The sequence below is a fragment of the Mustela erminea genome, chromosome X (assembly GCF_009829155.1).
Source record: "Mustela erminea isolate mMusErm1 chromosome X, mMusErm1.Pri, whole genome shotgun sequence".
Lineage (NCBI taxonomy): Eukaryota > Metazoa > Chordata > Mammalia > Carnivora > Mustelidae > Mustela > Mustela erminea.
The window spans coordinates 54,004,174-54,076,262 of NC_045635.1; the positions used below are offsets into that span (position 1 = coordinate 54,004,174).

General features: G+C 38.6%; 1 protein-coding gene across 8 annotated transcripts; it reads right to left on the reverse strand.

The window, feature by feature from the left end:
- Window positions 1–1,385: 1,385 nt before the first annotated feature.
- On the reverse strand, window positions 1,386–43,039 carry VSIG4 (V-set and immunoglobulin domain containing 4). Of its 8 annotated transcripts, none has more exons than XM_032330732.1 (8): window positions 42,848–43,036; window positions 31,926–32,282; window positions 30,889–31,170; window positions 9,811–9,873; window positions 9,222–9,299; window positions 4,675–4,779; window positions 2,473–2,494; window positions 1,386–1,655 (listed from the first exon to the last, which is right to left on the reverse strand). In XM_032330732.1, the coding sequence occupies exons 1-8, from the start codon at window positions 42,900–42,902 to the stop codon at window positions 1,640–1,642; spliced, it is 978 nt and encodes a 325-aa protein (XP_032186623.1). In that variant the 5' UTR covers window positions 42,903–43,036; the 3' UTR covers window positions 1,386–1,639. The 8 variants fall into 8 exon arrangements, with proteins under 8 accessions (XP_032186623.1, XP_032186617.1, XP_032186618.1 ...); XM_032330726.1 differs by having other exon boundaries at window positions 1,386–2,135; XM_032330731.1 differs by lacking the exon at window positions 1,386–1,655 and adding an exon at window positions 1,912–2,076.
- Window positions 43,040–72,089: the final 29,050 nt, after the last annotated feature.

Genomic DNA, 72,089 nt, shown 5'->3' on the forward strand with positions numbered 1-72,089 from the left:
TTCTCCATGCTTTTTGTTATGCTCCACGAATAAGTGAAACCATATCATAATTGACTATCTCTGCTTGACTTATTTCACTCAGCATAATCTCTTCCACTCCCGTCCATGTTGCTACAAAAGTTGGGTATTCGTCCTTTCTGATGGAGACATAATACTCCATAGTGTATATGGACCACATCTTCCTTATCCATTCGTCCGTTGAAGGGCATCTTGGTGATTCCTCAAGAAATTAAAAATAGAACTTCCCTATGACCCTGCCATTGCACTCCTGGGTATTTACCCCAAAGATACAGATGTAGTGAAAAGAAGGGCCATCTGTACCCCAAAGTTTATAGCCGCAATGGCCACGGTCGCCAAACTGTGGTAAGAACCAAGATGCCCTTCAATGGACACAGCTGTTTTGTGAAGGAAGCTGAGGTTTCCATTGGGTGGATCCCTGATTTAAAGGCTTATAAGCATGATGGGGAAGAGTAAGTTGCTCCTTTCAGCAGCTGTCTTAATCTGACGTATGGGGGGAAACACTGAAGCTTTGACCATGGACTTGGTGGGTTGATGGTGATGAAGCAGTAGATTCCTTCTTGTTCATTTCTTTGTACTATTTTAACTTCTGTAGTCATCCCAAAGGAGAGAAGCACTTGGTAAAACCTGAGCTGACCTTGGGACTGCACTGGAATCAAAAGTGGCAAAAACAGCTTCCATGAAGAGCAAAGAAGTTGATTTAACATGAATTATCTGAGGGAAAGGAAGCAGTGTTGAGCCAGCCTAGAATAGGTCTTCAGAGCGGAGACTGAAATAAAGCTGTATGCATGTGTGCACATATGCAAATGGACACACACACCCACCCCCCACACACACACACCCCCACACACCCCTACATTCCTATTTCCCATTTATGCTTGATGAAGAAGACTTCCTTGCTTTGACCCTCACTCTACATTGTAAGAAGAGGCCAGGGGATAGAGATGACCTATGATGAATACAACTACTGCAACGAATTTAGGATTCCAGGAGGTAGAAATTTTTGAGGGTGGTGTATTCATACTTTGGAAAGAAAGGGAGTCCTTTATCTCTGCATCTACAGTCCCCTGAAACAGAAAAAGGGATCCTTCATTTTCATTTGTCCAACTAACTTAAGAGAGTCATCCAGGTGGAGATGGCAGTGTGACAGTGAAAGGAATGGAAGGCAGTTGGGTACTAACCTGCCAAAAATTCATTGTGTCCCAGATGGAGGACCCACCTCTGAAGTAAGGTAAAGGTGGTCTGGTGAGAAAGAGAAAGACCAAAAAAGAAAAGGTGATATTTATAATTCCAAATCCCCAAACATCTCAACTAGTCTCACCTTAATCACTTGGTAGGTATTTGAGAGAAGACCAATACAACCAAGGTTGCTATCATGATTAGATATTTATTGAGCATCAAAAGAACACCAGAGCACTAGAGTCACAGTTCAGGAGCAAAACTGAATCCTGGTCTATTGCATACAAATCTTAATTAAAGGCTATCTAGCCCTAAAAAAAAGGAAATGATCCTGAATACAACTGGTCCTCTGAGCTGGCAAAGCTAAGTTTCCCTCTGGTCTTCTGGTGGCAAGAGGCCAAAGTTGAGCAGTGTCTGGAGGCAGGATGACCAAGTCTTAATGCTATGAGAACTTCCCTCTGGTGTTTAAAGAGAAGCAGTAGAAGAAGACAAAATAGAAGGGTCTAAGGCCTGATCCAGTAGCAGGCTTGCTTATGTGCATATGGTAACTTCTTAGGCAAAACCAGTCACTCTTAGAAACCTCAGTGTTGGGCAGGGAAGACACGTTCAGTCGTCCAGGAAGAGAGGTAGCAGGGAAGATGGCTATGCAGAAGGCTGAATAGGAAATTATGTCAGTAGGCCCTGGCTTAGCAGGACATTTTTAGCAGACGCCAGTGTCCTTGGTGGCCAAAAGCTCATAATCTGTAGAAGCTGTGTGCAGCAGGTGAGCATAGTCACTGTTGATCCAGGCGATGGTCTGGTTCTCCTGGCCCAGGCAGGGATCCTCAGAGTAGTCATTGCCTGGAGTCTGGGAAGATAGCTCTTTGCTGGAGCAACACCTTGTGAAAATACCCACTCTCCAGGCTTCACCAGAATTGCTGGCCTCTCTGGCATGTGTCCTGTGGCCCAAGATCCCACCACTCATAAAGAGGGACTTGAGCCTGGAACTCTAGTTTCCCATACTTCTGTCCTAAATTTGCCAACTAACCCTTAGGTTCTTGTTATCAAGGCATTCTAGGAATAGAAGGCTGATGGATCTGGATTATCCTGTGTGATCAGTGAGCCAGGAAAGAACTTCAGGAGGTTCTTCAGAGAGGAAAGAAAGCAGTGCTCTGACCCTGAAGGCCTTTGGGCTTAGAATTGGGTTTGTGTCAAGCTCCCTTTCCTTCATGCCAGTGATTAACAGAATGAGGGCAGGGGAGGGTTCAGAAGATGGAAAAGCAGAGGCAGTCTTACCTGGCCACTTCATAGACATGCTCTAGAAAAGAAGGAGGCATCAAGTCAGAAATCTCCATGGGGAGTGGACAAGGGCCAAATATGGACACTGGTTACCAGTCAAAGGGAGGGAAGGGGAGACAGAAAGGGGGAATTGGGGGGTATTGGGAAGGTAAACTGAAGCACAGAGATACAAATTTCTCAGAGAAAGGTTGAGGAATCACATTTGGTTATGATCCTCTTTGGCATACTCTGACTCAGAACATTGGGCTGGAAGAGTTGCCTGTTGTGGTAGGGGAAGGGACACTGGAACTGGACACACTCGCCACCCAGGAATCTTGCCAAAGATCCCAGGGAGTTTTTGTGGAAACTAGCTGGCCAGGCCAGAGCCCGGGCAGAAGGGGTTGAATTAATCTGTCAGGGACCATGACCAAAGCCATTCTCAAATGTACTCATCTCCACTGGGCACCCAGAAAAGGTCTTTAAGTAGATCACCATTGCCCCCTAGTGTCTATGGAGAAGAACTATCTATATTCTGTGCAGGCTTAAATGTTCTATAACCTGGTACAAATATGGATGTCTCTTGACACTGCCTCCAGGAGTTTATAATCTTACAGGAATACAACTGGGAATGCATGCTTTAAGCCACAACAAAGCAAACAGAGCATGCCCTATACCATCTACTTTGTGATACAGCCATATGTTTCCATGTCTTACCTCTCCCACTGGCCTGGTAGCTTCCATAACACGGGTGTTGTCTTTTTCATTTTATATGGTCCCTGCCTGGCTGATAGTGGGCAATCAGTAACTACATGTTAAATTGAATTTATGGCCCAAGGCTATCTCTCTCTTACAGAGAAGTAAATAATAGAAACTTTGGGAAGACAATCCAGAAGGGGAAAAGCATAAGGCCATGAGGTGTGTGGTCTATTTGCCTGTTGGACTTCAGTGATTCAAAATGAAAATAAGGAGTGGTGGGCGTAAAGAAGATAGGCTATATCAGAGAGGGCCTTAAATAGAATGCGTCATTTTGACTTCTATCCCCTAAGCCATGAGAAGCCTTGGAAGGTTTTTGAGTGAGAAACAATAAAATGTGGTTACAGTTTATTCCTAGTTTCATTGAGACCATGATTAATGGTTTTTAGTATTCCTGGGATTTGTGGCTATCTGGGACATCTCTACTTTCAAGTTCAACCTCATGAGTCATAGCCATGCTAACTGGCCAAGACCAGAGCTTATACTTCAGACCCACGAGAAGGAAATTCTTAAGGTTCCTTTCTCCCTTTTGGCTGGAGGAAGTCATGGTGGAAACATGGCTACTTGGGAATAGGAGCTGTTATAGAAAAAAAAAAAAAAGGACACTAATGTTAAGCAAAATGGTGAGTGCAGCAGGTATTGAAGCGTAGCTAGGTTTTACTTAGAAATGAATGTCCAAACTCTTTTCCTGCTCTGTTTGCTCACAGTTGTTAAATATCCCTGAAAAGTGCACCTTCATAATGTCACTCCTTTGTTTAAAAAAAATTGGTGACTTCTAGTTCCTTTGGAAGACCTAGAGAAAAAATTCCAAGTTCCTTAGCCTGCTATTTAAAACACTCTATAATCAGAAGTAAACTTCCCTTTCCCCTGCATTTACTCATGTATTTTCTACACTGATGACCTCACTCACCGTCACCTTTTAAGCATTTGCACCTTACTTTTGTAGTTTCTCCTTCCTATAATGCTGCCTTCTAATTTGTTTTCATCATCCAAGGCCTGGTCTAAGTTCCTTCTCCTTCTAAGAGTTCTTGTTAATCACTTAGGCTCTGACTCTCTTCTCTGGAAACCTTTAGTATTGATTGTTTTCTCCAGGCTTTGAGTCTATAGCCTTTATTGCTATGTATGTATATTGATAAACTTCATGTTTCTACTTTGAATCTTCTAAATAAATTCTAAGCAACTTGAGGCCAAGGATTGTGACTTCTGTTTCTCTTGCACCCTAGTTAGACCATCCATTACAGTGAAGGCTTGTACTAGGCTTTGTACCAAAGACTTGTGAACTAACTTAAATAAATCATATTGTTATTGTTGGCTTGCATGTCTGTCTCCATGAACCCTAAACTTCAATCCCAAAGTATGCTGAGAGCCTTTTGAAATGCCTAGCACAGTGGCTGATGCAATTTATGCTTAACTGTGCTCTCAGAATGAATTAATGAACAAAGTCACCCAGTCATACTCATCACTCACCTTGTTGGGATGTCTTCCGGCAAAGCATAACATAAGCCATGATGAAGACCACGATACAGCACAGGGAAATGATGAGAACAATGGAGAAGATAGGCAGGTCCTTTCCTAGAAGGCAAAACAAGACAAAGAGGTGTGCTGTTGAAAATGAGTTCAGAAATAGATTCCAAGGATCAGCCCAGACCAGCCCATAACCCTTTTTTACCCATTTTTAATTTTCTCCTAGCTTTATTAGATAGCCAGAGAGACAAACAAGACCAAAGACCTATGAGAAAGGCTGGAAAGAGGCTAAAAACTCCATGTATAAACACATTCTTCCAAACCCACTAATTGATGACTGATTGGTCTGGGCATTTAAATTAGTTCTCCATGCTTTCCATGGAACCAAGACTAGGAGTTTGCACCTATTCTTAAAAGAAAGTAGTATCTGACTTCCCACTTTACAAAAAAAACTTCGTTATTGATATTCTGGTCAATTACTTCTAGCCAAATTTTTCCCCCCTTGGGGAAACACTTGAAAAAGTGAGAATGCAAACTGGTGCAACCACTCTGGAAAACATCATGGAGGTTCCTCAAAAAGCTAAAGATAGAACCATCCTATAACCCACTAATTGCACTTCTAGGTATTTATCCAGAGGTTACAAACATAATGATTCAAAGGGGTACATGCACCCTACCTAATGTTTATAGCAGCAATGTCCACAATAACTAAAATGCGGAAAGAGCTCAGACATCCATTCACAGACGAATGGATAAAGAAGATGTGAGATATATATATAATACAGATATATATATATATATATATATATCATATATGTGAGATATATGTCTCCCAGGCATTGAAAGGAATTGAAATCTTGCCATCTGCAATGACGTGGGTGGAACTAGAAGGTATTATGCTAAGCGAAATAAGTCAGACATAGAGAGACAAATACCATATGATTTCGTTCATATGTGTAATTTAAGAAACAAAAAAGATGAGCATCGTGATGCCTGGGTGGCTCAATCGGTTAAGCATCTGCTTTTGTCTCAGGTCATGATCCCCGGATCCTGGAATGGACTTCCACATTGGGCTCCTTCTCAGCAGGGAGCCTGTTTCTCCCTATGCCTTCTCTGCCTGCCACTCCCCCTGTTTGTGCTCTCTTTCTCTGAAAAATAAATAAATAAAATCTTTTTAAAAAGATGAACATAGGAGAAGGTAATAAAAAATAAAATAAGAGGCTTTAACCCACTGAGCCATGAGAGACTATGGACTCTGAAAAACAATCTGAGGGTTTTGAAGGGGCGGGGGTTGGGAGGTTGAGGGAACCAGGTGGTGGGTATTGGAGAGGGCACGGATTGCATGGAGCACTGGGTGTGGTGCAAAAATAATGAATACTGTTATGCTGAAAAAAATTTAAAAAAAATAAAAATATAATACTTCTTAGTTAAAAAAAAAGAAAAGATGAAAACAGAGATGGAGGCCAACCATAAGAGACTCTTAGCTCTGGGAAACAAACTGAGCATTGCTGGAGGTGAGGTGGGTGGGGGGTGGGGTAACTGGGTGATAAGCATTAAGGAGGACACTTTCTGTAATGAACACTGAGTGTTTTGTAAACTGATGAATCACTAAATCCTACCCATGAAACTAATAATACACTATATGTTAACTAAATTGAATTTAAATTTAAAAAAATTATCATTCCAATTTTAGTATATATGCTGCTGAAGCAAACACTAAATTAAAAATAAAATTAAATAATTCTTTTATTCACACTCTTTGGGCATGTACTCAGGTTTCTCCTTCTTCAAAACATATTTCAAGAGTCTCCTAAATAGCTATCCCAACTGTGCCTACAAACTTAAGGAAACCACTGGTCTGGGCTTCCAGGCCTGGATCTATTATTTACTTCTTGTATGACTGTGGTAAGCAGAATAATGGTTATCCAAAGATGTTCATATCCAAATCCCCAGGATCTGTGAGTATTTAAGTTTAAATTATAAGAAGAAATTAAGGTTGCAGGTGTATTTAAGGTTGCGAGTTAGCTGACAGTGAGTTGGGGAGATTAGCTTGATTATCAGGGCAGGCTCAATGAAATCAACAGTGTCATTTAAAGTGGAAGAGGGAAACAAAAGAGATCAGAGTTAGAGAGAGACTTGAGGATCATACATTGTCAGCTTTGAAAATGGTGGAAGGCAGCCAAGAGCCAAGGAATGTGAGTAGCTTCTAGAAGCTGGAAAAAACAAAGAAACTGATTTTTACCCAGAGCCTCCAGAAAACAAAAAACAAAAAACAAAAAAACACATCCTTGCTAATAACTTGATCTGAGCTCAATGTGTCAGATGTCTGATCATCAGCAGTGTATGATAATACATTTGCATTATTTTAAGGCACTAAGTTTGAGGCACTAATTTTTATAGCTGTCAGAGAAAAAATAAATACTGTGATGACTCAGGTGTAGTATTTTTTCCCATAAGTTCAATGAAAAGATTGTATAATGTCTAATATACTGTAGCTACAATATTCTGAATCTAGGTGATAAGATTAGGAGATAAAGAGGGGTAGGAATTCCATTGTCCTTAGGATTTTTTGCTGCAACTGGCTTTATTTTTACCAATCCCTAAAATACTTTTTCTTAGAAATCTGGAATATTACTCAGTCATAAAAAGGAATACAATTTTGTCATTTGTAAAAACATGGGTGAATCTAAAAGATATCAAGACATCATGCTAAGTGAAATAATTCAATCAGAGAAAGACAAATACCTTATGACTTTACTCATGTGGAATTTTAGAAACAAAGCAAAAGAACAAAGAAGAAAAGAAACAACAACAAAACAGATTTAAATATAGAGAACAAACTGGTGATTGCCATCACGGAATATTTAGGTGAAGGGGATTAAGAGTATAGTTATCATGATGAGCACTGTCAATGTATAGAATTGTTGAATAATTAAATTATTTACCTGAAATGAATATAGTACTGTGTTAATTATACTTGAATTAAAAAATAAATTTAAAAAATCTGGTATTTGTGGTCCTCAGAACTGTGGTTGGAGCTGAGAAAACTCAAGCTACATTTCTCGGTTTCCTGGTTGACCTATTCATTGTTTAGTAGCATATTCTTTCACATCAATGTATTTGTGGTTTTTCTAATTTTTCTTTTCGTGTGCTTGACTTCACGTTTCATAGTGTTGTGGTCAGAAAATATGACTGCTATGATTTCAATCTTTTTGCACTGGCCTTATTTGTGACCTAGTTTGTGATCTATTCTGGAAAGTGTCCCATGTGCACATAAAAAGAATGTGTATTCTGCTGCTTTAGGGTGGAATGAGAAAACCAAAGCTATAAACTGATGGAGATTAAAGGAAGGATCCCCCTTAGAAGGAGTCAAGGAGTAAACAAAACAAAACAAAAACTGATGGAGGATATAGGGCACACACCCAATATCTGAGAATTCCCATTCCTCCTGGGTTATCTTCCCATTTTCTGAAACCAAGTCTCCAAAAATTATCTTTGAATTCCCTTGTGTTATTGGATGTTACTCTGCAAGAAGCATGGAATTATGGAAGCCTTTAAGCCAAAGGTGGCAATGCAAAAATATCCCATAAAACAGGTTTGAAAGATGGCTATAAATATGCAAAAAACCCCTGTTCAACCAGAAGGGGAGAATTACATGGGCATTAAGGAATGCACAATTATTGAACATAATAAAAATAAGTTAAAAAGTCCTCTCCCCCACAAAAAAATTAAAAAAAATAGTTAAGAAATCCACAATTAATGATACACAGAGGATGAAACCAGTCATGATAGTCATTACTATTTAGCATCAACTAATTGAAACAGATGCTTACTGTAAACCTGAATTCTCAGAAGTCCCCTGTTATACTAGACATCAACAACTTTTGTTGCGAGACCATGTGTGGTATGGGGAGTCCTAAGGGATAAGGTAGAGCAGCTCAGGTGATAATAGGTTGCTCAGTGATTAAGGAAATCATCTAATTATCAACTACTGTAACTTTTTTTTTTCACTTTTAAACAATAAATGCAGTCATATTAGTGCATACAAGCTGACTATAAGCTTCAGGTGAAACACAAAGAAAGATTCTCTTTGGGGTTTGTATCTTTGAGATCATAACTTAAGGATTCTTGAAACTTTGGAGAAATCATAAATCAACTGCAAGCTGTTTGGTGAGCCCTGGGTAAGAGCTCAAGTAATGAAACCCTGAAATTACCCTTAGGTACTCCAATGTCCATCTTCCAAGGAAAGTTGACTGAAGTCATGGTCCCATTCCTATTCCTGCTTAAAGTGTTTGGGAGGTGTATTACTATGACAACAGAGGACCAGCTAAGAACACATCTACCACTTAACTGCACTTTGACTTTGCTCGTTACTGAATTTGTATCTCTCCCTCTCCATATCACCCACCCTGCTCATCTTCAGGGCCTTTGACCATTGTGTGGCAATGTTTTGAAGAATTAAATTCCACAGAACAGTGTGCATTGTGGGAAGTTTTATTTGCAAAGTTCAGAGCCAAAAAGGAAGGATGGAAATCCTCAATTTTCCTTACCTGGCTCAGCATTGGTCTTCCCAAGATAGCCATCCACTTCAGTGGTCCAGTTCCAAATCAGGTTCATTGTAGATGTTGCTATGAGAACAAAGTGTTTGGCTCAGAGGGCTCTCTTCCAGCCAAGAACTATGAGGTAGAGGATGACTGCAAAATTTGGGTGCCTTCACTGGGCATCAATGCTGAGCTTGCTAGAATTTCTGGTCATGTATTGATCATTATTACTATGAGATGAGGTATCTTAGTTTCTTATTGTTAGTGGTAGAAAGAGGCCCATGGAGACGGTGGTGCAACATATCAAAAGTTCCATAGAAAGATGAGCAACAAAACAGAACTTTCTTTTTTCCCATATGTGCATCCCAACTCTCTCTTACTTTTGACTCAGAAGTCTTCACAAAGAGGAATATACATATTTATGATTCCACTTTTTCACAACTTTTTAATCATTGCTACCTTTCTTTTATTTCCATTCTGTTATTTCCATGTGTCCTCTGAGGAACCCAGTGACCTCTTATTACCCATATAATGGCTCCTTTAGCTTCTATGGCATCATTTCAGGACTCTATTACACTTGAACCATAGTGAAACTCACCTTCCAAGGGATATTTCATGGTTGTAGGTGTTTCAGTCTTAGTCTTTATTGATTTTGAGGAGTCTGCAAGGAAAAGGGAGCCCAGTCAAGGGTGTTGGCACCCTAAAGTGAACAGTTGCATTCCCTGGGGGAAATAAGTAAGTAAGAAAGCCAACTAAGAGAAAGTAAGTAGAGGCCAGTCAGGTCTATACCTGGACCTCTCTCAACACTTTTCTCATGATGTTGGAAAGGTGGGTGTTACCTGTTCATACTTCACATCATTTTAAGGTATAATTATTAAACCAGAGTTCATAGACCCCCAAGGAATGTGTAACTAGAATCCAGAGTGTCTTTCCATATAAAATGGAAAGACATTTTGTTTTTACTAACTTCCAAAATTTAGCTATTAATTTTCTTGAGAGGGACTTAGAAGGTATTACAAGGAAGGTGGCTATGGTTGATGTCAATGGGATTGGTAGAGTTATGACCTCTGGACACTTGTTTCTTCACAAAAGAAATACAATAACTGAGAACATTTTTAAAAATCAGTATTTTTTCCAAAATTAAAAAAAAATAGTCAAAGGTTTGCATCAATCCATGGAACATTTTTTTTTATAAAACAAAACAAAACAAAATGCTTCCTTGTTAATAACAGCAGTTTTGTGCCATTTAAACTTCCCCTAACCCCTTTACTCCTCCCCAGGACAATAGTAGGTTTGAGTGAGCTGAACAGATTAATTTCCAAACCACTTGTGAAGTGGTTTCCTGACTCAAAGTCTTGTCTTTTGGTTATCCAGTGCTAAAACTTTCCCTTGGGAGAGGGGTACAGGTGTCACACAACTGTCTGAGACAATGGATAACAGTTGAGTGAAACAAGAGACTGACCAAAACACTTAGAAAGGAAAACTGAAGAATGAAATGTCAACTGGAGCTTTGAAAATCTCTGACACATTCTTAAGAATCTGGAATTTCACTGCCAAGCATAGTGCTGTGTGCATGCTCATGAGAAGGTCATAAACTTGAGACTCCATGTAAGCAAGAAGTAAAGGTTATAGCACCATTATAAACTACCTTGGTGAGTGCTTAAGACATATTTCAACAGGAAGCTGAGCCCTTTAGAAAAGACTGGGGAATTTATTGGTTTTAGGTATTTAAAATATCTCAATTTAATCATTAGCTGACTACTAAGCTAATATAGTAGAGACTTCACCGGACATCTGTGACAAATAATACAAAAACTATACTGGATTAATTCAGAAAAGTCACTAAACAAATAAACAATGATTAGCACAATGAACAATGTCAACAAGAAGCCCTGGAGGAAGAGTAAGAATCAGACTTCCATAATTGTCACATTATTTTACTTAAAAACTCCAGTTTTCAACAAAAATATGAGGTATTAAGAAAAAAACTAGAAAGCCCATAGACAGGTAAAAAAAATCAATAAATGGAAATTGTTTCTGAGGAAGCAAATGTATTAGATTTGCTAACCAAAGATTTTGAACAAATTATTTGAGACTATGTTAAAAAATAAAGGAAATCATGCCTAAAGAACTGAAAATATGAAACTGATTCAAACCAAATAGAGAATAGCAATAAAGAAACATACATTATAAAAGAGGAAATAACTGGAGTTGAAAGGTAAATCACAAAAAAGTCATAAACGGCAGAAAATTTTAATAGAGCTGGTCAAAGTGGCAAAAGAAAGAATCCATAAATCTGAAAAGATGAAAATTGAAATTAGCCACAAAAACAGAAAAAAAAGAGAATGAGGAAAAATGAGCAGTACCTCAGAGACCTGTGGGACGTCATCAAGTGTGCCAATGTACACATAATAAATGTTCTAGAAATACAGGAGGAAAATGACAGAATATTATTTGTGAATAATGTCAAAAAGCCCCAATTCGATGAAAAACAGTATTCTGCAAATACGAGAAGCCCAAAGAACTCCAAGTAGGAAAATTAAAAAAAAAAATCTACACCTAGACACATAATTAAAAGCCAAAGCCATGAAACAATAATGAAAGCAGCAAGAGAGAGTCAAGTCGTCATGTATAAGAGATTCACAATAAGATTTATGACTGATTAAAAAAAAGATTTATGACTGATTTCTCTCTATGGAAAACCGAATAGGGGTTCATCAAAAAGTTAAAAATAGAACTACCTTATAACCCAGCATTTGCACTACTAGACTCTTAACAAGAAAATAGTGATTTGAAGAGGCACATGCACCTGAGTGTTTATAGCAGTGTATATAACCATATTTTGTTATATTAAAGAGTGTAAATGGGGTTTTTTTTGTAACTACTTTTCTTCTATCTGATTTTAAAAGACAACTACACAGTCTCCAAATGGCTGAGTAGTAGGGGGAAATATGGAAACATAGAAAGAGCCTAAATTTTCATCAACTGATGAATGGATAAAGAAGATGTTATATATGTATATGTATGTATGTATGTATATATATATGTATATGTATATGTATATATGTATGTATATATACGTACACATATCTCTCTCTCTATATATATAACATCTTCTTTATCCATTCATCAGTATATATATATATATATATATATATATATATATATATATATATATAAAACTCAGCCATCAAAAAGAATCAGATTTTGTCATTTGTGATGATGTGGATGTAACTAGAGGGTATTATGCTAAGGAAAATAAGTCAGTCAGAGAAAGACAAATACCATATGATTTCACTCATATATGGAATTTAAGAAACAAAACAGAGGAATATAGGGGAAGGGGAAGACAAACAAGATAAGATAAAGATAGTGAGTGAGACAAAGCATAAAAGAGTCTTAACTATAGGGAACAAACTGAGGGTTGCTGGAGGAGATAGGGTAATTGGGCATTAGGGAGGACAGTTCATGCAATGAACACCGGGTGTTATATGCAACTGATGAGTCACTAAACTCTACCCCTGAAACTAATATTACATTATATGTGAACTAACTTGAATTTAAATAAAATCTTTAAAGAAAAAATATTTATTGCTGATTCCTTACTGGAAACAAGGGAAGACATGATACACTGAGATACCATTCAAAGTTCTAAAACAAACATCCCATCAATCAAGAATTCTATATTTAGCAAAACTGTCTATATTCAGCAAGAACATAGGAGAAATTAAAGCATTCTAAGATAAAAAATAACTGGGAAATTTTGTCACCAGCAGAACTGTCCTATGAGGAATCCTAAAAGGAATTCCTCAAACTCAAATAAAAGGACACTAGGTAGTAACTTGAATCAACACGAAGAAATAAAGCATCTGTATAAGTAAATATAAAGCAACTGCATAAGTAAATATAAAGAGTATAAATGTTATTTTTTGTAACTACTTTTCTTCTATCTGATTTTAAAAGACAACTACACAGTATCCAGGTGGCCGATTAGTAGGGGGACACTATGCTTGCTTGTCTTGTCCCTCAAACACAGCCAGATAAATGACAAATCATTCTGAACACCCAAGAAATTAATCTGAGGACTGAGAGAGCAAATTGCACATCTAGAGGCAGAAAAATGGCCACACTATGGAAGGTAGATGTGGAAAGTTGATTTGAGGGAGGAAAGAATTGCAGGGACTGCAGAGGCAAGAGACCCCTGATCACAAAGAAAGAATTGAGAGAAAAAGAGAGAGACAGAAAGAAAGATTGAAAGCAGTGTGCAAGAGAAAGAAAGAAAGAGAAAGAAACTCTTCCCCAAAACCACTGACTGGGAAAAAGAGAGGGACTGACTATCACAAGTTTTTATAAGCAGGGGAACTCAAAGTTTGAAGTTTTAGAAGTCTGCAGCATTAACATGGTTATGCCTAGTGGGCTTAGCATTGTTCCTGTGGAGAAGGAAGGCAGAGGCCAGGAACAGATCGCGTGGTCTGAGGATTCCCTAGGTTGCATGGGGAGAAACAGTTCCCTCTCTTGGAGTGCATTTGGGAGAGGTGGCACTGTCTCTCAGGGGACAAAAGAGAATATGGGTGCTATTGGGTGGTCCCATTAACTAGCATTGCTGAGGACAGCTAACCTGGAAGCCAGCATTTGGCTCTGTTTTACTGTAAGCTCCTCGCTCCACATTGTTATGTGACTACATTTCTAGGGAAAACAATAACAACAACAGCAGCAGCAGTCATAGCATGGTGAGACCATCCCCCAGAGGATCAGTGCAGATAGGGCCTGTGCCAGGTCCTTGAAATTTGGAGCTTTGAAACCCAGACACGTGCCTGAGATAGACACAGGAGTAAAGTGCCACCAGGTAAACAGAAGACTCAGACACAGAGTGAAGGCACAAGAAGGAACGCAAGAGGGGAGATTGTTCACTCTTCTGTGAGGGCTTTCTAAACATCAACAGGTGAAAACTTCCCTTTCTGGGGATGAGAGAGTGCGGTGACACTATTTTAGCCCTGCCCATTAGAAGGGACTGAATTCAGTGAGCAACACAGTGCTCCCAGTGGAGGCCGGAGCAGCTTACCTCAAACCCCACACTACTACACCCTGCAGGTACATCTATACAAGGACAAGTAGCCTGAGAACCAACACAGCACACCTTTGCCCTGAAAAACTAGCACAATACCCCTTCCTGCATGTGCAAAGTCTACTGGTCATAGACTGTTGCGAAGCTTCAGTTCCTGGGGAAATAGGATCTAGCTTTTTCTAACAAGCACACCAAAATGCACCTAGTTAAAAGCTGGCACACGCTGGACCAGGCCCAAACACTCCAATTCTGCAGAGGACTGATCATAAGGAAAGAAGAGCCAAAACACAATAGTGGAGAGCACACAGCATACAGCAAAAAAACCTTCTTAAAGCTCCACACTCTGGACAGTATATGATATCTTCTTAGTATAACCATTACTTTCAAGAGCAGGAAACATAACGGCTTTTCCTAACACACAGTAAACAGAGGTCTAAACAAAATGCCAAGATGGACGAATTCATTCCAAAAGGAAGAACTGCAAGAGATCATGGCCAGGGATCTAATCAGAACAAACATAAGTTGGCCAGGGGGAAACATTAAGATAGTGGAGGAGTAGGGGCCCCTAAATTTGTCTGGGCACTGGAATTCAGTTAGATAGTTATCAAAGCATTCTGAACACCTAAAAATCAATCAGAGATCTGAGAAAATAAATGTTGCAATTCTACTAATGGTAGAATGACCATTTTTTTGGAAGATAGGAGGTGCAGAGACTTGAATCCAGGCTGACATATTGGGGGATATGGCAGAGGGGAGGGTGCTGCTTAAGGAGGCTACCACAAAAAAAGTGAAAAGCAGCAGAGCACAAAATCAGAACCTTTATAGGTCTTCTGCGGTAGGGGGCATTCTTTGCTTACAGGTGTTCAGGTGGCAAAGCAGAGTAGAATCCCAGGTGGGACAGCGTGGTCTCAGGAATCTCAGAGTCACAAGAACAAAGGTGCCTGAGTTAGGCAGAGTTCCCAGACATAAGAATGGAGAAGCCAGCTGCAAAGAGTTTAGGTGCTGCCTTTCTGCACTATGTTGCTATAAACTGCAAACTGTTGCATGGTCATGCCTCCAGTCTCCTGGCAGAGGCCCAACAAAAGGCAGAGTTATGGCAAGATCCACCCCTTCCACTGGGAGGAATAGCATGGTCTGTGCTTCAGGAGTTTACAAAAATTGTAGTCTTGAAACTCAGTTGCATGTGTCAGATGAAAATGCTCAATCACAGATCACAGGCTGGGTGGACACAGAGTTCAGACAGAAATCAGGGAGATAAAAGTGATTGACTGCTTCTCTGTGAGGGCTCACTGAAGAGTGGTGGGACACAAACCTTAAGCCTAAGAAGTAGAGAGTGGAGTGCTGCCGTTTTCATTCCTCCCATCAGTCCTGAAATCCTTCAGAGAGCAAAACAGCACAGTATAGTGGATTCTGAAACCACTTACACTGAGCCTGGTCCCGTAGCAGGGAAGGCACATTTCTGCAACTTCAAAAGCACCTGAGAATCATCTCAACAGACACTTCCTGCAGAAGACCACCAGGAAAAACTGGATATCACAAAGTTTACAAGTAATAGAGAACTGAAAATATTCAGCTCTTGAGGAAAACAAAATATAGCATTTATGGGTTTCTTTAAATTCTTTAGTCTTTTAATATTATTTTTTCTTATTTTTCAATTCTTTTTTACTCTTTTTTAAATTTTTATTTTATATATGTGTTATATATGTGTGTATATATATATATATATATATATATATATATATATATATATGAATGAAATCCTGGATCCTATTTTGGGATCTCGTCTAAGTAGTTAAGATCTCATTTCTTTTAACAAGCAGACCAAAACACACTAAGGATCTAGGGTTGTGTGTGTGTGTGTGTGTGTGTGTGTGTGTGTGTGTGTGTTTTGTATATATCTGTTTTGTTTCTTATTTGATTCATTCTTATTTTGTTTTGTTGTTTTTAGTTCTTGTTTTTCCCCCTGTTGTTCTTGCTATTACTGTATTTCCTTTTTCTTTTATTTGTTTTCTTGATAAAATGACAAGATGGAGAAATTCAACCCAAAAGAAAGAACAGGAAGTAGAACTGACTGCCAGGGATTTAATCAATACATATACAAGAGAGATATCTGAACTAGAATTTAAAACAACGATTATAAGGATACTAGTTGGGCTTGAAAAAAAACATGGAGAATACTAGAAAATCCCTTACAGTAGAAATAAAAGAACTAAAATCTATTCAGGTCAAAATTTAAAATATTATTACCAAGATGCAGTTACAAATGAAGGTTTTAACAGTGAATATAAATGAGGCAGAAGAGAGAGTCAGTGATATAGAAGGTAAAATGATGGGAAATAAGGAGGCTGAAAAGAAGGGGAAAGACTAGTATTGGATTACAAAGGGAGACTTAGAGAACTCAGTGATTCCATAAAGCAAACTACTACCCAGATAATAGAGGTGCCAGAAGATGAAGAGAGAGAGAGAGGGGCAGAAGGTTCATTTTGACAATTTGTAGTTGCAAACTGCCCTAATTTGGGGAAGGAAACAGGCATTCAAGTCCAGGAGGCACAGAGTACCCCATTCAAAATTAATAAAAATAAGTCAATACCTTGACATAAGATAGAGATGCTTGCAAATTTCAAGATAAAGAGAAAATCCTGAAAATAGTTTGGGACAAGAGGTCCTTAAAATACAAGGGTAGAAACATAAGGCTGGCAGCAGACCTATCCACCAAGACCTGGCAGGCCAGAAAGGAATGGCATGATATATTCAAAGTGCTAAATAGGAAAAATATGCAGCCAAAAATACTTTATCCATCAAGGCTTTCATTTAGAATAGAAGAAGAGGTCAAAAGTTTCTAGGACAACAGAAACTAAAGGAATTTGTGAACACTTAAGCAGGCTTACAAGAAATATTAAAGGGGTTACTTTGAGTGAAGATAGAGCCAAAAGGTAACAAAGGTCAGAAAGGAACAGAGAGAATCTACAGAAACAGCAACTTTATAGGAAATACAACGACACTAATTTCATATTTTTCAATAGTTACTCTGAATGAAAATTGACTCAAATACTTTTGATACTTTAATCAAAAGACATATGGTATCAGATTGGATTAACAAAAAAGAAGACTCAAATACTATTGACCCAAATGCTATTGACTCAAATACTTTTTGATACTTTAATCAAAAGACATATGGTATCAGATTGGATTAACAAAAAAGAAGGCCCACCAATATACTGACTACAAAAGACTCATTTTAGACCCAAAGAAATCTCAAGATTGAAAATGAGGGGGTGAAGAACACATTTACCATGCTAATGGGCATTAAAAAAAAAAAAAGCTAGAGTAGCAATCTGTAAATCAAAAGAACTAGATTTTTAAACCAAAGGCAGTAATAAGACATGAAGGACACTATATCATAAGGAAAGGGCCTATCCAACAAGAAGATCTAACAATTGTAAATACTTTTGCCCTAAATTGGAAGCAGCAAAATATATAAATAAATTAATAGCAAAATTAATTAAACTCATTGATAATAATACAATAAGAGTAGGGGATGTTAATACCTCATTTACTGCAATAGACAGATAATCTAAGCAGATCATCAAAGAAACAAGGGCTTTGAATATCATAGTAGACAAGATGGACTTAACAGATATTTTCAGAGCATTTCATCATAAAGCAGCAGAATACATATTCTTTTCAAGTGCATATGGAACACTCTCCAAAAAATAATCACATACTTGGTTGCAAATCAGGTCCCAACTGGTAGCAAAAGACTGAGATTATACCATGCATATTTTCAGACCACAATGTTTTGAAACTTGAAGTCAAAGAGAAGACAAATTTGAAAGAAACACAAACACAAGGAAGTTAAAGAGCATCCCAATAAAGAATGAATGGGTGAACCAAGAAATTAAAGAAGGATAAAAAAATACATGGAAGGAAATGAAAATGAAAACATGACATTTCAAACCTTTGGGATGAAGCAAAGATGGTCTTATGAAGGAAGTATATAGCAATACAGGAATTTTTCAAGAAACAAGAAAAGCCTCAAATATACAATATAACCTTACACTAAAAGGAACTGGTAAAAGAAAAGTAAATAAAGCCTAAATCCAGCAGAAGAAGAGAAATATAGTCCTTAGACTATATCAGAGCTCAATGTTATAGAAATGAAAAAAAAATAGTAGACTAGATCAATAAAGCTAGGAGCTGGGCCTTGAAAGAATTATTTAGATCAATAAACCTCTAGCCAGACTTATCAACAAGAAAAAAGAAAGGAATAAATAAGATCAAATAAATAAAATCATGAATGAAAAAGGACAGATCACAGTCATCATTGAAGAAATACAAACAAATACAGGAGGATAGTATGAGAAATTATATGCCAACAAATTAGGCAATCTGGAAGATATGGATGCATTCCTAGAAACATATAAACTACAAAAACTGAAAGAGGAAGAGAGTGAAAACCTAAACAGACCCATAACTAGCAAAACAATGGAATGAGTAATCAATAATCTCCCAACAAACAGGAGTCCAGGTCTCCCAGGGAAATTCAACCAACCATTTAAATAATTAATAACTATTATTCTAAAATTGTTTCAAAAAATAGAAAGGGAAAGAAAACTTCCAAACTCCTATGAGGTTAGAATTACTTTGACCCACAAACCAGAAAAATACCTCACCAAAAAGGAGAATTACAGACCAATATCCCTGATGAACAAGGATGCAAGAATTCTTAACAAGATACTAGCTAATAGGATTCAACAGTACATTAAAAGGATTATTCACCATGACCAAATGGGATTTATTACTGGGCTTCAAGGGTGATTCACCATCCACAAATCCATGTGGTACACCACTATGGATAAAGGAAAAGAACAAATCAGTGATATAGAAGATAAATTTATGGAAAATAATGAAGCAGAAAAGGAGAGGGAAAAATATTTGATCATGAATGTAGACTTAGGGAACTCAGTGACTCCATAAAGCATAATCAAATTTGTATCATAGGATTCCCAAAAGAAGAGAGGAGAAAAGGGACAGATGGTTTATTTGTGCAAATTATAGCTGAAAATGTCCCTAAACTGGGGAAGGAAAAAGACTTCAAAATCCAAAACACACAGAGAACTATCAAAATCAATAAAAAGCCAGCCAACACCAAGACATATCATAAAAATAATTCACAAAATACACAGACAAGGAACAAATCCTGAAAGGTGCAAGGGGGAAAAAGAAAAATAAAAAGACCTTTAACCTAAGGCAAATCAGGGTCACAGCAAATCTCTCCACAGAAAATTGGAAGAGAAGAAAAAAAGTAACATGATATATTAAATGTTCTGAATTAGGGGAAAAATGCAATAAAAAATACTTTATCCAGCAAATCTGTCATTCAAAATACAAGGAGAGAGAGTTTCTCAGAAAAACAAAATGTAAAGGAGTTCATAACCACTAAACCAGCCCTCCAGAAAATATTAAACAGGACTCTGTGAGTGGAAAAAATAGACCAAAAGCAACAAAGACTAGAAAGGAACAGGGAACATCAACAGAAATACCAATTTTACTAACATAATTGAGCTAAATTCATATCTATCTATGATCAGTCCAAATTTAAATGGACTAAATCTTCCAAACAAAAGACATAAGATATCAGAATGGGAAAACAAACAAACAAACAAGACCAATTTATATGCTGGCCACAAGAGACTCATTTTAAACCTAAGACACTTGCAGGTTGAAAGGAAGGGGATAGAGAATGATCTATTATTCTAATGGACATCAAAGAAAAGCTAGAGTAACCATACTTAAATTAGACAAACTAGACTTCAAAAAAAAAAACACTAGTTTCATTGATTCTTCTCCTACCCACTTAAGCCCCCATGTTGCATCACCACTTCCTCATATCAGGGAGATCACATGATAGTTGTCTTTCTCTGCTTGACTTATTTCGTTAAGCATGATACACTCTAGTTCCATCCATGTTGTCGCAAATGGCAAGATTTCATTTATTTTGATGGCTGCATAGTATTCCATTGAGTATATATACCACATCTTCTTGATCCATTCATCTGTTGATGGACATCTAGGTTCTTTCCATAGTTTGGCTATTGTGGACATTGCTGCTATAAACATTCAGGTGCACCTTCCCCTTTGGACCACAAGATGGGATTGGGAGGGAGACAAACCATAAGTGACTCTTAATCTTACAAAACAAACTGAGGGTTGCTGGGGGGAGGGGGTTTGGGAGAAGAGGGGGTGGGGTTATGGACATTGGGGAGGGTATGTGCTTTGGTGAGTGCTGTGAAGTGTGTAAACCTGGCGATTCACAGACCTGTACCCCTGGGGATAAAAATACATGTTTATAAAAAAAAATAAAAAATAAAAAAACCACTAGTAATAGATGAAGAAGGGCACTATATCTTAATTAAGAAGTCTATCAATCAAGAAAATATAACAATTTCAAATATTTATGCCCCAAACTTGGAAGCACTCAAATATAAAATCAATTAATAACAACCCTAAGGAAACTCACTGATGATAATACAATGATAGTAGGGGAACTTAACATTTTATTTACAGCAATGGACAGATCATCTAAGCAGAAAATCAACAAGGGAATAATGGACTTTAATGACACACTGGATAAGATGGACATAACAGATAAATTCAAAATATTTAATCCTTAAACATAATATATATTCTTTCCAAGTACACATGGAGCATTATCCAAAATACATCACATACTGGGTCATAAACCAGGCTTCAGAAAATACAAAAAGATTGAGATCATACCATGCATATTTTCAGACCATAATGCTATAAAACTTGAAGTCAACTATAAGAAAAAAAAATTGTAAAGACAACAAATACATGGAGGTTAAAGAACATTCTAGTAAAGGATGAATGGTTTAACTATAAAACTAAAGAAGAAATTTAAAAAGTACATGGAAGCAAATGAAAATGAAAACAGGACAGTCCAAAACATTTTGGATGCAACAAAGGCAGTCCTAGGAGGGAAGTATATAGCAGCACATCAAGCAAGAAAAGTATCAGATACAAAATATAACCTTACACCTAAAGGAGCTAGAAAAATAATAGAAAGTAAAACCTAAATCAACAGAAGATGGGAAATAATAAAGATTAGAACAACAAGAAATATAGAAACAAACAAAAAACAGTAGAATAGATCAACCAAATGAGAAGGTACTTCCTTGAAAAAAATGATAAAATCGATAAATTTCATAAAATTCTATAAAGTGTATAAAGTCTAGCCAGCCTTATCAAAAGAGAAAGAGAGAGAGAGAAAGGGCACAAATAAGTAAAAATAATGAATGAGAGAGGAGAGGTCACAGCCAAAACAGAAATAAAAACTATCACAAGAGAATACTATGAAAAATCATATTTCAAAACAGCTGAGCAATCTGGAAGAAATGCAAAATTACTAGAAACTTACAAACTACCAAAACTAAAACTGGAAGAAGAAAAATTTGAACAGTCCCATAGCCAGCAAAGAAATTGAATCAGTAATCAAACTTGATTCCAAAACCAAAGACTCCACTAAAAACAAGAATCACAAATCAATATCACTGATGCAAAAAACGGATGCAAAAATTCTCAACAAGATGCTAGCAAATGGAATCCAAATGTACATTAAAAGAATTATTCACCCCAGTCAAGTGGGATTTATTCCTTGGCCTGTAGGGGTGATTCGATATTCACAAATTAATTAATGTGATATACTACAATAATAAAAGAAAGGATATGAACTACAGTATCCTCTCAATAGATACAGAAAAAGCATTTCTTAAACATGCCATCCATTTTTAGATAAAAACCCTCAACAAAGTAAGGATAGAGGGAATATATTGCAACATCATTTTATATGTATATATATATATATATATATATATATATTTTCCTCTATGATCAGAAAGAAGATGGGTATGTCCCCTCTCACAATTATTATTTAACATAGTACTGGAAGACCTAGGCTCACCAAATAGGCAACAAAAAGAAAAAAAGAGGCATCCAAAATGTCAAGGAAGAAGTCAAACATTAACTGCTTGTAGATGACATGATGCTCTAGGTAGAAAACCTGAAATACACACACACACACACAAAATGCTAGAACTAATACATGAATTCAACAGTCATAGGATATAAAATCAACATACATAAACCTGTTGCATTTCTATGCAACAATAATGAACCAGCAGAAAGAAAAATCAAAGAATTGATCCCACTAATCTTTGCACCAAAACCCATAAGATATTTAGGAATAAACCTACCCAAAGAGGTAAAAGATGTGCACTTTGAGATTGCACTTTGAGACTTATGAAAGAAATTGAATAGGACACAAAGAAATTGAATAGGACACAAAGAAATGGAAAAACATTCCATGCTTATGGATTGAAAGAACAAGCATTTTTAAAATACCTGTACTAAAAAAGGCAATCTACACATTTAATGCAATTCTTAACAAAATACCAACAGCATTTTTCACAGAGCTAGAATTTCCCTAAAATTGGTATGGAACCACAGAAGATCCCAAATAGCCAAAGCAATGTTGAAAAAGAGAAACCAAGCTGGAGGCACCATGATTCCAGACTTCGAGGTATATCAGAAAGCTATAGTCATCAAGACAATATGGTAGTGACACAAACAGACACATAGATCAATGGAATAGAATAGAAAACCCAGAAATAGACTCAGAACATTATAGTCATTTAATCTTCCAGAAAGCAGGAAAAATAAACCAATGGCAAAAAGAGACTCTTCAACAAATGGTGCTGGGAAAACTGGACAGCAACATGCAGAAGAATGAACCTGGACCACTTCCTTACACCATACAGAAAAATAAATTAAAAATGGATGATGAGGGCGCCTGGGTGGCTCAGTGGGTTAAGCCGCTGCCTTCGGCTCAGGTCATGATCTCAGGGTCCTGGGATCGAGTCCCGCATCGGGCTCTCTGCTCAGCAGGGAGCCTGCTTCCTCCTCTCTCTCTCTCTCTGCCTGCCTCTCTGCCTACTTGTGATCTCTCTCTGTCAAATAAATAAATAAAATCTTTAAAAAAAATGGATGATGATGCATGGGGTACTGGGTGTGGTGCAAAAAAACAATGAATGCTGTTATGCTGAAAAGAAATAAAAAATTTAAAAAAAAATTTAAAAAGGGATGATGACCTAAATTTGAGACAGGAAACCATAAAAATCCTAGAAGGGAACACAGGCAGCAACCTCTTTTACCTGAGCCATAGCAATTTCTCAGTAGACAGGTCTTTGGAGGCAAGGGAAACAAAAGGAAGTATGAACTATTGGTACTTCAGCAAGATAAAATGCTTTTGCACAGCAAAGGAAACAATCTGAAAAACTAAAATACAGCCTTTGGAACAGGAGATGACATTTGCCAATGACATATCAGATAAAGAGGTAGTATTCAAAATCTATAGGTAACATATTTCTTTTTGAAATTCAGAAGAATTTTTAATTCACCCAGAAAGAAACAAAATGACTTTCCTTACCCACATTGAGGGTTTATGAGCATCTTCCCCTCTTATTCTTCCGCTAGTATTTCTGTGTATTTGTTTTTGTATTTTACTATATAAATCTTATTCTTGTGGTTCATTTTGCTTAGGTTTTTCTTTTTTTTCTTGTATTTTACTTTAGTCTAATTTTTTTATTATGTTATGTTAGTCACCATACGATACATTAATTATTGATGTAGTGTCCCATGATTCATTGTTTGCATATAACATCCAATGCTCACAGTAATATGTGTCCTCCCTAATATCCATCACCGGGTTCACCCATCACTCCAATCTCCTCTCCTCTAAAACCCTCAGTTTGATTTCAGGGGTCCATAGTCTCTCATGGTTCATCTTCCCTCTGATTTTCCCCACTTCATTTTTCCCTTTCCTCTACTAATGTCCTCCATACTATTCCTTATGTTCCACATATGAGTTTAACTATATAATAACTGTCTTTCTCTGCTTGAGTTGTTTCACTTAACATAATCTCCTTCAGTTCCATCCCTGTTGATGCAAATATTGGGTATTCATCCTTTCTGATGGCTGGGTAATATTCTATTGTATATAAGTACCACTTCTTCTTTATCCATTCATCTGTTGAAGGGCATCTTGGTTCATTTAACAGTTTGGGTATTGTGGACATTGTTGCTATGAGCATTGGGGTGCAGGTGCCCCTTCTTTTCACTACATCTGTGAATTTGGGGGTAAATAACCAGTAGTACAATTTCTGGGTTATAGGGTAGTTCTATTTTTAACTTTCTGAGGAACCTCCACACTGTTTTCCAAAGTGGTGTACAAATAACATATTTCACTCACCACCCAAATAATCCAGTTAAGAAACGGAGAGAAAACATTAACTGATATTTTTCCGAAGAAGATATCCAGATGCCTGACAAACATGAAAAGTTACTCAACATGACTAATCAGGAGGGAAATACAAATTAAAACTACATGGAGATATCACCCCACACCTTTCAGAATGGCTAAAAAAACAACAATACAAGAAACAACAGATACTGGAAAGGGTGAGGGAAAGGGGAAACCTGCTACACTAGTGATGGGAATGCAAACTGGTGAAGCCACTCTGGAAAGGAGTATGGAGCTTCTTGTATAAGTTAAGAATTTAAGAAACCTATGATCTAGCAATTGTATTACTAGGTATTTACTCAAAGAATACTAAAATATAGATTTGAAAGGGTACATCCATCCATTTTTTATAGAAACATATCAACTAAAGGTAAACCATGGAAAGAGCCTGATTGTCCATTGACTGATGAATGGATAAAGAACAGATGATGTATATATCACAATGGAATATTACTTAACCATTAAAAGAATGAAATATTGCCATTTTCAATAACATGGATGGAGCAATAGTGTATTATGCTAAGTGAAATGCCAGTCATAGGAAAACAGAAACCATATGATTTCATTCATATCCAGAATTTAAGAAACAATACAAATGAACATATGGGAACATATGGGAAGGCCAAGAAGAGGGAGGGAAGCAAACCATAAAAGGATCTTAGCTATCAAGAACAGAATTGATGGAGGGACTTTTGAAGGGGATTGGCTAAACAGGTAATAGATATTAAGGAGGGCAATTGTTGCACTGAATATTGAGTGTTAGATAGATGTGATGAATCACTAAATTCTATACCTGAAACCAAATGAATTTTACCATATATGTTAACTAACTATAATTTAAATAAAAATTGAAAACCTTCCTTTTTACCTTCCTCAAGACCAAAAGCTTCTGCACAGCGAAGGAAACAGTCAAAAAAAAAAAAAAAAAAAAGAGGCAACCCACAGAATGGGAGAAGATATTTGCAAATGACACTACAGACAAAGGGCTGATATCCAAGATATATAAAGAACTCAAACTCAACACACAAAAAACAAATAATCACATCAAAAAATGGGCAGAAGACATGAACAGACACTTCTCCAAAGAGGACATACACATGGCCAACAGACATATGAAAAAATGTTCAGCATCATTAGCCATCAGGGAGATTCAAATCAAAACCACATTGAGATATCACCTTACACCAGTGAGAATGGCCAGCATTAACAAGGCAGTAACCAACATGTGTTAGAGAGGATGTGGAGAAAGGGGAACCCTCTTACACTGTTGGTGGGAATGCAGGTTGGTGCAGCCACTTTGGAAAACAGTGTGGAGATTCCTTAAGAAGTTAAAAATAGAGCTACCCTATGACCCTACAATTGCACTACTGGGTATTTACCCCAAACATACTGATGTAATGAAAAGAAGGGCCATCTGTACCCCAATGTTCTGAGCAGCAACAGCTACAGTTGCCAAACTGTGGAAAGAGCCAAGATGCCCTTCAACAGATGAACGGATCAAGAAGATATGGTGCATATATGTATTGGAATATTATGCTTCCATCAGAAAGGATGAATGCCCAACATTCGAATCAACATGGATCAGACTGGAGGAGACTATGCTGAGTGAAATTAGTCAAGCAGAGGGAGTCAATTATCATATGGTTTAACTTACTTTTGGAGCATAAGGAATAACATGGATGACATTAAGAGAAGGAAAGGAAAAGTGAATTGGGGGAAATTGAAAGGGGAGACAAAGCATGAGAGACTGTGGACTCTGAGAAACAAACTGAGGGTTTTGAAGGGGAGGGAGGTGGGGGGTTAGGTGGGCCTGGTGGTGGGTGTTAAGGATGGCACATATTGCATGGAGCACTGGGTGTTGTGCATAAACAATAAATCTTGGAACACTGAAAAAATAAAATAAAAATTTAAAAAAAAGAGGAAATAAAAATAATAAAACTGAAGTTACTTTAAAATAATGATGAATATCTAACATTTACATTGACATGGATAGGACTGGAGGGTATTATGCTAAATGAATGAAATAAGTGAGGCAGAGAAAGACACTCATAGCCCAGGGGATCATAGAGGAAGGGAGGAAAAATTTAATGGGAAGAAATCAGAAAGGTGACAAACCATTAGAGACTCTTGGCTCTGGGAAACAAACTGAGGGTTGTGGAAGGGGAGGTGGCTGGGACAATGGGGTAACTGGGTGTTGAGCATTAAGGAGGGCACATGACTTGATGAGCACTGGGGTGTTATAGGCAACTGATGAAACACTGAACACTACATCTGAAAATAATGATGTACTCTATGTTGGCTAATTGAATTTAAATTTTAAAAAGCACATTTAATGGTAAGACTGAATGCTTTTCCACTAAGATCCAAAACAACAGTAATGTCCACTCTAAACATGATTATTTGCAACTGTACTGAAGGTTTTGCCAGGGAAATTGTGTGAGAATTAACAAGCATCCATACTGGAAAAGAAGAATACAAATATTTACATCTTCAGATTACATAATCATATTTAAAATATCCTAAAGAATTAATAAAACAATGATTAGAACTAATAAATGAGTTTAGCAAGGTTAAAGGACTTAAGAAAAATATATAAATATTTGTTGTATTTCTTTTTTTTTAATTAAATTTATTTATTTTCAGCATAACAGTATTCACTATTTTTTCACCACACCCAGTGCTCCATGCAATCCATGCCCTCTATAATACCCACCACCTGGTACCCCAACCTCCCACCCGCCCGCCACTTCAAACCCCTCAGATTGTTTTTCAGAGTCCATAGTCTCTCATGATTCACCTCCCCTTCCAATTTCCCCCAACTCCCTTCTCCTCCCTAACTCCCCATGTCCTCCATGCTATTTGTTATGCTCCACAAATAAGTGAAACCATATGATAATTGACTCTCTCTGCTTGACTGATTTCACTCAGCATAATCTCTTCCAGTCCCGTCCATGTTGCTACAAAAGTTGGGTATTCCTCCTTTCTGATGGAGGCATAATACTCCATCGTGTATATGGACCACATCTTCCTTATCCATTCATCCATTGAAGGGCATCTTGGTTCTTTCCACAGTTTGGCGACCGTGGCCATTGGTGCCATAAACATTGGGGTACAGATAGCCCTTCTTTTCACGACATCTGTATCTTTGGGGTAAATACCCAGAAGTGCAATTGCAGGGTCATAGGGAAGTTCTATTTTTAATTTCTTGAGGAATCTCCACACTGTTCTCCAAAGAGGCTGCACCAACCTGCATTCCCAACAACAGTGTAAGAGGGTTCCCCTTTCTCCACATCCTCTCCAACACATGTTGTTTCCTGTTTTGTTAATTTTGGCCATTCTAATTGGTGTAAGGTGATATCTCAATGTGGTTTTCATTTGAATCTCCCTGAGGGCTAGTGATGATGAACATTTTTTCATGTGTCTGATAGCCATTTGTATGTCTTGATTGGAGAAGTGTCTGTTCATATCTTCTTCCCATTTTTTGATATGTTTGCCTGTTTTGTGTGTGTTGAGTTTGGGGAGTTCATTATAGATCCGGATATCAACCTTTTGTCTGTACTGTCATTTGCAAATATCTTCTCCCATTCCATGGGTTGCCTCTTTGTTTTGTTGACTGTTTCCTTTGCTGTGCAGAAACTTTTGATTTTGATGAAGTCCCAAAAGTTTATTTTCGCTTTTGTTTCCTTTGCCTTTGGAGACATATCTTGAAAGAAGTTGCTGTGGCTGATATTGAAAAGATTACTGCCTATGTTCTCCTCTAGGATTCTGATGGATTCCTGTCTCATGTTGAGGTCTTTTATCCATTTTGAGTTTATCTTTTTGTATGGTATAAGAGAATGGTCGAGTTTCATTCTTCTACATATAGCTGCCCAGTTTTCCCAGCACCATTTATTGTTGTATTTCTGTACTCAAGCAACAAACTATCCAGAAAAATGAAGTTTAGAAAACAATTCTATTATACTGGCATCAAAAATAATGAAGACATACAATGAAGTATACATTCTTGGACTTTCTGGCCATGCTATGTCCTCTCTGCTTGCGCATATTGTCAACTCTCAGAGAACTGGGCCATATAATTCTCTACGAGTGAGATTGCCCTTGTTCCCCCAACAACTGGTAGACCAGTATCTACAGCACACACATACTCATTACAACTCAGCTTTGGGAAACAAATGCTTCCAGGCAAATACAGGAGTCCCAAACCAACATTAGTCTCCTAAATCAAATAGTTAGAGCCAGTTTGCTTATCTTCCTTATACAGTGCTATTTTTTAAGGATAGTAATTTTCAGGTGGCTCTGAGGATAAGTCCCCAAAAGCAGTTTTGGTAAATGGCAGTCTTGTTGAAATAAGTTCCTTCCCTTCCAAGGTGATCTCTTGGAAGGCAACAAGATTCATTTAGACATATCACTGCTGGGCTGTTTATTTAAACCCCAGCCTGCAATATTTATGTACATGATTTGTAATGCCTCCAAGATAATGCTGTAAGAAACAGCCAGACCTTCATTAACCAGAGTCAATCTTCATTGAGACCTCAACCAGAACTTGCATTTGACTTTAGGAAGAAGATTGGGGGGGTGGTCCTTAAAAATCTATGTAGATATCTGGGCTTTATTTCATGAAACAAATTCAAACACAAACAATAAAATAACAATAAAAATCCTCACTGAACAAAACAAACAAAAAGAGCAGTAAGATACCACCTTACGCCTGTCAGAATGGCTAAAATAAAAAAGACAAGATGTAACAAGTGTGGTGAAAAGGAACCCTCATAGACTATTGGTGAGAATGTAAACTGGTAGAGCCACTGTGGAAAATAGTATGGAGGGACGCCTGGGTGGCTCAGTTGGTTAAGCAGCTGCCTTCGGCTCAGGTCATGATCCCAGCGTCCTGGGATCGAGTCCCACATCGGGCTCCTTGCTCAGCGGGGAGCCTGCTTCTCCCTCTTCCTCTGCCTGCCATTCTGTCTGCCTGTGCTCGCTCTCTCCCTCTCTCTCTCTGATAAATAAATAAAATCTTAAAAAAAAAAGAAAATAGTATGGAGGTTTTTTAAAAAAAAAATAGAAATACTATATGATTCAATAATTCTGTTATTTGGAATTTACTCACAGAAAATAAAAACACTAATTTGAAAAGATATATGCACCTCTGTGTTTATTGCAACATTATTTACAGAAGTCAAAATATGGAATCAACCTAGATGCCAATAGACAAATGGATAAGGAATGTGTAGTGTATACATACAATGGAATATTACACAGCCATAAGAGGATAAAATCATGCCATTTGTCCCTGCCCCTCCACTGCTTGTGCTTTCTCTGTCACTCTTTCATAAATAAGTAAATAAATGAACAAACAAGAAAATAAATGATAAAGACAAACACCATGTGATTGCACTCATATGTGGGGCCTAAAAAAATGAATAAATAAAAGGTAGAAACAGACCTATAAATGTAAAGAACAAACTGATGGGGAGGAGAGTGGGGCTATGGGCAAAGTATGTGAGGAGAAGTGAGAGATACAGGCTTCCACTTAGAGAATAAAAGAGGAAAAAAGACAAAGCAAAAAGAATATAGTCAATGGTATTATAATAATGATATAATGGTAGCTACACATGTGGTGAACATAACATAATCTATAAACTTGTCAAATCACTATGTGATGTACCTGAAACTAATGTAACATCGTGTGTCAGCTATACTGAAAAAAAAAAAAAAGAACAAATAAAAAAGTTTCCAAAGGGTGACCAGGAGCTAATATTCAACTGTAAGAGATAATCAGACATAATGTAAAGAGTAATTGATCTGTGTGCAAGTTCCAACTTGAACTTCCTATCTGTGAACTCCTGGGGAAAAAAAAAAAAGAAAGAAAAACCTTCTGATTTTCAGTTTCTCCTTCTGTAAAATGAGAATAGTGATAGCTATCTCATGAGATAGACATGGGATTCAATTATAGAATGTATGTTGAGTTCTTGTGAATTGTATCTGGCAAATATGATTGGCTTAGAGAATGTCACTTTCCCCTTTACCATTTTTTAGATTCCTGTAAGAAGACAGGCATTGTCTCCAGCCTTATTATCATCAGTCCAGAATTTTTCTTTGCAATTGTAGAACCCAGAACACTCTCTCTCTCCACCCACACAAACTCTGTTCTCTGGAATAAAGGCACTACTGAGGTATCTCCAGTGCAATGTAGTCCATTGCTAAGATCACCAAGAGAAAGGGTTGCTTACCTTCGACCACAAACTTCACAGTGTTGCTGCGCTGCTCAGAGCCTACCCGGGCCTTGGCAGTACAGAAATAGGAGCCTGAGTCAGCCACCATGGCAGGCTTGAAGAGTAAGGTACTCAAGACTGCTACTTTGATGGGTTCTAGATTGTTGGTCTGTTCCTTGTACCAAGCATAATTGATGGGAGGAGAGCCCCAAGCCTGGCATTGAAGGGTAATACTCATTCCCTGGGGCACTGTGAAGCCATAGCCACTGCCAGTCGTCACTGTGGGCTTGGAAACAGAGACTGCAAAGGAAAAACAAGAAAGGAGGCTCTGGAAAGTTATAAGGATATGTGAAGACAAGGGTGAGTCATCCTTGCTGGGTATAGGGGTAATTGTATATCTGCAAAGTGAACTAAAAGGAGCTCCTAACTTGGAACGGGGTAAGAAATAGGATAATGTAAATAAAAATAGTTTTGTTTGGAAGGTTAGATATTGTTTTGTATTATATATGGTTTTGAACTATTTGGAGTTAAAAATCTACTGTTTTTTTTTTTAATATAGAGGGATTTTTTAGGCTTTAGTAGATAGAGTTTTTGGATTATCTGCAGTTTTGGATTACCAAGGCCAGGTTTTCATAAAATTGTCAAGTCAGCAAAATGTATCTTGGCTAACCCCAATAACCCTTTCCCCAGAGCTTCTATCTCAGCATCTATTTACTCTCCAATATCCTGATCAGATAGATTGACTCACTTTTATGAGTTTTAAAATACAGAGCCCAAGGAGAGCAACCAGGGTGTGGATGCTAGAATTTCAGGGATGCTTGAAGGGGTAGAGATTTGAAGGCCAGAAATCCTTCCCAACACTTCTTAAATTATACTATGAGAGTGATGACCCTGAGGATCCTCTGCCTGTCCACTTTCTCTGATTAGCACATACGACTGAAGAAAGACTGTGTACAAGTAAACAAAATTCTCTGGGTTTCTAAAGCTTTTCTAGTATTATAGACCTCTATTTGGTCTTTGTCTATCAGTGCTTTCCTATCATCACAGTCACTCACATTTCTGGACACGGAGCTCAATGATCTTATCTCTCACCACTTGGTTGCCATTAGGGGTCTGCCAAGTGACTTCACATGTGTAGTGGCTCCGGTCATCCATCTCCAGGGTATTCAGCTGGAGGGATACATCTCCTGGAATCTTGTGGTTCACTTGCAGGCGACCCCGGTATTTTGATTGCTGGATATGGTCTCCAGAGGAATCATGTAGGAAGATGGTGACTGGATCCAAGCCACGATGTACCAGCCACTTTACCAAGACTTGAGTGTAGCCTTGCAAAGGACCATAGGTGCAGGGAATAGTCACATCCCCTTTCCAAGGTCCTGTCACACTCTCAGGTGCTTTCAGGATGGGGTGGCCTGAAAAGGAAGAAGAAAATGGACATAGATGGCATACCCATCTGGGAGCTAGGATGGCAGTGGTAGATCTCAAAAGACTTCTGAAAAACACCTCCAAAATTTCCTTCCAGCCTACTTTCAGATTCCATGTGCTCTTTTATTCTCTGCCTGCCTTCCCATAAATCAGAAACACAGGCTCAGAAGAAAAACTCTTAACACTGTTTGGCTCTTGTCAGTTTCAAGTTCCTTTCCTGTCACTGCCTTGCTGTGAGATGACCCTGGATAAGACACTTTGTACCACAAGGACCCATGTTCTTCATATATAATGTAGAGAGTTTGAATGGAATGGTCTAAAGATTCTTTAAGCTCTGAAGCTCTGTAAGTCTATGAAAAAGAACCTATTTCAATATTTTCCAAAAGAAGTGTAGGAACAAATGCTGAACAGTTGTGTCTGGTTCATTTTATTATGTAATTATATACCTGGAGAAATGTTTGTGCTGCAGGGCTAGGAACGAAAGGGCCATATTCCCTGATTATTCCCCATTGTTCCTCAGAAAAACTCAGTATTTGGGTCCCTGACCCTAAGCTTTTCTCTGGAAGGGAGGCTGGACGCATAAAGGGCAATTCTGAGGGTGGAAACTTGTGTGAAATGTACTTGTGTTTTACAAAATCATTAGTTATTGCTAAGTTTGAAATCCTCACTTTGTAAGCCTAACCTTTTTTTCCCCCCTGATTTCTCTTTATTTCCCTTTTGGTTTCTCTTAGATTTCACCAAAGGTACACTGGAAAATTCTATATTGAGGAGGAACAGAGAGGGAAATGTCAGGAAAGGAAAAGGGTCTGAATAAATCCTAAAGCTGGCTGTGGTAGAAATGGTAGTAGGACCAAAAGGAGATTCTTCCTTGGTGTGTGGGGGACCTTCATCTCAGGTCATGATCCTGGGGTCCTAGGATTGAACCCTGCATTGGGGTCCCTGCTCATGAGGAGTGTTCTTCTCCCTCTCCCTCTGCTCTTCTCCCTGCTCATGCTCTCTCTTTCTATCTTTGAAAAAAAAAGTAAAAAAACAAATTTTCATTCATAAGCTCTTATTTTGAGGATTTTGTGTTTTATTTAACTCCAACCAGGAGTGAGATATTATATGTAGACAATTAATTTATCTCTGTCCTAGAAGAAGGAGGTTCAAAATATGAAATATTTGGGCACCTGGGTGGCTCAGTGGGTTAAGCCTCTGCCTTCGGCTCAGGTCATGATCTCAGGGTCCTGGGATCGAGCCCCGCATCGGGCTCTTTACTCAATGGGGAGCCTGCTTTCCCCTGTCTCTCTGCCTGACTCTCTGCCTACTTGTGATCTCTCTTTCTCTCTCTCTCTGTCGAATACATAAATAAAATCTTTAAAAAAAGTGAAACATTACTGAATAAATGCCTGTTATGTAGTCCAGGATTCTCAGGCTTCAGTCAAACAGATGGTAGGGTAGAGGCATGCCTTCTATCTACCAGAATTTATTGCCATGTACCAAGTACCAGGCCTCTAGCTTTTGCTCACCAGAGATTCTTACAACATCACTAGCATATTTTGACGAAGATAAAAGCCTTGAATAGAAAATAATAAATAGGGGGAGGAGTCAAGATGGCGGAGAAGTAGCAGGCTGAGACTGCTTCAGCTAGCCGGAGATCAGCTAGATAGCTTATCTAAAGATTGCAAACACCTGAAAATACATCGGCAGATCGAAGAGAAGAAGAACAGCAATTCTGGAAACAGAAAAACAACCACTTTCTGAAAGGTGTTTTCTTTTTTATAAAATTCTTTTCTTTTCTTCCTTTTTTCTTTTTCCTTTTTTTTTCTTTCTTCCTTTTTGAACCTCTTTTGATCCCCTTTCTCCCCCCTCACGATTTTGATCTCTTCTAATTTGGTTAAAGCATTTTTTCCTGGGGTTGTTGCCACACTTTTAGTATTTTACTTGCCCCTTCATATACTCTTATCTGGACAAAATGACAAGACGGAAAAATTCAACACAAAAAAAAGAACAAGAGGCAGTACCGAAGGCTAGGGACCTAATCAATACAGACATTGGTAATATGTCAGATCTAGAGTTCAGAATGACAATTCTCAAGGTTCTAGCCGGGCTCGAAAAAGGCATGGAAGATACTAGAGAAACCCTCTCGAGAGATATAAAAGCCCTTTCTGGAGAAATAAAAGAACTAAAATCTAACCAAGTTGAAATCAAAAAAGCTATTAATGAGGTGCAATCAAAAATGGAGGCTCTCACTGCTAGGATAAATGAGGCAGAAGAAAGAATTAGTGATATAGAAGACCAAATGACAGAGAATAAAGAAGCTGAGCAAAAGAGGGACAAACAGCTACTGGACCACGAGGGGAGAATTCGAGAGATAAGTGACACCATAAGACAAAACAACATTAGAATAATTGGGATTCCAGAAGAAGAAGAAAGAGAGAGGGGAGCAGAAGGTATACTGGAGAGAATTATTGGGGAGAATTTCCCCAATATGGCAAAGGGAAAGAGCATCAAAATTCAGGAGGTTCAGAGAACGCCCCTCAAAATCAATAAGAATAGACCCACACCCCGTCACCTAATAGTAAAATTTACAAGTCTCAGTGACAAAGAGAAAATCCTGAAAGCAGCCCGGGAAAAGAAGTCTGTAACATACAATGGTAAAAAATATTAGATTGGCAGCTGACTTATCCACAGAGACCTGGCAGGCCAGAAAGAGCTGGCATGATATTTTCAGAGCACTAAAGGAGAAAAACATGCAGCCAAGAATACTATATCCAGCTAGGCTATCATTGAAAATAGAAGGAGAGATTAAAAGCTTCCAGGACAAACAAAAACTGAAAGAATTTGCAAATACCAAACCAGCTCTACAGGAAATATTGAAAGGGGTCCTCTAAGCAAAGAGAGAGCCTACAAGTGGTAGATCAGAAAGGAACAGAGACCATATACAGTAACAGTCAACTTACAGGCAATACAATGGCACTAAATTCATATCTCTCAATAGTTACCCTGAATGTTAATGGGCTAAATGCCCCTGTCAAAAGACACAGGGTATCAGAATGGATAAAAAAAACAAAACCCATCTATATGTTGCCTCCAAGAAATTCATTTTAAGCCCGAAGACACCTCCAGATTTAAAGTGAGGGGGTGGAAAAGAATTTACCATGCTAATGGACATCAGAAGAAAGCAGGAGTGGCAATCCTTATATCAGATCAATTAGATTTTAAGCCAAAGACTATAATAAGAGATGAGGAAAGACACTATATCATACTCAAAGGGTCTGTCCAACAAGAAGATCTAACAATTTTAAATATCTATGCCCCCAACGTGGGAGCAGCCAACTATATAAACCAATTAATAACAAAATCAAAGAAACACATCAACAATAATACAATAATAGTAGGGGACGTTAACACTCCCCTCACTGAAATGGACAGATCATCCAAGCAAAAGATCAGCAAGGAAATAAAGGCCTTAAACGACACACTGGACCAGATGGACATCACAGATATATTCAGAATATTTCATCCCAAAGCAACAGAATACACATTCTTCTCTAGTGCACATGGAACATTCTCCAGAATAGATCACATCCTCGGTCCTAAATTAGGACTCAACCGGTATCAAAAGATTGGGATCATTCCCTGCATATTTTCAGACCACAATGCTCTAAAGCTAGAACTCAACCACAAAAGGAAGTTTGAAAAGAACCCAAATACATGGAGACTAAACAGCATCCTTCTAAAGAATGAATGGGTCAATTGCGAAATTAAAGAACAATTGAAAAAAATCATGGAAACAAATGATAATGAAAATACAACGGTTCAAAATCTGTGGGACACAACAAAGGCAGTCCTGAGAGGAAAATATATAGCGGTACAAGCCTTTCTCAAGAAATAAGAAAGGTCTCAGGTACACAACCTAACCCTACACCTAAAGGAGCTGGAGAAAGAACAAGAAAGAAACCCTAAGCCCAGCAGGAGAAGAGAAATCATAAAGATCAGAGCAGAAATCAATGAAATAGAAACCAAAAAAACAATAGAACAAATCAACGAAACTCGGAGCTGGTTCTTTGAAAGAATTAATAAAATTGATAAACCCCTGGCCCGACTTATCAAAAAGAAAAGAGAAAGGACCCAAATAAATAAAATCATGAATGAAAGAGGAGAGATCACAACTAACACCAAAGAAATCCAAACTATTATAAGAACATACTATGAGCAACTCTACGCCAATAAATTTGACAATCTGGAAGAAATGGATGCATTCCTAGAAACATATAAACTACCACAACTGAACCAGGAAGAAATAGAAAGCCTGAACAGACCCATAACCAGTAAGGAGATTGAAACAGTTATTAAAAATCTCCAAACAAACAAAAGCCCAGGGCCAGACGGCTTCCCGGGGGAATTCTACCAAACATTTAAAGAAGAACTAATTCCTATTCTCCTGAAACTGTTCCAAAAAATAGAAATGGAAGGAAAACTTCCAAACTCATTTTATGAGGCCAGCATCACCTTGATCCCAAAACCAGACAAGGATCCCACCAAAAAAGAGAGCTATAGACTGATATCCTTGATGAACACAGATGCGAAAATACTCAACAAAATACTAGCCAATAGGATTCAACAGTACATTAAAAAGATTATTCACCACGACCAAGTGGGATTTATTCCAGGGCTGCAAGGTTGGTTCAACATCCGCAAATCAGTCAATGTGATACAACACATCAATAAAAGAAAGAACAAGAACCATATGATACTCTCAATAGATGCTGAAAAAGCATTTGACAAAGTACAGCATCCCTTCCTGATCAAAACTCTTCAAAGTGTAGGGATAGAGGGCACATACCTCAATATCATCAAAGCCATCTATGAAAAACCCACCGCAGATATCATTCTCAATGGAGAAAAACTGAAAGCTTTTCCGCTAAGGTCAGGAACACGGCAGGGATGTCCATTATCACCACTGCTATTCAACATAGTACTAGAGGTCCTAGCCTCAGCAATCAGACAACAAAAGGAAATTAAAGGCATCCAAATCGGCAAAGAAGAAGTCAAATTATCACTCTTCGCAGATGATATGATACTATATGTGGAAAACCCAAAAGACTCCACTCCAAAACTGCTAGAACTTATACAGGAATTCAGTAAAGTGTCAGGATATAAAATCAATGCACAGAAATCAGTTGCATTTCTCTACACCAACAGCAAGACAGAAGAAAGAGAAATTAAGGAGTCAATCCCATTTACAATTGCACCCAACACCATAAGATACCTAGGAATAAACCTAACCAAAGAGGCACAGAATCTATACTCAGAAAACTATAAAGTAATGATGAAAGAAATTGAGGAAGACACAAAGAAATGGAAAAATGTTCCATGCTCCTGGATTGGAAGAATAAATATTGTGAAAATGTCTATGCTACCTAAAGCAATCTACACATTTAATGCAATTCCTATCAAAGTACCATCCATCTTTTTCAAAGAAATGGAACAAATAATGCTAAAATTTATATGGAACCAGAAAAGACCTCGAATAGCCAAAGGGATATTGAAAAAGAAAGCCAACGTTGGTGGCATCACAATTCCGGACTTCAAGCTCTATTACAAAGCTGTCGTCATCAAGACAGCATGGTACTGGCACAAAAACAGACACATAGATCAATGGAACAGAATAGAGAGCCCAGAAATAGACCCTCAACTCTATGGTCAACTAATCTTCGACAAAGCAGGAAAGAATGTCCAATGGAAAAAAGACAGCCTCTTCAATAAATGGTGCTGGGAAAATTGGACAGCCACATGCAGAAAAAATGAAATTGGACCATTTCCTTACACCACACACAAAAATAGACTCAAAATGGATGAAGAACCTCAATGTGTGAAAGGAATCCATCAAAATCCTTGAGGAGAACACAGGCAGCAACCTCTTTGACCTCTGCCGCAGCAACATCTTCCTAGGAAAAACGCAAAAGGCAAGGGAAGCAAGGGCAAAAATGAACTATTGGGATTTCATCAAGATCAAAAGCTTTTGCACAGCAAAGGAAACAGTTAACAAAATCAAAAGACAACTGACAGAATGGGAGAAGATATTTGCAAACGACATATCAGATAAAGGACTAGTGTCCAGAATCTATAAAGAACTTAGCAAACTCAACACCCAAAGAACAAATGATCCAATCAAGAAATGGGCAGAGGACATGAACAGACATTTCTGCAAAGAAGACATCCAGATGGCCAACAGACACATGAAAAAGTGCTCCATATCACTCGGCATCAGGGAAATACAAATCAAAACCACAATGAGATATCACCTCACACCAGTCAGAATGGCTAAAATAAACAAGTCAGGAAATGACAGATGCTGGCGAGGATGCGGAGAAAGGGGAACCCTCCTACACTGTTGGTGGGAATGCAAGCTGGTGCAGCCACTCTGGAAAACAGCATGGAGGTTCCTCAAAATGTTGAAAATAGAACTGCCCTATGACCCAGCAATTGCACTATTGGGTATTTACCCTAAGGATACAAACGTAGTGATCCAAAGGGGCACATGCACCCGAATGTTTATAGCAGCAATGTCCACAATAGCCAAACTATGGAAAGAACCTAGATGTCCATCAACAGATGAATGGATCAAGAAGATGTGGTATATATACATAATGGAATACTATGCAGCCATCAAAAGAAATGAAATCTTGCCATTTGCGACAACATGGATGGAACTAGAGCGTATCATGCTTAGCGAAATAAGTCAAGCAGAGAAAGACAACTATCATATGATCTCCCTGATATGAGGAAGTGGTGATGCAACATGGGGACTTAAGTGGGTAGGAGAAGAATAAATGAAACAAGATGGGATTGGGAGGGAGACAAACCATAAGTGACTCTTAATCTCACAAAACAAACTGAGGGTTGCTGGGGGGAGGGGGTTTGGGAGAAGGGGGTGGGATTATGGACATTGGGGAGGGTATGTGCTTTGGTAAGTGCTGTGAAGTGTGTAAACCTGTTGATTCACAGACCTGCACCCCTGGGGATAAAAATATATGTTTATAAAAAATAAAAAATTAATTAAAAAAAAAAAAAGAAAATAATAAATAAACATGAGTCCATGTTGCTAAATCAACCACATAGTCTCTGGAGGGTTTCAGGTTGGGCAGGGAGCAGAACTCAGACCCATGAATGGGAGTGCATTAGGTCTGATTTTGGTTTGTCCTAACAGTGAACTTTGAAATTAATCAGAGTTTTTTATTTTTTTAAATTTATTTTCAGCATAACAGTATTCATTGTTTTTGCACCACACCCAGTGCTCCATGCAATCTGTGCCCTCTCCAATACCCACCGCTTGGTTCCCCCAACCTCCCATCCCCCGCCCCTTCAAAACCCTCATATTGTTTTTCAGAGTCCATAGTCTCTCATGGTTCACCTCCCCTTCCAATTTCCCTCAACTCCCTTCTACCCTTTGACTCCCCTTGTCCTCAGAGTTTTTTATTCATGAACTAAGCAGTCTGGGAGAAGTTCTGATCTTTGTTTGGGTCTTGGACAACATTACTCTTTAAGGTCCCTTCAATCCTAGATTGTTCAATGCTAATAGGGTAAAATGGAAATAAAAGTTAAATAATTACATTTTCTATCTGGTGGTGAACTTTCACCAGATGGTGGTGTTTCACTGTGCTATTGCTATTTCAGGCCTCCATATGCATGCAGATGCAGCTTATAATCATCATGAACATGCATGTGTCACTTAAAGCACACATGTATCAGCCTTAAGCCCCATGAAAACCATCTGAGTCTTCCAGTTTAATGCAATCTTTACCATTATTTTTTTTCCAGCTATCACAAATCTTCCACTCATCCTCTGAAAAGCATTCTTTCACTTTTTCTGACAACAAAGCAACATTCTGCTCTTGGGACATCTGGAATAGCTGAAAATGACTTTGTCTATGCATATGTATGTCTTTCCTCTGAACTTGGAGGGAATGCAAGGCTTGGTTTGCATTACCCTCTCTGGGAACTTCCTGGGGACTCTCACATAGCCCACTCTGGTCTGTCAATTATAAGAACAGCCAGTCTCAATTTCTCAGTCTTGAAATTCACTTCTAAAAGTAGGTCAGGCTTGACTCCTACATTCCAGAATAGGGTCATGGAGCAGAGTTAATCAGACTTCTAAGAATTACATGTTTTTCCTCTGTTTACTTCTCCCCTCCTTCCTTTCCCTTTCCTTCCTTCAACTCATCTTTCCATCTGGCTTCTATACTTCCTCCTTCTTTTATTGTCTCCTCTTTATCCTCCTGCTTCATTAGTATTACAGAGACAGTATATGGTAGGCACAGGGCATCACACACATAAAAAAAGACATTGTACGTCATGTCCTCTGATCTCCAAAGTGAAGGTAACCTCAATAGAATTGACTTACACCTTTCTACTATCTTTTGGTTCTCAGAAAGCCTAGAGAAACACCGAATAGAAGCACCTAGTGAGGTCAGAAGAATAGTGAAGGAGCACATGGTGTAGTAGTCCAAGGTCTGTCTTAACATGTGACCCATGTCCCCAAGTCTCTATGTGATCCTGAGTAAATTGATAAACCTGTCTGAGCTTCATGTCACTATCAATAAAATGGAGGCTAATAATATACCTTCCATGGAGGGTTATGTTGAAGAGCAAATGAGATTATAGGTGTGAAAGCACCTAGAATAATGGCCGGTATTCAGTAGGTGCTGGATAGATTAGCTTTATAAAATATTTGTAATGCTTATAAAATAAAAATGTTTGGGATTTATTTTACTATGATTATTTAAACATGTGCTTTGACAGACTAGCTGTTTCTGCCCCCTTCACTTTTAAAAGTAAAGCTACAGTCCTACAGAGATGTTCAGCTGGCACAGCTGTTTGAGGCCAGCAAATTGATTCCCTCACTGTAAAAATAGAATGGAGACACTGAGATCCAGGGAGTGGGAATGTGTTATTGGTCATTCAGTATGTCCTGAGCTTCAGGTCTATAGTGTTAAACACTCCACATAAAAGAAAGACCTGTTTCCCAGGCTAGAGGCTCTCACAGGCTGAGGATGGAATGATATACATGAGAGCACTCACATGTACACACACATAATTTAACTTTCATGTATATCATGTTCCCCTGAGCCCTAGTCCTGCCTCTGTAAGTATAAGCTCAAACAAACAGATTTGGAGAAGGTAGAAAAGGACCCTCTAAAACATGTTAGAGAATGAAAATATTGTATTTGCAAAATAACCTGTATTATTTAATAGTATTAACTCTGTCACTAATGCTCTGTGGCTGGAGGACATTCTTCTCCCTCTCAGGTGACTTATTTAGTATCCTTTTTAGCTTTGAGGCTCTAGAATTTGATTGGTCACAGAGCCCCAGAATAGAGTTAGCATAATTTGAGTCAGCTATGAAAAGATGTTCTTTCTGACACATAAGGGACACCAAGCTAACATATATCTGGCCTCTCCCTGTAAAGATATGAAATAAGTAGATATGAGGAAAAACCCATTTGCTGTATCTTGGATCTCACTTAGCAATTACTTAGAGTTAGTTACCAAAAAGTCTATTTCAATTCTCAGGGATATAAAAGAGGATGGAGAAATACCTGAAGAAATAATGCTTCTATGGGATAGGGATAGTAAGACCTCTTTTTGGAGATCTATCTCTCTCTCTTTATCTATCTATCTATCTAATCATCTATCTATCTATGTAGATTTGTGATCTCCAGCATTAATTTCTCAGAAGCAGCCTGGACGAACTGGGCTATATTCACAGGGAAATGAGTTACCCAAGGAGATGGTAAGAAGCAAATCCTGTGAAGACCAATTGAAGGAGTTAGGGCTAGTTTATCTTGAAGAGGAGATGACAAGAGGACACGATGTCTGCCATTAGAACTCTAAAGGGCTGTCGCAGCATCGAGGGAGTAGATATGTTCTATGTATCTCTAAGAAAGAGAGCTAGGGCCTTAGGATGGAAGCCACAAGGAAGTGCATATAGTTCAACTCAAGGAAGAGCATCTTAACATTTGTAACTGCCCTGGACTAGACTGGATATATTAGATAGTCTGCAAAAATCATCAACTCTCAGTCACTGGAAGTATGTGAACAGATATTTTGAGCAAAGTTCATAACAGCAAAGCATTGGGTCTAGGTTACTTTTAAGGTCCAATCTTGCTCTTAGACAACATTCTTTCTTTGAAGGTTATATATATTAACAGGGATCAAGACCTGGAGACAGAAGGGTTAAGGTAAAATGGTAGAATTTCAGGTGAAATAAGATGGAGGAAAGATTTGGGTGTCACTGGCAACCTTCTTAATGTCCCTGAGATATGACAAGTACTAGAAAAATCATGTGATTGTTTTTCAAGAAAAGATCCTTTTCAATTTCTATGGAAACTTACCTCCTGGCTTCTTCAGCAGGCTTCAACTACACAAAGCTGAGAGTCTGCAGCACTGTCTGAGAACATTTAACTATTCAACAGGAATAAGTTTTCCCCAGTAGACATTCAATCCCAAACTCCCAGCTTGTTGCTGGTGTGAGCAGTGGTAACCAGGTCCCCATTTGCTTCCTTACCGTAGGTGACCACTGTTAGGTGGTCCAGAAGCAGGAGGCCCAATAAGAGCCCCATCACAGCCAGAGCCACTCTTATCCTTTCTTCTAGCCTCCTGCTGTCAAAAAGGCATGAACCTCTGATGGCTGCCAGCGTCTGTGCCTGCTCACTTCCCTTCCTTCTCTATATCTCTCACTTGGACTCCCAGCCCCATCTCACATTCTCCTTCCTTCCCTATTTCAGTCTAAATCATGTGAGTAACTCTCCCACCCCTGCCTGGGATTGGAGGTTTAGTGTGAATGAAGAAGTTCCTCTCCCTGCTAGGGTATTGACTTGACTTTCCATGGAGTCAGTAATGTTCTCTGGTCTTTGATCTCCCAGGCTGTGTTTATTTTCAGTTTCTTCCACAAAAATCAGAGGTTGGGGGAGTAACATTTGGGATGAATTTTATCCTTCCAGTATGGGGGTATTTTCCTTTCCAGTGGTCCTGGGGAAAAGAGATCAACATTGCTGACCTGTGCAATATTCATCAATCATACTGTTAACTCCTGCCTTATACACCTATGCAAATGAACAGAGTGTTGGGCGTGGGTGCCTGTGGGCTTCAGAGTATAAGAGATGAAGTGTTTGAAAGAACTTTCTACAAATAAAAGCTTAAATATTTCTCAAGCCCATGGATAAAGTTGTTATGGGGATATATACTCCCGTATCTCATATACAGGAAGCTCTTTGAATCACTTTCTCCAATAGCTCCACCTCTTTGGTGGTAAGTGTTCTAATCAGTGCTAATTTGGGTTCTATTATTTATTTCTTAAAGGGAAAGTTAAGTTTAACATACAATGTGCTTACCCATTGACCTGGTAGTGGTATGCTCTGTTAGATTAATTTTTCAATGACTTTTAATTGGTATGTATCTGTGATCAGCAAGAGATATGCATTAGACTTACTAAGAAGCTTAATTTCTTCTCTTCACAAGCCCCAGAGTGAAATTTCACCAACAGTCTACTCCTAGGTTTGGCACTGCTCAAAGCCTATTAAATATTGAAAATATGAACACCTCCAAAAGGAGAATACATCCAACAAATTCATACCAAACTATAAGTAAAGTCTAAGCTTGGCTTATTCTTTTTTAATTGAAGGGCTAAGAGAGGGCTTGGCCAGGGGAGGGGTGAGCTTTGCAGAAAGGGGTAGTGAGACCCTGGCAACAGACAGTATCTCCTCCACATGCTTGCCAAGGGATAGTTATATACAGATGATTTGGGACTGGAAAAGGTTAAGATGAATGTCCAGCATTTCAGGCCCCAACATTGTTACATAGAATTCTGTTAACACCTTTGTCTCCCAGATTCAGCCCCTCTTGTCTGGGTGTCCCTTGATATTTGGTTATTTCATTCAGTCTACGTCATTTGAAATTCTAGTCATTGTTTTCCATTGGGTTCCTCACTCAGAGAACCCTGAGCTTAGGAGAGCCCTTTTTTGTATTTTACAACTGACACCCTAACATACACACACACACACACCTCCCCTTTATGGTATTTACTAATGAAGAGCTGAAAACCCATGCCTCATTGGACTAGTGTCAATTTCTGTCTGGCATTGTGGCTGTATTTTTGAACTGCCTCTGGCCTCTTGTTAAGACCCTCTAAATGTGAAGATAAATGTTCCAGAAAATATGAACAACATTTTTCTGAGGAAGAATTGCAGTCCTACATTGGGATCAATAGCCTTGAGAAGAACATTGGAGAGGAAGTCAGGAAAGATAGAGAAGAGCCTGGCTCTGCATCTATTTTATTCTGAGAATTTGAACAAGTTAAACATGAACTTCAGCTTCCTCAATTGTAACATGAACACTGTTAGATTTGATGTTTACATCATTTCAGATTTTAAAAATCAAACAACTCTATACATACAATAACAACAATAAAAACGACAGCTGCTATCTCTTGATCTTTTACTCTTCCATGCACTGTACTAACAGTTTTCATGGATTAATTCATTTGGTACTTACAATCTTTCATGGAAAATTTTGAACTCTTCCCTTTTTTGCAGTTTTTACTTTAATTACAGTGAGTTAACATATAGTGTTATATTAGCTTACGGTACATAATACAGCCATTAAACACCTCCATAAAAACCTGGAGCTCATCACAGCAAGCACATTCCTTAACCTTCATCACCTATTTAACCTTGCCCTACCAAACTCCACTCTAGTAACCAACAAGTTTGTTCACTATAATTAAGAGTCTGATTTTGACTTTTCTGTCTCCCTCACTGTCTCTCCTTCCCTTTGCTCATGTGTTTTGTTTCTTAAATTCCACATACAAGTGAAATCTTATTATATTTGTCTTTCTCTGACTTATTTTCCCTTTTAATTTCTATTCAGCATAACAGTATTCATTGTTTCTGCACCACACCAAGTGCTCCATGCAATATATGCTCTCTCTAATACCCACCACCTGGTTCCCCCAACCTCACACTCCCCACCCCTTCAAAACCCTCAGGTTGTTTTGCAGAGTCCATAGTCTCTCATGGTTGTCCTCCCCTTCCAATTTCCCTAAACTCCCTTTTTCTCTCCATCTCCCCTTGTCCTCCATGCTATATGTTATGCTTCGCAAATAAGTGAAACCATATGATAATTTACTCTCTCTGCTTGACTGATTTCACTCAGCATAATCTCTTCCACTCCCGTCCATGTTGCTACAAAAGTTGGGTATTCGTCCTTTCTGATGGAGGCATAATTCTCCATAGTGTATATGGACCACATCTTCCTTATCCATTCGTCCGTTGAAGGGAATCTTGGTTCTTTCCACAGTTTGGCAACCATAGCCATTGCTGCTATGAACATTGGGGTACAGATGGCCCTTCTTTTCACTACATCTGTATCTTTGGGGTAAATACCCAGCAGTGCAATTGCAGGTTCATATGGAAGCTCTATTTTTAATTTCTTGAGGAATCTCCACACTGTTCTCCAAAGTGGCTGCACCAACTTGCATTCCCATAAACAGTGTAAGAGGGTTCCCCTTTCTCCACATCCTCTCCAACACATGTTGTTTCCTGTTTTGTTAATTGTGGCCATTCTCACTGGTGTAAGGTGATATCTCAATATGGTTTTAATTTGAATCTCCCTGAGGGCGAGTGATGATGAACATTTTTTCATGTGTCTGATAGCCATTTGTATGTCTTCATTGGAGAAGTGTCTGTTCATATCTTCTGCCCATTTTTTGATATGTTTGCTTGTTTCATGTGTGTTGAGTTTGAGGAGTTCATTATAGATCCTGGATATCAACTTTTTGTCTGTACTGTCATTTGCAAATATCTTATCCCATTCCGTGGGTTGCCTCTTTGTTTTTTTGACTGTTTCCTTTGCTGTGCAGAAGCTTTGGATTTTGATGAAGTTCCAAAAGTTTATTTTCGCTTTTGTTTCCTTTGCCTTTGGAGACCTATCTTGAAAGAAGTTGCTGTGGCTGATATCGAAGAGATTACTGCCTATGTTCTCCTCTAGGATTCTGATGTATTCCTGTCTCACATTGAGGTCTTTTATCCATTTTGAGTTTATCTTTGTGTACGGTGTAAGAGAATGGTTGACTTTCATTCTTCTACATAAAGCTGCCCAGTTTTCCCAGCACCATTTATTGAAGAGACTGTCTTTTTTCCACTGTATATTTTTTCCTGTTTTGTCGAAGATTATTTGACCATAGAGTTGAGGGTCCATATCTGGGCTCTCTACTCTGTTCCACTGGTCTATGTGTCTGTTTTTATGCCAGTACCATGCTGTCTTGTTGATCACAGCTTTGTAATAAAGCTTGAAATCAGGTAACGTGATGTCCCCAATTTAATTTTTGTTTTCAACATTTCCTTAGTGATTCGGAGTCTCTTCTGATTCTATACAAATGTTTGGATTATTTGCTCCAGCTCTTCGAAAAATACCAGTGTAATTTTGATTGGAATGGCATTAAAAGTATAGATTGCTCTAGGCAGTATAGACATTTTAACAATGTTTATTCTTCTGATCCAAGAGCATCGAATGGTCTTCCATCTTTTTGTGTCTTCTTCAATTTCTTTCCTGAGTGTACTGTAGTTCCTCAAGTACAGATTCTTTACCTCTTTGGTTAGGTTTATTCCCAGGTATCTTATGGTTCTTGGTGCTATAGTAAATGGAATCGATTCTCTAATTTCCCTTTCTGTATTTTCATTGTTAGTGTATAATAAAGCCACTGAATTCTGCACATTGACTTTGTATCCTGCCATGTTGCTGAATTGCTGTATAAGTTCTAGTAGTTTGGGGGGAGAGGCTTTTAGGTTTTCCATATAAACAATCATGTCATCTGCGAAGAGAGAGAGTTTGATTTCTTCATTGCCAATTTGGATACCTTTTATTTCTCTTTGTTGTCTGATTGCTGTTGCTAGGACTTCTAATACTATGTTGAACAACAGTGGTGAGAGTGGCCATTCTTGTCATGTTCCTGAACTCAACGGTAAGGCTGCAAGCTTTTTTCCCATTGAGGATGATATTTGCTATGGGACTTTCATAGATAGATTTTATGAAGTTCAGGAATGCTCCCTCTATCCCTATACTTTGAAGCGTTTTAATCAGAAACGGATGCTGAATTTTGTCAAATGCTTTTTCTGCATTGATTGAGAGGACCATGTGGTTCTTCTCTCTTCTCTTATTGATTTGTGAATGTTGAACCATCCTTGTAGCCCAGGGATGAATCCCACCTGGTCATGGTGGATAATCTTTTTAATATGCTGTTGAATCCTGTTTGCTAGGATCTTGTTTGAGAATCTTAGCGTTCATATTCATCAGTGATATTGGTCTGAAATTCTCCTTTTTGGTAGGGTCTTTGCCTGGTTTGGGGATCAAGGTAATGCTGGCTTCATAGAAAGAGTCTGGAAATTTCCTTTCTGCTTCAGTTTTTTTTTAATTTATTTTTTCTTTATTTTCAGCATAACAGTATTCATTATTTTTTCACCACACCCAGTGCTCCACGCAATGTGTGCCCTCTATAATACCCAGCACCTGATTCCCCCAACCTCTTCAATTTTTTGAAACAGGTTCAAGAGAATAGGTGTTATTTCTCCTTTGAAAAATGGTAGAATTCCCCAGGGAATCCCTTAGGTCCTGGACTCCTGTTTTTTGGGAGATTTTTGATCACTACTTCAATCCCATTACTAGATATCTGTCTATTCAGGTTTTCAATTTCTTCCTGGTTCAATTTTGGGAGTTTAGAGTTTTCCAGGAATACATCCATTTCATCTAGGTTGTTTGCATATAACTGTTGATAATAACTTCTGATGATTGTTTGTATTTCCTTGGTGTTACCGTGATCTCTCCCTTTTCATTCATGATTTTATTAATTTGAGCTTTCTCTCTTTTCTTTTGCATTAGTGTGGTCAATGGTTTATCAATCTTATTGATTTTTTCAAAAAACCAGCTTCTAGTTTCATTGATATGTTCTACTATATCTCTGGTTTCTACCTCATTGATCTCTGATCTAATCTTGATTATTTCCCTTCTTATGTGTGGAGTTGGTTTGATTTGTTGTTGATTCTCCAGTTCTTTAAGGTGTAGAGACAGCTGGTGTATTCTGGATTTTTCAATTTTTTTTTTGAGGGAGGCTTGGATAACTATGTATTTCCCCCTTAGGACCGCCTTTGCTGTATCCCATAGGTTTTGGACCAAAGTGTCTTCATACTCATTTGTTTCCATGAATTGTTTAAGTTTTTCTTTGATCTCCTGGTTGATCCAAGCATTATTAAGCAAGGTGGTCTTTAGCTTTCAGGTGTTTGAGTTCCTTCCAAACTTTTCCTTGTGATTGAGCTCCAGTTTCAAAGCATGTGATCTGAGAATATGTAGGGAATACTGTCAGTCTTTTGGTATTGGTTGAGTTCTGATTTGTGACCCAGTATTGGTCTATTCTGGAGAAGCTTCTATGTGCACTTGAGAAGAATGGGTAATCTTGTTTTAGGGTGGAATGTTCTGTATATATCTTTGGGGTCCATCTGGTCCAATGTGTCATTTAATGCTCTTGTTTCTTTATTGATTTTCTGCTTCGATGATCTGTCTATTACTGAGAGAGGCGTGTTAAGATCTCCTACTATTAATGTATTCCTATCAATATGACTCTTTATTTGATTCATAGTTTTCTTATGTAATTGGCTGCTCCCATATTGGGGGCATAGATATTTACAATTGTTAGATCACCTTAGTGGATAGTCCCTTTAAGAGTTATGTAGTGTCCTCTGTATCTCTGACTACAGTCTTTAGTTTAAAATCTAATTTATCTGATATGAAAATCACTACCCTGGCCTTCTTTTGTGGCCCATTGGCATGAAAGATGCTTCTCCATCCCTTCACTTTCAGTCTGGATGTATCTTTAGGTTTAACATGGGTCTCTTTTAGACAATATATGGATAAGTCCTGTCGTTTTATCCAATCTGCAACCCTGTATCCTTTTATGGGCACATTTAGGTCATTCACATTGAGAGTGATTATTGATAATACGTTTTTATTGACATCATGTTATCTTTGAAGTCTTTCTTTTCGTAGATTGTCTCTTTATTTCTGTTCAATGCTATTATTAGGATTTTTCCTCTTTTATAGAACCTCCCTTAATATTTCTTGCAGTATCGGCTTGGTGGTTGCATAGTCTTTTAAGCCTTGCTGGTCCTGGAAACTATTTATCTCTCCATCCATTTTGAATGTCAGTCTTGCTGGATAAAGTATCTTGGCTGCATGTTCTTCTCATTTATTGCCCTGAATATATCTTGCCAGCCCTTTCTGGCTTGCCAGGTCTCTGTGAACAGGTCTGACATTATTCTGATGGGCTTTCCTCTGTAAGTAAGGAGCCTCTTTGTCCTTGCAGCTTTCAACAGATTATATCTACAATTATAATTTCTCAATTTGACTATCAGGTGCCTTGATGTTTTTCTGGAATGTATAATCTTGGGTGGAGACCGTTCGGCCTCTAGTACATGAATGTTGGTTCCATTTGGGAGATTGGGAAAATTTTCATGAAGAACTTGTTCCATTATATTTTCTAGGCTTCTTTTTTTCTCCTGCCCTTCAGGGATTCCAATAATTCTGACGTTGGAACATTTTGTGGCATCATTTATTTCCCTGATTCTGTCTTCGCGGTTTCTAAGCTGTTTGTTCTCCTTCCCCCTGATCCTTTTTCTCTATCTGTTTGTCCTCCAGATCACTAATTCTATCTTCTGTCTCAGTTACCCTAGCTTTGAGAGAATTTAGATTAGATTGGAACTCATTGAGAGAATTGTGAACCTCATCCCTGGTAGCTTTCTGTTCTGCCCTAACATTGTGAACATCATCCCTGTTCGCTTTCAGTTCTGCCCTAATCAATTCTGCTTGGTCATCCATGAGTTTCTTCAACCTAGCTATTGTCTGGATAATTGTTAGCCTGAATTCTCTTTCTGACATATTATCTATGTTGATAGCCGTTAGCTCTGTTGCAGAAGGCCCATCCTCTGTATTTTTCTTCTGTTGGGCATTCCTCCTCCTAGTCATTTTGGTGAAAGATGACTGAACAGATGTAGCTGGATGTATCGACCGTGGTGCAGTCAAGGTGTACCCTGGAACGCTTCTGAGCAATCAAGATTACTTACCCAAATGAGAGAAAAAAGAAAAGAAAAAGAAAAAAAAGAGAGAGAGACAGGAAAAGGAGGGAAGATAAAAGAGAAGGTTCAGCCCAAATGGGGCCCAAGGTAAGATTTATGAAGTAAATCAAAAACAGACAAAAACAAACAAAAACAGACAAACAAAAAGATTGATAAAAGTATATGACAAGAGAAAAAAGTGTAAATATAAGCAAATAAAGGAAGAACCTCGTAAAAAAGAACCACAAGTATAAGATTTATATACTATCAGGACAAACACAAAAACACAGAAACACTGGTGCAATAACAAGATGGGAAAGTGGTTATAAATTCTCTGTGTGGGTGAGAAAGGTTGTTTTGATTCTTCCTGGATGTATCTTGATATCTTTGTTAAAGAACTCAACTTTCCTAAGATAAAGGGGAATTAAAAATTGGTTTACCTATAGGGGTACCATTGATTGGAGAAAGGGGATTACCTTGAAGTTTAACTCTATATGAATATTAGAAAATAAAAATAAAAAAGGAATAAACTAGACTAAATGAAACTAAAATTTAAAAAGAGAAAAACACAGGTGCGTGTATCAAAAAGTTCAGGTTAGAAGGTTATTATGGAATTTGATGTACTGGACATCTCACTGTGATGGTAAGTAGGTTAAAAATTTATCTATATATATTTTAAAAAAGTGAACCAGAATAGTGGGAATGAGTTAAAAATAAATGTTGTCCTATGAAGTAGTGGTGGTTGCTTTCTTGTAGTCTTTTTTTTTTTTTTTCTTTTTCTTTCCTGATTGGTTTTCTTGGGGAGGGGCCTGCCACGTGGGTTTTCAGTCAGTGATGTTCCCTGAGTTATGTTTTCCCGCCCCCCTCAAGGCTCTGAGGAAAGCATTTTTTTTTTTTAGGCTTTTATTCTCTGGAGGTTTTTATGTTTGTTCACTTCTTTTTTTCTCTCACCTTGACTACTTTTGATGGTTTTTGTAGGTTTAGAGGAAAGCAAACTGCACCCTGACCTCCCTCTCAGAGAGAAGCTTCAGTCTGGTCTCCTATAGGTGCTGGAGAGCCCATATAAATTTCCGCCTTGGCGAATGGCAGAGCAGGCTCTGAGTCACGGTCCCTGGAGATGCAGGATCTTTTGCTTGTACCCCAAACCATGGCAGCGTGGTTGTCTGGGCAGCTCCAAACCACTAGAGAGGTTCCAAGCAGGGACTGCACACTGAGATTTTCTCACTTACCCAGACTGGGAGTGACTGGTCTTTCTGGGTCTAAGAGCGCTGGGCTTGCGCGCACCTCTCTCAGGGGAGGCTGTGGGTCGCGCACGCATCTCAGGCTCTGATAGCAGGGCGCGGGTCCGAGAGCACCAGGCTGGGCTTTCTTGCACTTCTCTCAGGGGACGGTTTGGGGCACGTGTGTATCTCAGGCTCTGATACAATGGCGCAGGTCTAAGAGCGCCGCACTGGGCCTTCGCTCACCTCTCTCAGGGGAGAGGGAGGGGCGCGCACATCTCAGGCTCTGGTTAGCACAGCTCAGCGTTCTGCTGTCTGGCAAGGCTCCCAGCACCTCAGAGGAGCCGGACCCCATGTGTTCTCAGGCCCGCTGGAGGCCCAGGAACCAAGACCTGGTTTCTCCACTGCACTCTCTCTGGCTCAGTGCCAGGGGAGGCTGTCTTGGGTCGGGGGACTTAAGCCCCTGTCCCTAGCCACCCCGATTCCCACAATCCCCCCCCACCCCGTGATCCTTTGCTGTTTTTGAGTGCTTTCAACCAGACTCCATGTTAATGCTGGTCCCCAGATGCAGGGCACTCTTGTATTAGGGGTATTACTTTCCAGTCAGTGGCCTCTGGTGGCTCCCTCTCCCTTTTGTTTATCTTCCAATATCAGCCCAATGTTCCTACTTCACTTTACCTGCCCACTGGCGTCTTCTGCCCTTGTAGAGATCCAGACTTGTATAATTCTGATCTCAGGCTGATTACATGGGTGATCAGAGTTCTTTGGTAGGTAATCAGCTCACTTTAGGGTACAGGTTGAAATGGAGCCTCCTTCTACTTCCCCACCATCTTGTCTCCAAGAGCTTATTTATTTTTTTTAAATTTCTTTTCAGTGTTCCAGAATTCACTGTATATGCACCACACCCAGTGCTCTTTTTTTTAATGGAGTCTTTATATGGTTTTGGTATCAGGGTAATGCTGACCTCTTAGAATGAAATTCGAAGTTTTCTTTTCTTTTCTGTTTTTTTTTTTTTTAATAGTTTGAGATGCATAGGTATTAACTCTTCTTAAAAATTTTGGTAAAATTCACCTGTGAAGCCATGGGTCTTGGACTTCTGGTTTATTTAATTTATTTTATTTTATTTTACTTATTTTATTTATTTTAACTAGTGACTCAATTCTTTTGCTAGTTATCAGTATGGTCAAGTTGTATATTTCTTTCCATTTCATTTTTGATAGTTTATATGTTTCTAGGAATTTATCCATTTCTTTTATTTTGTCCAATTTGTTGACATATTTTTTTTTCATAATTTTCTCTTATTAATGTTTGTACTTCAGTGGTTTTGGTTGTTATTTCTCCTCTCTTATTTGTGATTTTGTTTATTTGAGTCCTTTATATTTTCTTTTTGATAGGTCTGGCTAGAGGTTCATCAATTTTATTAACTTTTCAAATAACGAACTCCTGGTTTCATTGATCTATTCTATGGTTCTTTGTTCTGTGTTTTTTAAGATTTTATTTATTTTATTTATTTGACGGAGAGAGAGAGATCACAAGCATGCAGAGCAGTAGGCGGTAGAGGGGGGGAAGCAGGGTCTCTGCCAAACAGAGATCCCAACGTGAGTCTCGATCCCAGGACCCTTAGACCATGACCCAAGCTGAAGGCAAAGGCCCAACCCACTGAGCCACCCAGGTGCCACTGTTTATTTGTTTTTATTTTTAGTTTCTTTATCATTTATTTTGTAGATGGGACATTTTTATTATTTTCTTCTTTCTCCTGACTTTAGACTTCATTGTTCTTCATGTTGTTCTTTTCCTAGCTCCTTTAGGTGGAAAGTTAGGTTGTTTATTTGAAACTTTTCTTGCTTCTTGAGGTAGGCTTGTTAGGGATGTTAGGACCACTTTTTTTGCATCCCAAAGGTTTTGAAACATGTGTTTTCATTTTCTTTTGTTTCCAAATATTTTCTCATTTTTTTCTTGTTTCCCTAGTTTACCCATTCATTATTTAGTGGCATGTTGTTTAGCTACCATGTATTTGTGTTCTTTCCAGAATTTTTCCTTGTGGCTGGCTTCTAGTTTCATAGTGTTGTGCAAAAAAGGTGCATGGTTTGACTTTGGTCTTATTCTATTTGTTGAGTCCTGATTTGTGACCAATATGTGATCTATCCTGGAGAACATCCCATGTGCACTAGAAAATAATGTGTATTCTGCTGCTTTAGGATGGAATGATCTGGATATATCTGTTAAGTCCGTTTGATCCAAGGGGTCATTCAAAGCCACTGTTTTCCTTGTTGATTTTTTCTTTAGATGATCTGTCCTCTGACATAAGTGGGTTGTTAAAGTCCCCTGTTCTTAATGTATCATTTTTATTTAGTTCCTTTACATTTGGTATTAATTGTTTTATATACTTGTGTGCTCTCATGTTTGATACAAAAATATTTATAATTGTTAGATCTTGTTTGATTGTCCCCTTAATGATTCTATACTGTCCTCATTTGTCTCTTGTTACAGTCTTTATTTTTTTATTTTATTTATTCAGTCAATCATGTTTTGGTGACACAGAAACAAATTCATTATACGGACTTTAGAAACAGTCTTTGTTTTAAAGCCTAGTTTGTTCAGTATAATTATTGCTTCTTTGGCTTTCTTTTGACATCCATTTGCATAATAAGTGTTTCTCCATCCCCTCACTTATAATCAACAGGTGTCTTTAGGTCTAAAATGAATCTCTTGTAGGCAGTATATAGATGGGTCTTTTTTTTTTTTTGTTTTATCAATTCTGACACCCTATGTTTTGATTGGAGTGTTTAATTCATGTATATTAAAAGTAATTATTGATAGATAATAGATACGTACTTACTACCATTTTATTACTTGTCATTCTGGGAATTTTATTTTATTCTTTCCTTTTTTGTCACTTTTGGTCTTTCCTTTGCACTCAAGCTATTCCATTTACTATTTCTTACAGGTCTGGTTTAGTGGCCATAAATTCCTTTAGTTTTTCTTTGTCTGGGAAACTCTTAATTTCTCCTTCAATTCTGAATGATGATAGCCTTCCTGGATAGATTATTCTTGGCTCCAGATTTATCCAACTCAGCAGTTTGAATATATTATGCCATTCTCTTCTAGTTTGCCAAGTTTCTGCTGAAAGATCTGCAGCTAGCTTTATGGGTCTTCCCTTGTAAGTCAGAGATTTACTTTGGCTTGCTGATTTTTTTTTACCTATTTTAAAATTTGTTTTAACATCTTAATTTCATTTTATTTTCATATTCCAAGATTCAGTGCGCCATGCAATATGTGCCCCCCTTAATACCCATCACCAGGCTCACCCATCCACCCACCTCCTTCACCTCCATAACTCTGTTTGTTTCTTAGAGTCTACAGTCTCTCATCTTTCACATTCCCCTCTGATTTACCTCAATTCACTTTTCCTTTCCTCTCCTAATGTCCTCCATGTTATTCCGTATGCTCCACAAGTAAGTGAAACTATATGATAATTGACCTTCTCTGCTTGACTTCTTTCACTCAGCATAATCTCCTCCAGTCCCATCTACGTTGATACAAAAGTTGGGTATTCATCCTTTCCTATGGCTGTGTGAAAAGAAGGGCCATATGTACCCCAGTGTTCATAGCAGCAATGTCCACAATCACCAAACTGAAAAGAGCCAAGATGCTCTTCAACAGACAAATGGATAAAGAGGATGTGGTCCGTATATAAAATGATTTGCTGCTTTTAAGACTTTATTCTTTATCACTGTATTTAGCAAATACAATTTGCTATGTAATTTGCTATGTCTTGCTGTTGACCTGATTATATTGATTTTTATTGATACCCTATATTTTTTTTTTTTTTTTTTTTTTTTTTTTTAAAAGTGATTATGCTCATTTATTACTTTTTTCCCCAATATGATTCACTTAATTACAAACATATATAATTTAATTTTAATTACAACTGTATTTTATTTTTTTTTTTTTTTTTTTTTATTTCCAATGGTTTTTTTTTTTTTTATTTTTTTTTTTTTTTTTTTTTTTTTTTTTTTTTTTTTATTTCCAGCATAACAGTATTCATTATTTTTGCACCACACCCCGTGCTCCATGCAATCCGTGCCCTCTATAATACCCACCACCTGGTACCCCAACCTCCCACCCCCCGTCCCTTCAAAACCCTCAGATTGTTTTTCAGAGTCCATAGTCTCTCATGGTTCACCTCCCCTTCCAATTTCCCCCAACTCCCTTCTCCACTCTAAGTCCCCATGTCCTCCATGCTATTTGTTATGCTCCACAAATAAGTGAAACCATATGATAATTGACTCTCTCTGCTTGACTTATTTCACTCAGCATAATCTCTTCCAGTCCCGTCCATGTTGCTACAAAAGTTGGGTATTCATCCTTTCTGATGGAGGCTTAATACTCTATCCCCAGGGGTACAGGTCTGTGAATCACCAGGTTTACACACTTCACAGCACTCACCAAAGCACATACCCTCCCCAATGTCCATAATCCCACCCCCTTCTCCCAAACCCCCTCCCCCCAGCAACCCTCAGTTTGTTTTGTGAGATTAAAAGTCACTTATGGTTTGTCTCCCTCCCAATCCCATCTTGTTTCCTTTATCTTCTCCTACCCACTTAAGCCCCCATGTTGCATCACCACTTCCTCATATCAAGGAGATCATATGATAGTTGTCTTTCTCTGCTTGACTTATTTCGCTAAGCATGATACGCTCTAGTTCCATCCATGTTGTCGCAAATGGCAAGATTTCATTTCTTTTGATGGCTGCATAGTATTCCATTGTGTATATATACCACATCTTCTTGATCCATTCATCTGTTGATGGACATCTAGGTTCTTTCCATAGTTTGGCTATTGTGGACATTGCTGCTATAAACATTCGGGTGCACGTGCCCCTTTGGATCACTACGTTTGTATCCTTAGGGTAAATACCCAATAGTGCAATTGCTGGGTCATAGGGCAGTTCTATTTTCAACATTTTGAGGAACCTCCATGCTGTTTTCCAGAGTGGCTGCACCAGCTTGCATTCCCACCAACAGTGTAGGAGGGTTCCCCTTTCTCCGCATCCTCGCCAACATCTGTCATTTCCTGACTTGTTGATTTTAGCCATTCTGACTGGTGTGAGGTGATATCTCATTGTGGTTTTGATTTGTATTTCCCTGATGCCGAGTGATATGGAGCACTTTTTCATGTGTCTGTTGGCCATCTGGATGTCTTCTTTGCAGAAATGTCTGTTCATGTCCTCTGCCCATTTCTTGATTGGATTATTTGTTCTTTGGGTGTTGAGTTTGCTAAGTTCTTTATAGATTCTGGACACTAGTCCTTTATCTGATATGTCATTTGCAAATATCTTCTCCCATTCTGTCAGTTGTCTTTTAATTTTGTTAACCGTTTCCTTTGCTGTGCAAAAGCTTTTGATCTTGATGAAATCCCAATAGTTCATTTTTGCCCTTGCTTCCCTTGCCTTTTGCGTTGTTCCTAGGAAGATGTTGCTGCGGTTGAGGTCAAAGAGGTTGCTGCCTGTGTTCTCCTCAAGGATTTTGATGGATTCCTTTCGCACATTGAGGTCCTTCATCCATTTTGAGTCTATTTTTGTGTGTGGTGTAAGGAAATGGTCCAATTTCATTTTTCTGCATGTGGCTGTCCAATTTTCCCAGCACCATTTATTGAAGAGGCTGTCTTTTTGCCATTGGACATTCTTTCCTGCTTTGTCGAAGATTAGTTGACCATAGAGTTGAGGGTCTATTTCTGGGCTCTCTATTCTGTTCCATTGATCTATGTGTCTGTTTTTGTGCCAGTACCATGCTGTCTTGATGACGACAGCTTTGTAATAGAGCTTGAAGTCCGGAATTGTGATGCCACCAACGTTGGCTTTCTTTTTCAATATCCCTTTGGCTATTCGAGGTCTTTTCTGGTTCCATATAAATTTTAGCATTATTTGTTCCATTTCTTTGAAAAAGATGGATGGTACTTTGATAGGAATTGCATTAAATGTGTAGATTGCTTTAGGTAGCATAGACATTTTCACAATATTTATTCTTCCAATCCAGGAGCATGGAACATTTTTCCATTTCGTTGTGTCTTCCTCAATTTCTTTCATGAGTACTTTATAGTTTTCTGAGTATAGATTCTGTGTCTCTTTGGTTAGGTTTATTCCTAGGTATCTTATGGTTTTGGGTGCAATTGTAAATGGGATTGACTCCTTAATTTCTCTTTCTTCTGTCTTGCTGTTGGTGTAGAGAAATGCAACTGATTTCTGTGCATTGATTTTATATCCTGACACTTTACTGAATTCCTGTATAAGTTCTAGCAGTTTTGGAGTGGAGTCTTTTGGGTTTTCCACATATAGTATCATATCATCTGCAAAGAGTGATAATTTGACTTCTTCTTTGCCGATTTGGATGCCTTTAATTTCCTTTTGTTGTCTGATTGCTGAGGCTAGGACCTCTAGTACTATGTTGAATAGCAGTGGTGATAATGGACATCCCTGCCGTGTTCCTGACCTTAGCGGAAAAGCTTTCAGTTTTTCTCCATTGAGAATGATATTTGCGGTGGGTTTTTCATAGATGGCTTTGATGATATTGAGGTATGTGCCCTCTATCCCTACACTTTGAAGAGTTTTGATCAGGAAGGGATGCTGTACTTTGTCAAATGCTTTTTCAGCATCTATTGAGAGTATCATATGGTTCTTGTTCTTTCTTTTATTGATGTGTTGTATCACATTGACTGATTTGCGGATGTTGAACCAACCTTGCAGCCCTGGAATAAATCCCACTTGGTCGTGGTGAATAATCTTTTTAATGTACTGTTGAATCCTATTGGCTAGTATTTTGTTGAGTATTTTCGCATCTGTGTTCATCAAGGATATCGGTCTATAGCTCTCTTTTTTGGTGGGATCCTTGTCTGGTTTTGGGATCAAGGTGATGCTGGCCTCATAAAATGAGTTTGGAAGTTTTCCTTCCATTTCTATTTTTTGGAACAGTTTCAGGAGAATAGGAATTAGTTCTTCTTTAAATGTTTGGTAGAATTCCCCCGGGAAGCCGTCTGGCCCTGGGCTTTTGTTTGTTTGGAGATTTTTAATGACTGTTTCAATCTCCTTACTGGTTATGGGTCTGTTCAGGCTTTCTATTTCTTCCTGGTTCAGTTGTGGTAGTTTATATGTTTCTAGGAATGCATCCATTTCTTCCAGATTGTCAAATTTGTTGGCGTAGAGTTCCTCATAGTATGTTCTTATAATAGTTTGTATTTCTTTGGTGTTAGTTGTGATCTCTCCTCTTTCATTCATGATTTTATTTATTTGGGTCCTTTCTCTTTTCTTTTTGATAAGTCGGGCCAGGGGTTTATCAATTTTATTAATTCTTTCAAAGAACCAGCTCCTAGTTTCGTTGATTTGTTCTATTGTTTTTTTGGTTTCTATTTCATTGATTTCTGCTCTGATCTTTATGATTTCTCTTCTCCTGCTGGGCTTAGGGTTTCTTTCTTGTTCTTTCTCCAGCTCCTTTAGGTGTAGGGTTAGGTTGTGTACCTGAGACCTTTCTTGTTTCTTGAGAAAGGCTTGTACCGCTATATATTTTCCTCTCAGGACTGCCTTTGTTGTGTCCCACAGATTTTGAACCGTTGTATTTTCATTATCATTTGTTTCCATGATTTTTTTCAATTCTTCTTTAATTTCCCGGTTGACCCATTCATTCTTTAGAAGGATGCTGTTTAGTCTCCATGTATTTGGGTTCTTTCCAAACTTCCTTTTGTGGTTGAGTTCTAGCTTTAGAGCATTGTGGTCTGAAAATATGCAGGGAATGATCCCAATCTTTTGATACCGGTTGAGTCCTGATTTAGGACCGAGGATGTGATCGATTCTGGAGAATGTTCCATGTGCACTAGAGAAGAATGTGTATTCTGTTGCTTTGGGATGAAATATTCTGAATATATCTGTGATGTCCATCTGGTCCAGTGTGTCGTTTAAGGCCTTTATTTCCTTGCTGATCTTTTGCTTGGATGATCTGTCCATTTCAGTGAGGGGAGTGTTAAAGTCCCCTACTATTATTGTATTATTGTTGATGTGTTTCTTTGATTTTGTTATTAATTGGTTTATATAGTTGGCTGCTCCCACGTTGGGGGCATAGATATTTAAAATTGTTAAATCTTCTTGTTGGACAGACCCTTTGAGTATGATATAGTGTCCATCCTCATCTCTTATTATAGTCTTTGGCTTAAAATCTAATTGATCTGATATAAGGATTGCCACTCCTGCTTTCTTCTGATGTCCATTAGCATGGTAAATTCTTTTCCACCCCCTCACTTTAAATCTGGAGGTGTCTTCGGGCTTAAAATGAGTTTCTTGGAGGCAACATATAGATGGGTTTTGTTTTTTTATCCATTCTGATACCCTGTGTCTTTTGACAGGGGCATTTAGCCCATTAACATTCAGGGTAACTATTGAGAGATATGAATTTAGTGCCATTGTATTGCCTGTAAGTTGACTGTTACTGTATATGGTCTCTGTTCCTTTCTGATCTACCACTTGTAGGCTCTCTCTTTGCTTAGAGGACCCCTTTCAATATTTCCTGTAGAGCTGGTTTGGTATTTGCAAATTCTTTCAGTTTTTGTTTGTCCTGAAAGCTTTTAATCTCTCCTTCTATTTTCAATGATAGCCTAGCTGGATATAGTATTCTTGGCTGCATGTTTTTCTCGTTTAGTGCTCTGAAAATATCATGCCAGCTCTTTCTGGCCTGCCAGGTCTCTGTGGATAAGTCAGCTGCCAATCTAATATTTTTACCATTGTATGTTACAGACTTCTTTTCCCGGGCTGCTTTCAGGATTTTCTCTTTGTCACTGAGACTTGTAAATTTTACTATTAGGTGACGGGGTGTGGGCCTATTCCTATTGATTTTGAGGGGCGTTCTCTGAACCTCCTGAATTTTGATGCTCGTTCCCTTTGCCATATTGGGGAAATTCTCCCCAATAATTCTCTCCAGTATACCTTCTGCTCCCCTCTCTCTTTCTTCTTCTTCTGGAATCCCAATTATTCTAATGTTGTTTCGTCTTATGGTGTCACTTATCTCTCGAATTCTCCCCTCGTGGTCCAGTAGCTGTTTGTCCCTCTTTTGCTCAGCTTCTTTATTCTCTGTCATTTGGTCTTCTATATCACTAATTCTTTCTTCTGCCTCATTTATCCTAGCAGTGAGAGCCTCCATTTTTGATTGCACTTCATTAATAGCTTTTTTGATTTCAACTTGGTTAGATTTTAGTTCTTTTATTTCTCCAGAAAGGGCTTTTATATCTCTCGAGAGGGTTTCTCTAATATCTTCCATGCCTTTTTCGAGCCCGGCTAGAACCTTGAGAATTGTCATTCTGAACTCTAGATCTGACATATTACCAATGTCTGTATTGATTAGGTCCCTAGCCTTCGGTACTGCCTCTTGTTCTTTTTTTTGTGTTGAATTTTTCCGTCTTGTCATTTTGTCCAGATAAGAGTATATGAAGGGGCAAGTAAAATACTAAAAGGGTGGCAACAACCCCAGGAAAAAATGCTTTCACCAAATTAGAAGAGATCCAAAATCGTGAGGGGGGAGAAAGGGGATAAAAAGAGGTTCAAAAAGGAAGAAAGAAAAAAAAAAAAAAAAAAGAAAAGAAAAGAATTAAAAAAAAAAAAAAAAAAAAAGGAAAACACCTAAGAAAAATGTAAAAAAGAAAAAATATATATATTAGATAAACTAGTAAAAAATCGTTAAAAAAGAAAAAGGTAACAGTTAAAAAAAAAAAAAAAATTTTACCCGAAGGCGAGAAAAGAAAAAAAAAAAAAAAATGAAAAAGAAAAAAATTAAATTAACTGCAAGACTAAAAAAAAATCACAGGGAAAAAGCCATGAGTTCCGTGCTTGGCTTTCTCCTCCTCCGAATTCTGCTGCTCTCCTTGGTATTGAAACCGCACTCCTTGGTAGGTGAACTTGGTCTCGGCTGGATTTCTTGTTGATCTTCTGGGGGAGGGGCCTGTTGTAGTGATTCTCAAGTGTCTTTGCCCCAGGCGGAATTACACCGCCCTTACCCGGGGCCGGGGTGAGTAATCCGCTCGGGTTTGCTTTCAGGAGCTTTTGTTCCCTGAGCGCTTTCCGTAGAGTTCCGGAGGACGGGAATACAAATGGCGGCCTCCTGGTCTCCGGCCCGGAGGAGCCGAGAGCCCAGGGCCGCACTCCTCAGTGCGCCCTCAGAGAACAGCGCCAGTTACTCCCGTCTGCCTGACCTCCGGCCGCGCTCCGAGCTCTCCGAGCCTGCGACCAGTTCAAGGTAACACCGAGCTGTGAGCTTACTGTCGGCTCTGTCTCTGTAGCCGGCTTTCCCGTTCCAATACCCGCAAGGTCTGCGACACTCAGACACCCCTGTTCCTTCTGTGACCCTGCGGGACCTGAGGCCACGCTGAACCCGCGTGGGCTTCGCCCCGGTTTAGCCTCTGGAGCGATGTCCCTCAGCGGAACAGACTTTTAAAAGTCCTGATTTTGTGCACCGTTGCTCCGCCGCTTGCCGGGAGCCGGCCCCTCCCCCCGGGGTCTATCTTCCCGTCGCTTTGGATTCACTTCTCCGCCGGTCCTACCTTTCAGAAAGTGGTTGTTTTTCTGTTTCCAGAATTGCTGTTCTTCTTCTCTTCGATCTGCCGATGGATTTTCAGGTGTTTGCAAGCTTTAGATAAGCTATCTAGCTGATCTCCGGCTAGCTGAAGCAGTCTCAGCCTGCTACTTCTCCGCCATCTTGACTCCTCCTCTGATACCCTATATTTTTTGATTGGAGCATTTAGTCCATTTAAATGTAAAGTAATTACTGAGTGGATATGTATTTATTGTCATTTTCTTAATTGTTTTGTCATTGTTTGTGGAAATTTTCTCTTGTTCTTTCTTTTCTTTCTCTTTTTTGCATTTTACTGATTTTCTTTAGTGGTGTATTTTGGGAGGGTTCCTTTTTTATTTAAGTTAATTAACATATAGTTTGTTGTTAGTTTCAGAGGTAGAGTTAAGTGATTCATCAGTTGCATGGAACACCCAGTGCTCATTCATCAAGTGTCCCCCTTAATACCCACCACCCAGTTTCCCCATCCTCACACCCTCCTCTCTCCAGCAACCCTCAGTTTGTTTCCTATGCTTAAGAGTCTCGTATGGTTTGTCTCTCTCTCTTATTTTATCATGTTTTATTTTTCCAGGGTTTGTTTCTTTTACTAGCCAGAATAATGCTGTATGTATTGTTCTTTGATGTGCTTGTTGGAGGTGTTCTCAGCCTAGCACAATCCTTTTATTCATTATATATTTCACAGAATTAGTATCACTGTTTGAATTCATTCTGCTGTTATAATTATGACCACTTTTGTGCACAAATTTGAGCACAGCAGCTGGATTTTGAGGGAAAGAGTGTCAGTTTGAGCCCTTGGCAATCTGAGGTGAATCTGTGTTGACTTGGCATTAAACAGGTGCCACCTGTGCATGCTGACTCAGGCAAGAGGGTGGCTGGACTGTGAATTTGGGAGCCGCAGGCCAATGGCATCATGTGTGACAGGGATGTGGCTGGTTTTGCTTTTATTTATTTATTTATTTATTTTTTCTGGGAAACGCTATCTCTCCTTCTATTCTAAATGAAAGCCTTGTTGGATAGAGTAGTCTTGCAGTAGATCTTTTTTTTTTTTTCTTTTAGCAGTTTGAATTTACCATGCCACTCTCTTCTGATCTGCAGAGTTTCTGCAAACCTACTGATTGCCATATGAGGTTTCCTCTGTATGTCACCACTTTCCTTTCTTTTGTAGCTTTTACAATTCCCTCTTTATTCCTCTTTATTACTACTTTTAGCCATCTTACTACTTTGCATCTTGATGCAGACCTCTTTGGGTTGGCCTCTCTGTGCCTCCTGGATCTGAAGTTCTCTTTACTTCCCCAGATTGAGGAAGTTGCCAGCTTTTATTTCTTCAGACAATTCTTCTACCCCCTTTTCCTGCTTTTCTCTTTCTGGGATCCCTATTATGTGACTGTTATGCTTTACAGTGTTGCTGAGTTCCCTGGGTCTACTCTCATCCCCCCCACCCCCCCGCATCTGCTCAGTGTGATTACTTTCCATTACTCTGTCCTAAAGGTGGCTGATCTGTTGTTTTACTTCCTCTTGTTTGCTATTCATTCCAGATGGTCTATTTTTAATTTTATTTCCATTTAGTGAGTCCTGCATCTCTATTTTTTTTTTATTTTTTTACATTTCCTAATTCTTTGTGGAGGGTCTCAAGAAGGTCTTACACTCTTCTCAAGTTTAATGAGAATCTTTAGGAGCATTCCTTTAAATTAAGTATCAGACATATATATTCTTACCTCCATTTCACTGAGGTAAAATGTGATTTTGTTCTGTGATTTTGTGATTAGTTATTGTGATTTTGTTCTGTTCTTTCATTTGGGACATATTCTTCTGTCTCCTTCTTCTGTATATTGCTGTGTCTGTTTCTCTGTGTTAGGAAAGTCAGCTATGTCTCCCATATTTGAAAGTGCAATGTCTCCTTTTCATCAGAAAATGGTGTTTGGGGGGTGTCTCCTCTGTGTGTTACTACAGGGGTGTTCTACCATTGTGGCAGAGCTGTGTTTGTCTTCAGTCCAGCCTGTGATGGTTCTCAGCCTGTTGTGGGCAGAGTCTGGTTCCTGTGGTGTTAGTGAGCCATTCAGGTGCTGCCTTGGGCTTGAGTTACGTGAGAGCAGACACTTGTCAGAAATGACGTAGCATCAAACTGAAGGCACTTTCCCTGTCTGGTCCCTGAGAAGCTTTTCTGGTGGCTGAAGCCTGCAGTCAGACAAGCTGCCTGCCTAAAGACCACTGCTGGGATCATGGTCATACTGTTGTGTGGTTATCTTCTCCTTTCCCTGCAGCAAGACTCACTTTGGACTTGTGTTGGCCCTTGTCTAGGCTGCTTGCACACTGACAGACTTGTGGCACCACTTTGATGGGATCTTGCCAAGAGCAGTTAGAGGGAGTGGATCTGCCTCACTGTGGCCTCTTGTCTGTGTTGGGCTGCAGAGGATCTATTCTCCTATCTTCCCAGTTGCTTTCTGGGTTATCTATGCCAATGTGGGTGTTCTCTAGGCAGCCACGTGGAAAGAGGTGAGTCGAGGGTCCTCCTACTCTGCCATCTTCCCAGAAGCCTCCTCTTTGGTGAAGTATTTTACTTTCTCTTTATTCTTTGCATATTTATTATTGTTTTTTAATCTATTATTACCATTAGTTTGTATATAACCTTTCCTGCAAAGAGCAGTCTATATTAAATTTATGGTTAAAGTTTGAGCCATTCATTTTCCCTTTCCTACCACATTTTAGGTATATATTATCATATTTTATACCCTTACTGTGTAAATTCCTTGACTGATCTTTTATTGACAAATTCACTTTTACTGCTTTTGTGTTTCTTACCTTTATACTGTCACTTTTGGTCTCTTACCTACACTCAAAAAGTCTCTTTTACTATTTCTTGCAGAGCTGGTTTAGTACTAATGAACTCCATTAGTTTTTGTTTGTCTGAGGAACGCTTTATCTTTCTTATACTGAATGATATTCATGTTGGATAGAGTATTCTTGGCTGCAAATTTTCCCCATTCAGCAATTCGACTATATCATGCCACTCCCTTCTAGTTTTCAAACTTCTACTGAAAAGTCCCCTGCTGGCCTTATGAGTTTTTCCTTGTAAGTTACTGTCTTTTTTTTTTTTTTTTAACCGCTATTCAATTTTTTTCTTTGTCACTGTAATTTGACAATTTAATTACAGTATGCCTTGTTGTGGATCTGCTTTTGTTGATTTTGATAGAGGTTCTCTGGGCCTTCTCGATCTGGATATCTGTTTCCTTCCCCACATAGGGAAGTTTTCATCTATTTTTAGTTCAAATAATTTTTCTGTCCCCTTTTCTTCTTCTGGAACTCCTATAATATGAATGTTATTATGTTTGATGGTGTCACTGAATTCCCTAAGTCTCTTTTCATTTTGAGTCCTTTTCTCTCTTTTGTTCAGCTCAATTAATTTCCATTACTCTGTCTTCTATACTGCTGTTCATTTCATTACTTGTTTTGTTCATTTCATTTATTTAACACTTTATCTCTGCTCTATTATTCCTTATCTCTGTGTTAAAGGTCTCATTCATGTTTTGCACTATTTTCTCAAGTCCAGTGAGTATCTTTATTATTATTGCTCTAAATTTTCCATGAGACATGTTAATTATAGCTGTTTTACTTAGATGTTTGGCCACAGCCTTTTCCTGCTCTTTAATTTGGAATAAATTTCCCTTTCTCCTCATTTTTTCTGCTTGTCTGTGTTTCTCTGTGTTAAGAAAGTCAACTATGTCTTCTGTTGAAAGAGTGATTTTATGAAGAAGAGATCCTGAAGTATCCTGGTGTGCCAAGTCCCTAGTTCAGCAGGACCTGGCTCTTCAGGAGAGTGTTCTATGTGTTGCCTACTCACTGCTATTGTGTCTCAGTCATTTTTCCATCCAGTGCAGCTGTGTACAGTTCTTCTTCAGTTATTCTTTAGTTACACAAAATATACATGCAGAGATACATAGAACACAAACACATAAAATAGTAACACAGACCAAATATACACAGCCATGCACAGACACCCAAAAAACATTGAAGCACCAATCTATATACCAAAGCAGTGCATAATCAGAAGGCACACACATATTAAGCATATAAATACTCATGTAAACATACAGATACCCACATAACAATATTAAACCAAATATATATAAAAAGACAGCAGGGTTGTTTAAAAGCACACTAACAGTAACAGATCTCACTAACTAAGGAACAAGGGAATAACAGAATCTCATTTGCATAATGGGAGTACAAAGGCAATCCAGTAACATGGCAGGATACAAAGTCAATGTACAGAAATTAATGGCTTTCTTATACACTAACAATGAAAGTACAGAAAGGGAAATTAGAGAATTGACTCCATTTATTAGAGCACCAAGAACCATAAGATACCTGGGAATAAACCTAACCAAGTGGTAAAGAATCTGTACTCGAGAAACTACAGAACACTCATGAGAGAAATTGAAGAAGACAAAAAGATGGAAGACCATTCCATGCTCATGGATTGGTATAATAAACATTGTTAAAGTGTCTATACTGCCTATAGCAATCTATACTTTCAGTGCCATTCCAATCAAAATTCCACCGGTATTCTTCAAAGATCTGGAGCAAATAATCCTAAAATTTGTATGGAATCAGAAGAGACCCTGAATCCCCAAGGAAATGTTGAAAAAGAAAAATAAAACTGGTGGCATCATGTTACCTGATTTCAAGATTTACTACAAAGCTGTGATCACCAAGACAGCATGGTACTAGCATAAAAACAGACACATAAACCAGTGGAACAGAGTAGAGATCCCAGATATGGACCCTCAACTCTATGGTCAAATAATCTTCAACAAAACAGGAAAAAATATACAGTGGAAAAAAGACAGTCTCTTCAAAAAATGGTGCTGGGAAAACTGGAGAGCTATATGTGGAAGAATGAAACTTGACCATTTTCTGACACCATACACAAAGATAAACTCAAAATGGATAAAAGACCTCAATGTGAGACAAGAATCCATCAGAATCCTAGAGGAAAACATAGGCAGTAATCTCTTCGATATCAGCCACAGCAACTTCTTTCAAGATATGTCTCCAAAGTCAAAGGAAACAAAAGTGAAGATAAACTTTTGGGACTTTATCAAAATCAAAAGCTTCTGCACAGCAAAGGAAACAGTGAAGAAAACAAAGAGGCAACCCATGGAATGGGAGAAGATATTTGCAAAAGACAGTACAGACAAAAGGTTGATATCCAGGATCTATAAAGAACTCCTCAAACTCAACACACACAAAACAGATAATCATATAAAAAATTTGCAGAAGATATGAACAGACACTTCTCCAATGAAGACACACAAATGGCTATCAGACACATGATAAAATGTTCATCATCACTAGCCCTCAGGGAGATTCAAATGAAAACCACATTGAGATACCACCTTACACCAATTAGAATGGCCAAAATTAACAAGACAGGAAACAACATGTGTTGGAGGAGATGTGGAGAAAGGGGAACCCTCTTACACTGTTGGTGGGAATGCAAGTTGGTACAGCCACTTTGGAGAACAGTGTGGAGATTCCTCAAGAAATTAAAAATAGAGCTTCCCTCTGACCCTGCAATTGCACTGCTGGGTATTTACCTCAAAGATGAAGATGTAGTGAAAAGAAGGGCCATCTGTACCCCAATGTTTATAGCAGCAATGTCCACGGTCACCAAACTGTGGAAAGAACCAAGATGCCCTTCAACGGACAAATGGATAAGGAAGATGTGGTCCGTATACACTATGGAGTTTTATGCCTCCATCAGAAAGGATGAATACACAACTTTTGTAGCAACATGGATGGGACTGGAAGAGATTATGCTGAGTGAAATAAGTCAAGGAGAGAATCCATTATCATATGGTCTTACTTATTTGTGGAGCATAACAAATAGCATGGAGGACAAGGGGAGTTAGAGAGGAGAAGGGAGTTGTGGGAAATTGGAAGGGGAGGTGAACCATGAGAGACTATGGACTCTGAAAAACAATCTGAGGGGTTTGAAGGGGCGGGGGTGGGAGGCTGGGGGAACCAGGTAGTGGGTATTAGAGAGGGCACGGATTGCATGGAGCACTGGGTGTGGTGCAAAATCAATGAATAGTCTTATGCTGAAAAAAAAAAATCCTTGGAATTCAATGATCTAAGAAGTCTCCTTAAAGAAGCGGGAATATGGGCTGGGCCCTGAAATTAAGTTAGCATAAACAAGGCAAAATGAAGGGGGAAGGAATTCCAGGTAAGAAGTAAGGAGAGAGAGAACTAAAGCCCAGTGGAAGCAAGGGTAAGAAGAATTCTGGTAAAGAAGGAGAAAATTAGACTTTAGCTTGTTGTATACACAGAAATGTAGGGGCAAGAAACACTTGGCCAGATGGTGGTAGTTTTTGAAAATCGAGCCAAGATGACTGAAATTGACCTTATAGGCTTCTATGGCAGTTATAGAAGGTTTTAGAGTGCAGCTGGCATCTGCTCCTGCTGAGAGAGGTATTTTGGGGCCACATCTGTTGGCAGAATACCAATAGAATAAGGTCGTAAACTTGGAGGAAAGGCAATGGGAGACTCTTAGGATATTGGCAGCATAATAATGGAAAGAGCACTGGAATGGGCATTGGAAGGCCTGGACTCATCTCCTTTTCTTAACCTCAGTGCTCCCATCTGTATACTAACAGTGTCATATTCACCTACAGATTTTTTTTTCATTACCACTAAGCCAGCCTTTTTTTTTTTTTTGCTTTTTTTTTTTAACTTGAAAAAAAATCTTTCTTTTCAGTGTTCCAGAATTCATTGTTTATGCACCACATCACCCATGGATTTTTAAGCTAAATTATGAGGATCTCTAGGAGTCTGGTAAGAGTGTTGCTATAGTGAGAATTGGGAGGTTTAGGTGACTATATTAACCATGGATGCTGGAGCCCACTTGAATCCAATGAACTAATTATGCACATTTCATCCCAAATCCATGTTCAGTAATATCATGTTGGTACTTTGAAATCCACTATGATGGAATAGTTTCCATGACAAAAATAAGCAAATGTCATAAGCCAGAGCTTCTTTGATGATGATGGTAGGCTGGTGGTGATGATGATGATAAATTAGCCAGCATATAGTACATCATTAGTTTTTGATGTAGTGTTCAACAATTCATTAGTTGTATATAACATCCAGTGTTCATCACCACACACGCCCTCAATACCCATCTTTTTTTTTTTTTCTTTCAGAGAGCTTGATTTTAAATATCTACCCATATACTATTGGTTTCAATTCTCTAAACCCACATTAACCAAAATAAGTCTGATTTTATCTGCTAGATCTATTGGGGTTCTAACATGTAATTTGTCTGAAAATGACAGAGCTGGTTTGTTATTAAAGGCCCTTCTAAGTCAAGCTTTACAATGTCTAGTTATAAAGTCAAGCCCATGCATGAGAGTAGGCAGTAGGCACATAGTAGATACTGAACAAATGTTTATTACATACCTTCAGTGCTTCTGATTCTGTACCAGGTACGGGAATATAACAATGATCCAAACAGAAATAGAGCTGAGTGTCTAATGGGAAGTAATCAATATTGAACAAACAACCAGAAATATGGAAATGGAGTCCCATCAGCATAAATGCTGAATCTTGTTTTCACCACCAGAATTGTCTTTGAATTTATTGGGAGGATGGGAAAACAGGAAATATGCATGAGTGTGTATGTACAAGATTTGCATGAATGGAAGTAAGGGTGTGAATGCAAGCTAGATTCTCATTGTCTATAAAAGATGAAAGAAGGAATAGCAATATAAGGGCGTTAATTAAATTTACATAGTAAAAACCCCCAAAAGATCAGTGAAAAGAGTTGAGAATAATTGTCTCTGAAAAAGGGAAAATGTTTTAGAAAACATTGCAAAACTATTTGATTTTTTTTTAATTTATTTTTATTTCCAGCATAACAGTATTCATTATTTTTGCACCACACCCCGTGCTCCATGCAATCCGTGCCCTCTATAATACCCACCACCTGGTACCCCAACCTCCCACCCCCCGTCCCTTCAAAACCCTCAGATTGTTTTTCAGAGTCCATAGTCTCTCATGGTTCACCTCCCCTTCCAATTTCCCCCAACTCCCTTCTCCACTCTAAGTCCCCATGTCCTCCATGCTATTTGTTATGCTCCACAAATAAGTGAAACCATATGATAGTTGACTCTCTCTGCTTGACTTATTTCACTCAGCATAATCTCTTCCAGTCCCGTCCATGATGCTACAAAAGTTGGGTATTCATCCTTTCTGATGGAGGCGTAATACTCTATCCCCAGGGGTACAGGTCTGTGAATCACCAGGTTTACACACTTCACAGCACTCACCAAAGCACATACCCTCCCCAATGTCCATAATCCCACCCCCTTCTCCCAAACCCCCTCCCCCCAGCAACCCTCAGTTTGTTTTGTGAGATTAAAAGTCACTTATGATTTGTCTCCCTCCCAATCCCATCTTGTTTCATTGATTCTTCTCCTACCCACTTAAGCCCCCATGTTGCATCACCACTTCCTCATATCAGGGAGATCATATGATAGTTGTCTTTCTCTGCTTGACTTATTTCGCTAAGCATGATACGCTCTAGTTCCATCCATGTTGTCGCAAATGGCAAGATTTCATTTCTTTTGATGGCTGCATAGTATTCCATTATGTATATATACCACATCTTCTTGATCCATTCATCTGTTGATGGACATCTAGGTTCTTTCCATAGTTTGGCTATTGTGGACATTGCTGCTATAAACATTCGGGTGCATGTGCCCCTTTGGATCACTACGTTTGTATCCTTAGGGTAAATACCCAATAGTGCAATTGCTGGGTCATAGGGCAGTTCTATTTTCAACATTTTGAGGAACCTCCATGCTGTTTTCCAGAGTGGCTGCACCAGCTTGCATTCCCACCAACAGTGTAGGAGGGTTCTCCTTTCTCCGCATCCTCGCCAGCATCTGTCATTTCCTGACTTGTTTATTTTAGCCATTCTGACTGGTGTGAGGTGATATCTCATTGTGGTTTTGATTTGTATTTCCCTGATGCCGAGGGATATGGAGCACTTTTTCATGTGTCTGTTGGCCATCTGGATGTCTTCTTTGCAGAAATGTCTGTTCATGTCCTCTGCCCATTTCTTGATTGGATTATTTGTTCTTTGGGTGTTGAGTTTGCTAAGTTCTTTATAGATTCTGGACACTAGTCCTTTATCTGATATGTCGTTTGCAAATATCTTCTCCCATTCTGTCAGTTGTCTTTTGATTTTGTTAACTGTTTCCTTTGCTGTGCAAAAGCTTTTGATCTTGATGAAATCCCAATAGTTCATTTTTGCCCTTGCTTCCCTTGCCTTTTGCGTTGTTCCTCAGAAGATGTTGCTGCGGTTGAGGTCAAAGAGGTTGCTGCCCGTGTTCTCCTCAAGGATTTTGATGGATTCCTTTCGCACATTGAGGTCCTTCATCCATTTTGAGTCTATTTTTGTGTGTGGTGTAAGGAAATGGTCCAATTTCATTTTTCTGCATGTGGCTGTCCAATTTTCCCAGCACCATTTATTGAAGAGGCTGTCTTTTTGCCATTGGACATTCTTTCCTGCTTTGTCGAAGATTAGTTGACCATAGTGTTGAGGGTCTATTTCTGGGCTCTCTATTCTGTTCCATTGATCTATGTGTCTGTTTTTGTGCCAGTACCATGCTGTCTTGATGACGACAGCTTTGTAATAGAGCTTGAAGTCCGGAATTGTGATGCCACCAACGTTGGCTTTCTTTTTCAATATCCCTTTGGCTATTCGAGGTCTTTTCTGGTTCCATATAAATTTTAGCATTATTTGTTCCATTTCTTTGAAA

Coding starts and splice junctions, on each gene's coding strand:
- VSIG4 (XM_032330726.1), bottom strand. CDS start 42,902: ATGGGGCTCTTATTGGGCCTCCTGCTTCTGGACCACCTAACAGTGGTC. Junction 9,874..30,888: donor TGTGAAGTTTGTGGTCGAAG/GTAAGCAACCCT, acceptor TTTTCCTTGCAG/ACTCCTCAAAATCAATAAAG. Junction 2,136..2,472: donor CATGTCTATGAAGTGGCCAG/GTAAGACTGCCT, acceptor CTTGGGCCACAG/GACACATGCCAGAGAGGCCA.